This window comes from Ursus maritimus, unplaced genomic scaffold (genome assembly GCF_017311325.1).
Source record: "Ursus maritimus isolate PB19 unplaced genomic scaffold, ASM1731132v1 scaffold_9, whole genome shotgun sequence".
Lineage (NCBI taxonomy): Eukaryota > Metazoa > Chordata > Mammalia > Carnivora > Ursidae > Ursus > Ursus maritimus.
The window spans coordinates 1,187,606-1,259,694 of record NW_024427107.1 but is presented as its reverse complement, the minus strand read 5'-3'; the positions used below and the strand labels follow the sequence as shown (position 1 = coordinate 1,259,694).

Below are 72,089 nucleotides of genomic sequence, written 5' to 3'. Positions count from 1 at the left end.
ATACATGAATGAAGAAGACATGCCATATATACACAATGGAATATTATTCAGCCATAAAAAAAGAATGAAATCTTGCCATTCACAAAAGGAAGGACTTCAAGGGTATGAATGTTAAGTGAAATAAGTCATACAAAGAAAGACAAATACATGATTTCATGTTTATGTGGAATCTAAAAAACAAAACAAACAACAGAAACAGACTCATAAATACAGAGAACAAACTAGTAGTTGCCAGAAAGGAGAGAGTGGGAGGGATGGGTGATACAGGTGAAGGGGATTAAGAGGTACAAACGTCCAGTTATAAATAATAAGTCCTGCAGATGAAAAGTACAGCATAGTGAATATAGTCAATAATATTGTAATAACTTCGCATGGTGACAGATGGTAACTAAACTTATTGTGCTGAGCATTTCATTACTACATCATACACCTGAAACTAACATAATATTGTATGTCAACTATACTTCAATGAAAATTAATTAAAATATAAAATTTTAACGGATTACAGATTTGAACATATTATATGACACCACAAAATCCCTAGAAGAAAATAGAGGTGGTAATCTCCTCAACATTACTGTTGGCAAAGAGTTTTTGTATTTGGCTCCAAAAGCTAAGACAACAAAAGGAAAAATAAACAAGTGAGACTACAACATACTAAAAGCCTTCTGCACGGCAAGGAACCCATCAACAAAATGAAAAGGCAACCCATAGAATAGGAGAAAATATTCGCAAATCATATATCTGGTAAGGGGTTAACATGCTAAATACATAAACAACTCATACAGCTCAATACCAAAAATAATAATAATAACATCCAGTTAAAAATGGGCAGAGAATCTGAACAGAAATTTTTCCAAAGAAGACATACAGGTAGCCAAAAGACACATGAAAAGATGTTCAATACCATTTAATCATCAGGAAAATACAAATCAAACCACAGTGAGTTAACACCTCATACCTGTTAAAATGGTTATCTTTAAGACAAGAGAAAACAGGTGTTGGTGAGAATGTGGAGAAAAAGGAACCCTCCTGCACTGTTGGTGGGAATGCAAACTGGTGCAGCCACTGTGGGAAACAGTATGGAGGTTCCTCAAAAAATTAAAAATAGAACTACCATATGATCCACGAATTCCACTTCTGGGTATGCCTTCAAAGGAAACAAAAACATTAATTCAAAAAGATACCTGCACCCCCATGCCCATCGAAGCGTTATTTACAATATCTAAGACACAGAAACAACCTAAGTACCATCAATAAATGAACTGCTAAAATGTGTGGGGGAAATACACACACACACACACTCACATAGACACAGTGGAATATTATTCAGCCATAAAAAAGGAAATACTGCCATTTCCAACAATATGGATAGACCTAGAAGGTTATACGCTAAGTGAAGTCAGTCAGACAAAGATACCTTATGACCTCACTTTTTGTGGAATCAAAAAAAAAACAACACAAAAAACTTTATATACAGAGAATGGATTGATGGTTTGCCAAAATGAGTAAAGATGATAAAAAGGTACAATTTTTTCTTTTTTTAAAGATTTTATTTATTTATTCGACAGAGATAGAGACAGCCAGCAAGAGAGGGAACACAAGCAGGGGGAGTGGGAGAGGAAGAAGCAGGCTCATAGCGGAGGAGCCTGATGTGGGGCTCGATCCCATAACGCCGGGATCACGCCCTGAGCCGAAGGCAGATGCTTAACCGCTGTGCCACCCAGGCGCCCCAAAAGGTACAATTTTCTAGTTACAAAATAAATAAATTGTGGGGATGCCATACATAGTGGAGACTAGTTAATAATACTATATTGTATATTTGAATGTTGCTAAGAGTAGATCTTGAAAGTTCTCACAAGAAAAAAAATGTAAGTATGTGTGGTGACGGATATTAACTAGACTTACTGTGGTGATCATTTCACAATATACACATATATCGAATCATCACATTGTACACCTGAAACGAATATGTTACATGTCAATTATATCTCAATTATTAAAAATTATTATGTTAGTTTTGACAATAACTTGGCTATGTAGGACCCATGTTATTTCTTTTAAAGATTTTATTTATTTGTCAGGGAGGAACACAAAGGTAGGGGAAGCAGCAGGCAGAGGGCAAAGCAGGCTCCCTGCTGAGCACGGAGCCTGATGCAGGACTTGATCCCAGGACCCTGGGATCATGACCTAAGCCAAGGCAGACGCTTAACTGACTAAGCCACCCAGGCTTCCCTTAAGAAGTATTTAGAGGTAAATGTTAGAATGTCTGTATCTTTAAAATACTTCAATACAAACATAGAGCTTTGAAAAAGAGGAGGGTCAGTTGCAAAAATAATTGTAAAAATGTGAGTATAAATGGCCCAAGTTTCAAAAATCATGCTCCAGCGTCAAGAATTATACTTAACTGGACAAAAAGATGCATGGACACAGAAGCTTTAATCTAAAGAGGCCTCCCTATAAGCACCCCTCCCACCCACCCAAAGTGCTAAATAAAAATTTCTCTAACTTAAAGTAAAACATCAACTTTAAGTGATGCCCTAATATAATTTTAGAGAAACTTTTAGGTTTGTTATACCAATGTTCAGAATCACTAAAGACAGGGATTAGATGATTTGAATTATAACAAAGTATTTCAGAGTAATCACAACTCAGGCAACATGGAATGTTGATTTCCATACTGTTGTCTTTATTGCAGGTGCTTCATTTTCACATCCTACACTGGAATTATTTCCTTAGTACAGTAATAAATATCCTTTGTTCTAAGCACGTTATCTAACAAATAAGGAAGCAAAGATTAATGTTTGGGAGAGAGGAATTAAACTTCAGTTAATACTAACAACTAACTTATTTCATATGACTTAATAAGCCTGCTGTGGCTGACAGTGCTGGTCATTAATTAGGAATAATATAAAGGCAACTAATGAAAAGTAGTAAAGGGCTTAGTTAGATTCTTAGGGATAGCAAATCAATCTAATTAAGATACAAATGGGTTAGACCTACACAGAACACATAATTTCTCTTCAGGGAGCCTAGAACAGAGGAAAAAAATATTGCAGACACACAATCAATATACAAAAATCAGTTGTAGCAATTAATCTGAAAATGAAATTAAGAGAACAATTCCATTCACAATAGCATCAAAAATAGTAACATACATAGGTATAAACTTAAAATAATAAGTGCAAGACTTGTATACTACGAAGAAAGACAACCATCAAACACTGCTGAAAGAAATCAAAGATGTAGATAAATAAAGTCACCCCATGTTCATGGGTTGGAAGATTTAATATTGTTAAAACAGAAATACTTCCCAAAAGCAATCTGCAGATTCAATCCAATCGCTATCAAAATTTCAACTTTTTTTTTTCCCACAAGAATGAACAAGCTGGTGTTAAAAGTCATATGGAAATGCAAAGGACCCAGAACAGCCCAGTCTTGAAAAGAACAAAACTGGAGGACTCACAATCCTTGATTTCAAAACCTATTGCAAAGTTACGGGAATCAAGACAGTGAAGTATTGACATTAAAGCTAGACTTGCAGATTGATGGAAGAGAACTGAAAGTCCAGAAATAAACTCACACATATATGGTAAACTGATTTTTGACAAGGGTTCCAAGACCATTCAACAAATGATGCCATAACTGTATATCAACATGCAAAAGAATGAATTTGGACCCCTTCCTCACATTATATTCAAAAACTAACTCAAACCAATCAAAGACCTAAATGTGAAAGCTAAAAATATAAAATTTGTAGAAGAAAACATAGATATAAATCTTTACTACTGTATCAGTCAAGACTAGATTGATCGATTGATCAATAGACATAGGCAGATAGACACAACACAGAGACAGACAGATTTATTAAGGAATTGGTTCAACCAACTGTGGGGCTGGCCAGTCTGAAATGTGTAGGGCAGCCTGGCAGGCTGGCAGTCTGCAAATTCGGGCAGGACTTGATGCAGAATTTTTTCTCCTCCTGGAAACCTCAGGTCTACTCCCATTCTTGAGGGTGGTCCCCTTTACTTAGTCAAGGGACTGTAGATGTTGCCTGTATCTGTGTCTACATCTATAAAGTATCTTAAGAGGAACATCCAGATCAGGGACTAATTAAATAACTGGTTACTACAGCCTAGCCAAGTTGACACAAAACCAACCATCATAATGACCTTGGACTAGGCAACGATTTCTTAGATGCATCAAAGTACAAGCAGTCAAAGGAAAAAAAGAAAAAGAAAAATTGGACTGCATAAAAATTAAAAATTTTTGTGCACCAAAGAATACTGTCAAGAGAGAGGAAAGATAATACAAAGAATGGGTTGCAAACCATGTGTCTGATAAGGATCTAGTATCCAAAATATATAAGAACTCTTACAACTCAACAATAAAACAACAACGAACCCAATTTTAACAAAGGGCAAAAGACTTGAATAGACATTTCTCTAAAGAAAATATACACATCTTGTAAAAAAAAAATGCTCAGCATCATTAGTGATTAGTAAAAACCACACTGAACTCCCACTTTATATCCATCAGGATTGCTAGAATCAAAAACAAATAAGCGTTGGCAAGGACGTGGAGAAAACAGAACCCCCATACACTGCTGGTAGGGATGTAAGATGACACAGCCACTTTAGAAAATATCCAGGCAGTTCCGCCAAAATGATTAAACAGAGCTACCTTATGACTCAACAATTCTACTCCTAGGTATCTACCAAAGAGAAATGAAAACATTTGTCCATGCAAAAACTTGTACACAAATATTCGTAATAGCGTTACATCCAAAAACTGGAAATAGCTCAAATGTCCATTATTCCGGAAATGCTCTGGAATTAGATAGTGGTGACAGTTGCGCAATCTTGAGGATATATTTTAAAACACTGAATTGTACACTGCTAAACGGTGAATTATATGGCATGTAATTTATTTTTTCTTTTTAAGATATTATTTGACAGAGAGGGGGCAGTGAGAGAGGGAACACAATCAGGGGGAGTGGGAGAGGAAGAAGCAGGCTCCCAATGGAGCATGGACGCTGATGAGGGCTCGATCCCAGAACGCTGGGATCATGACCTGAGCCGAAGGCAGACGCTTAACGACTGAGGCACCCAGGAGACCCTGTGGTTTGTAATTTATATCTCAATTTAAAAAGAAATAGAAATGAAAAGCTCAGGAAATGTAGATCACTCCCAGCTATTCTGGCTTCAGGCCCAGCACTGTCAGGGCTGGAACGGAGTGGTCCTAGTAAAGTAGCAGAACGACACTGCAGCGTTGTCCAACATAGCTTCCACTCCAGCCAGCACCCTCACTGGGTGCAGGAACTAATCATGCTTAGGAGAGAGGACCTGACCAGGTTGTCTGTCAGTCAGCACACTCTAAGAGAGCACTACTGGGCAGTGTTCCATACCATGTTAGCTCAAGGGTAGACTGGCTTCATCAATATGTCCAACCTCTACTTAGAGATGCAGGTCAAATATCTGTATTTCAGGTAGGCCAGTAAAGTGTGCGCCAATACCTGTGTGGGATGAATGCATCAGTGAACTACACCAACAATACCCAGTTCATGACAGAAAAAGAAAGCAAACCATCATAAATATCTATTAATGGTGACATGACCATGAAAAGGGCAGGTGGAAAGAGAAGTGGAGCTGGGTTTCAGAGGCAACAGGAACCAGAATTGAATACCACACCCTCCTCTCTGTCCATCTGTTATGTCTGTCTCTGAGGGCCAACCTGTCCTCTGATGGGCTTCATCCTTACAGTGAGAATGGCAGTCTACACTACGTCCTCTCCCTCATCCCACACACATTTGCCCCCAGGAAAATGAACACTGTCCACTTCTCACATGAAAGGAAAGAGGTGGACAATTGTTGTCTACCACACTGCCTTTCAAAATTCCTTTCAAATTATACATAGTTCATTAAAACTTCAATCCAGGCTGGAACATAAATATTTAGAAAGTGAGCTGATGACAGTTCTGGAAGTCATCATGGCGTTTTTACTTGCACTTTTACTCTTTGCTTAGAGGCAACAATTCAGAAAACTAGTGTATTTGGTAACAACGACAGGCATAATTTTCAGTGATGAAAATACTTTCTACAGATGCCTGGGTGGCTCAGTCGGTTAAGCATCTGCCTTCAGCTCGGGTCATGATCCCAGGGTCCTGGGATGGAGTCCTGCATCCGGCTCCTTGCTCAGCAGAGAGCCTGCTTCTCCGCCTGCCTGCCATTCCCCCTGCTTGTGCTCTCTCTGACAAATAAATAAAACCTTTAAAAAATGAAGGTGGCTCATGTCACTGCTCCTCATCTTTGCTTCTAGCAAGACACACCTTCAACATCGCTGACTCTTGACAAATAGCTGACTTTTCCCTTGTCCAGGGAACACATCTAAACCAATGGTGATCATATTTAGAGCCATCATTATTACATGAGTAATGTTTCTCAAAAGAAATGGTCTCAGAATTAGAAAATAGTCATATCCATGAACAGGTGCTAACAGGGAGGCTGTAGATAAAATAGCAACACAACCTTAGAAAGAGAAATGTCTGTAGTGCTTACAACATTTTAAGAGACATCGTACCTAACTCCACAACATTATGTGCTGAAGTTCAGAACTAGAAAGGAATTAAAATAAAGATCGAATAGACAACATTGCAGGTAACCTTAAAATCACACTTTACATAATAAACTATTAAATATTTATTACATAATTATTTGTAACTAATATGTATCAATTTACCCTGGTCAATTAAAAACATTTGAGAAATAGAGTTTAAAAAAAAAAAAACCCTCAACAGTTCTTGTAGTAACTGAAGCAGCCCCTCTTTTCACTTTTTCCCTCTTCCACTGCAAGCTGGCATTCCTGTGACCTCACGCAGCGGTTTGCTTCTTACCACCCTGACCCTTTCACTCAATGGTTATGCCAACGCCGGACATGTGAGGCTGGCCACGCTGCTGGGCAGCACACACTCCATGCTAGTGAGGACTGCGCTGTATCACAGCAAGCCACTTAGTCGCTCACTCCAGGAAAATAATGCCTCCACCTGCAAGCTTTTACTTTACTACAGTTTGTTAGAGGAAAAAAGTAATAGGAGATGAACATTTTAATTGAGATAAGATTTGAACTTGGCCGTAACACGATACTTGAAATCTTTGTTTTGCAAAACTGAGTGGCCATGTGTCTGGAACAGGGGTGACGAGATTCCCAGGCTTGGTAAAAGAACTAGTATTAACAGGGGATGAAGGTTTGGATTCTGTGAGGCAGTGTTCAGAAATGCCCATCCCACCAGGGGGAGGGAGTAGCTATGCAAATAAATTCAAGACCAGAGCAATGTGGGCATACACCAATGGTGGGTCCATGGAGACCAGAGATGCAGTGAGGGGATGGGGGGCTGGAGGCACAGAAATATCACTGTCTGCACAGGAAATGCCAAGGACAGCAGTCGCAGTAAAACTAATTTATATACAGCCTAGATAGGAACATTTGAAAGAAAATTAACCTTCATGATGTAGCAATGTCAAATTTAGATACCTGGGGTAGAATCACCCCTCCACCCTAGACCCACACAATCACATGATTTGACATATCTCAAGTATGGGGCTGGTGAAGAACACCAGAGGAATTAACAGCAGAGGGCCAGAAAAGTAAGCAAGAAGGGAGAATTTGGAAAGACAATCAGCACACATGAGGACTCCTCCATGCAACTGCCCTTGCTCCTCTGTATAGAGAGAATGAGTTTACGTACCCAAAACATGGTTACGCAACAGTGTCTGCTATATGCTACATACTCCTCCATTACTTGCCCCCAAAACATTGTTTATTAGACCTTTTGGTACTGAAAGTGTGGTCCACCAACCAGGAGACATCACTGGGAATTTAAGAAATACTGAACCTTAGGGCCTATCCCAGATGTACTGAATTTAAATCATTTGAACAACCCCCGACTCAGATGCCATTAAAATCTGAGCAGCACTTCTCTATATCACTAAATTAAATCCTTCCAGACTGCACACTATACACAAATAAAACTATGATTCTTTGTGCCCCCACAAGACCACACTGTAAATGACTGAAAAATCAGCCAACTTGGCACTGAAGGGATTTCAGAACTTGTCTACTCCAACTTCCTTTTCATGGGTCAGGAAACTACTCCAGAGAATATGTGGGCTATCTAAAGTCTAAGTTATTCTTCAATGACAGTATAACCCTTTAATAATTCACAAGTTACCAAACACCAGGATGAGCAAATCAGTATGCAGGTGTGGTTTATATTCTCTTTAAAAGACATGCTCTCAATCATAGTATGTGTAGCTGTTCAAGAACCTTAGAAATTCAGTCCCGAGAAGATAGATGTCTCTTATGAATGTCCCCCAAAGGCCAACACTTCACCTCTCTTGGCATTTGTCACTAAATAAATTGCCTATTTGCCCATCTCTAAGGCCCAGTAGGTTGTAACCATGAGAAGATGCCGTGTGACACTCACCACTGTATATACATGCCTGGTGGACTGCATGAACCTAACACACTTTTGTTGAATTAATGAATTAATATAACCAAATAAAACCAATTAACCAAAATCAGACAACTGTTAGTGGTGAAGACAGTATTAAAAGCCAGTCTTTTAACACCTGGCAGGTATATCAGGGGCAAATATTATTAATTTAATCCACATTTTAACTTTGACTAGATAAAAAACAATCAAATAAACATTTACTGAGGTCTTAACCTATCCGGGAATTATAATATATACAACTCCAGGGAGGCAAGGATGAGCAAGAAGAAAGCCCTACTGTTGAGATTTCCTTGGAGGCACCACATACTGACATTTACTACAGTAGACTTTTTTGCGGAGTAAGGGAGTTCTACAACTTGGGTGACTTCAATGTGGTTCCATTCAAGAGTGAAGATGATTAGTGGAAGAGGCAAATTTGAAATGTAATCTTTTCCTTTAATCATGTTTCTTAGCACATACATTCACTTTATGTAGGTTGCATATATGAAATTTTCTACTGGAATGTAGTTGAAATAGTGGGGCCTTCAACCCAAGTTACACAAGCTTTCTTTTGCACTACAAGTACGTTACTTCTTGCCAATGGAACTCATTGTAAAAACCTGCTGATGCCAAAACAGCTGTGCCCACCCAGACGTGGATCTGCCAGGCCCACCACACCCAGGAGCAGGACAGGGGGAAGGGATCCTCTGGCCAGTGTCAGAGGTGCCTGGCATGCCAGGGCTAACATCCAGAAGCCCATCTATTTACCTTCAACCATGACCAGAAATTAAATTCATTCAGAATGCACAAGCAGCTTAATAAAGCACACATAACCTCATATAACTTCTTGAAAAATCAGCCCACACTTTCCACAGTAGAGACTTAATGCAAACGCATATTTTAACCTCAAGATTTAATGCTTACATCAGTAACATTTTTAAATGCTACCACTTATTGATCACTCTGTATCAGAAAGTAATTAAAACATTCATATTATTTCATGAAACCACAACTCTGGGTAAACATGGACTTTACAGAAGAAAGTGAAGATTACAGAAGCTAACTTGCCCAAAGTCATAGGGCATACTGGCAAAATACTATTCACCCCAGGATTTGCACTGGCTTCCTCTCTACTGCTCTTCTCCGTTTACCAATAATACTAGCCTGTTCACCTTAGAACCTTATTGCTAATGGGCACTTAGGCTCTACCAGAAAGGAGAGCTCCTCCTGCCAACATGATCATTCACTCAATAACCAAGAAGTGACCATAACTTATATTTATGTATGAACTCCGTATTATCATCTATAGTCATGTATAATAAGTGGCATTCCACAAGGATTTAACACAGGGAGGTCTTGAAAACAAGTATTCCAATGTGTTTGGTAAAAAGAACTTAGTGAAGTTTTCATGACATAAAAAGTTACCTCATTTCTGGAGTCATGATTGCAACAATTTCTAATCCAAATAAATAATTCTAACATTTCTTTGCACCCAAATACACTTGTTTTCAAAAGGCAGTATTTTTAATAATCTTAAGTATCTCAAATAAGAAAACATCCAATTTTTTATTTTTAGTTTCAAAAAATATACTTTGGAAGTATGTTATTTAAAATACATTTATAGATAACTTTACAACTTTATTGTGATGACCACGGCCACCGTAACTGGCTGCCTGGACATCAACTCTCAGAATTTAAAGCCAAAAACATCAACACGAGGACAAGCAGGACAACAGAGGTAGGTTGAGAAAAAGATCTACAATCAGAGTGGTAAAGAAGTTAGGAAGGAAACAGATTTCAAACATTAACAGAGGTGATGAACAAAGGGCACGTGGTAGGAAGGAGTCAGAGTACACCAACTGATGCAGCTGGTGAAACAATCTCCAAAGAGTATTCTTCAAATTCATGGTTAATGCTGATTTCAAAGGAAGAGGATGGAGGGGATCACATCCGGAATGATGGGGAAGAAGAAAACTGACGGTGCCTAAAAGAGTTGCAAGGAAAAATCCACTCAGCAGGACAGAAGAGAACTGGTCACAAGAACAGAGGTGACCATGAGCTGGTGGAAAGGGAGATTCACCAGAGAATCATGGCACAGTAGTCAAAACAGAGAGGGAGGGGCCTTTTTAACTGCAGTTTATATTTTAAAACAATACATGTATTCAGCAACCATTACCACTGGGCTTGGGGATCATACCATTTAGCCTGAAGACATCATTGATTAAAATGTGTTACCCTGGAAACTAGTAATACACTGTATGTTAACAAAGTTGAATTTAAATGAAATTTTTAAAAAAGGGGAAAATGTTACCCTAAATTAAAATGTTATCATCACCAATTATAAATAATTTTTATTCCTATACAGGACCACAATGACAGTAAAGTCTGTAATTCTTCATAATCAAGGGTTTAAGACAACTGTGGTCTCAAAGTGGAATCAAAGACTCACGAGTTCTTTGCAAGAACTGTCTGGCTAATAGAAAAGAGCAGTAGGGGACTTAATAAAGAACTGTATTTACACCAAACGAAGGTCAGATAACAGAGCAAAGATGTTTCTGTAGCAGTTTGGCAAGAGAAAAAAGGTAAGAAAACTTGGGATCCAGCAGCACACCATAGTAGAGACACGGCAAAAAAGGGGGGGAAAGCCAAAAGGAGACGACACCAAATTTACATTTCAAGCAGATTAAATAAAACATCCTCAATTCTAAATTATTTTACATTTTAATTACTCTGTAGTTGAATGTAATTTACTTTATAATTTTATAAAGGCCCAAGAGTGTAAGTTTATACATTTGCATTAGTACAGTTTTATGCATTAAACAATGTTTTAACAAAAATAATTCAAAACAATACCGAGTCTACAAGTACTATGTTTCTCCTTAAAGTCCATACATTACTCAAGATTAAGAAATCTAGGCATTTAGGTATTTTACTTTTCTTGTGTACTCAACTATTTTCACTTGAGTATTCCAAGTGAAGAAAAATCTATCACCCACTTTAAATTATCTGGAGTTTTTAAAATTATAGCAATAGAAAGATAATTTATGATAAGCCGAACATCTGACAATCATTACTTGGCCAATGTGGCTTGAAAAGGAGTAAAACAATAACACACTTCTTTGTCAGTTATCAATTTACTTTTTTTCCTCTATCAAAGGCTGCTAAACTACAATTCATCCCACCCTTGTATAATAACGCGTTTACAATTACCGTGCTTGTTGATTGTAAAAGGAGTCGTCTTTGGACCCCCAAAAATGACATTAATTATCGTAACAAATTTTACTATATTTTAATATGAGGATATCCTGCTAAAAAATCTCGTATTATATTGTAAATTTTCCAGGTTACTTTGTTATCTACTGTTTTTTTAAAAGCAATTATATTACATGAAGAATATACACTCAATTGTTAACAGTGCTTCTTTATAATCTTTGCACAACGTATTTTAAAAAATTATCCAACTACTGCACTGAACAAACTAGTTTTTACTTTCAACTCAGTAATCTGCTTCTTTACTGACCACAGGTTTCTCATTACTATTGGATTCTTAGTGCCAACTATTAGTCTTCCTTTGGGGGTAAAATATTAACTTCACTTTTGTATAATTCCTTGGCTGTAAAAACTTCCAGATAAACAGCTGCTCATTATTGAACCAGGACAAGATAAAAGAATTCACACAAGTCTACATTCAGCAGCCAATGGATCACTGAATGAACCTTACGTGTTATTTGGTTATTCATTTTAGAAAGAATGATTCCTGGAACCTTTTTAAGTTAAGAAAGTGAGATCTATCTGGCTTTGATCGTTGATTTCCTAATGAACTTGCAAAACTTGTGGGTCAGTCTTACAGACCAAACCTCTTCACATCCACTGGTTTTTTTAATCATGTACTCACTCCATGAGTTTCCAAAACTCCCTTATTCCACAAAATGATGGTTTTGACGTCATTTCCGTATCACCAAATACCTTCAAATTTTTCTCTCAGAAAATGCATATGGCATATCTTTTATTTTCAATGTTCCACTATACTTTTAAAATAACATTTTCAGTGTGAACTATGGTAAGATTTCCATCCACTCTTAATATAACTTCTATAAGGCATATTAACTTTAGCATAGAAGATATTTTATTTCCATACATTTCCTGCTTTTTAGTAAACACAGTACTGGTGGGAATTAACTGCCAATGCTCCTATCAATTCTGTAATACACTGCATCCATTCCTTTTTATAATGTTTCTGTTTTATATACAAAATACATATACCTTCCAGAACTATGAGAATTGGAATCTTTTTGTGAAAAAAACCAAAAATCAATCAAGTTGATACTGGAAAATTACATTGATACTTATCAGAAAAGTAAAATCAGTGCCTTTTAAATCCTTCCCAGCAATGAACAATACTATGATTCTACACACAGGTCTAAAAACTGTATTTTTAAAATGAAATCGGGGGAGGGGGATATCTTAAATACCTATCAAATCCCATTATTCATTACACTAGACTTTATCATTAGTACTTATATTCTTTAAACTGTATGCAAGAACACAGTCATGTGTTCATTAAACGGGTTAACACAGTTCTGACCAAAGTCTGCAATTCCATGATGCACCTACCATAACCACCCAAAGCGATACATACACATCAAATCTATTAAGGATAATGCACTAATATTTTCCATCTGTCTCCTCTAAATTTTCAAAACAATATTAATTTCACACGTATTTATCAATAAATAAATATATATAGGGAAATATTTAAATCAATGAATTGACATTAATCCAGACTAATTAACCACCTGTGAATAAAACTAATGTATTCTCCAAGCACTTACTCAAATTGAAGTGTGATAAATTCTTTTAAAAGGATAATTTGAAATTATGAATTTCTTCTGTATTACACCCAAAAACCTCAAATGTCATTATCCTTACAAATGTTCCAAAATTCTGAAAACACTTAACCCATAACAAATGTCATCACTTAAAAATAATAGAAAAAATATGTTAAAACCAGCAATTCTGAAAATTTGTCCTAAAACCATTAAAGCATAACATTGACCTAATAGGACAAGAATTTCATTTTTGTAATCTTTATTAAATTTGTTGATTATCCCCTAGTGTTGCAACTGCTAGCCTTTTAAACAAATTTCGAAGGCAATTTTACAGTTCACTCAATACCATAAACTCCTATAACCTTAGCCACTTTAGAAAACAAAGGAAAAATTGCTTCAAAAACACGGTCTTAGAAATGTTACTATAATTAAGAGCAGCTCTATATTAGCTCCTTCTATAATCAACCAGTGTGTTTTAGATTGCCATGTATATCTTGATTGTGACATGCAAAATGGATTCTGCTTTAGAAACTGTTTAACTGGCATGCAGATTTCTGCAGATATTCATAGTCCCAAAAACAAAACAGGAAAAAAACACCCTCAGGCCGACTCAGACAACATATACTTGGGGAAGAACCCTTCACAATAGTGGATATGGGAAAAGGAAAGAGGACAAGAAATCAAGGTACCCAGATTCTCAGCCCACCAATATAATTTAACATTCAAATGGTTATTAGCTACACTGTATGACAAGACACATTTCCAAAGTGGAAAAAAACGTTGTTAGACTGATTTAGACTACCAGTCATGGTCTTACATACAAGGTCACTGTAACTCAGGTTAATCCTCAACCATTTAAAATTTTTAAGAATGTAGTCCAAGATAATAATTCATTTCAAACCTACTTTGATAAATCACACATGCACTAATTTGTGGGTATATAATTTCTATGTGTCATCTGAAAGCATTTTAAACATCTTTGATAATTAGAAACAGCCATGTTGAAATTAGTAAATTTAGACAAACTGTCACTAACTTTCATGTATTATTAACCAAGAAAAAGTAGCTCAGAGCTTTAACTGTGAATGACTTGATAAAAACATGTCAGGGCATCTTTGAGAAATTTGTCCTTGTTACCTGACCACCTTTCTATTTTCTTCAGGGAATTCATAAGAAAAGAGCATTTTTAACAAAGCAGTATACCCAGTGCTTTGAAATGAAAAACACTGAGTCATTTTGGTAAAGGCAGAACATAAATGAGCTTTCAATTAAGAATTACTATTTGCCAAAGTGGAGGTTAAGTGAAATTGGATAAAATTAATCCCAATTACTAAGTATCAGAAGCACTGGGGGAAGAAATGTCACAGAAAAAAAGAGTAATAAAGAAAAAATGGAATGTGTATCTGGATAATTTGTAATTTATAATTCTATAAGAATTGCTAGAATTCAAACACTTTTAAATAATATTTCTGGTAAACTAAAATTCAAAATATAATACCTGGGATTCCTCTTTCTCCAGAGAAGAAATTAAACTAATTAATTTGTTCTCTGAAATACTCTGCAAATTCCAATTCGCAAGAAGTATACAAAATAGGATAATAATAAAAGGTGTTTATAGATGAATAGCTACCGTAATTCCAATTTTTTCTACCTCAGCAAGGTACTGTACATATACCACATCAATGTAATAGAAATGGCACAGTTTCTGAGGACACGTTCCACATTTTATTTACATTTTAAGACTAACTTTAATCTCAAAATCACATATCCATACACCTATTTCCTTTTTGTTGATTTCACTTAAATGCATGGTTTGTCAAACAAAGACTGTAAACAAATATTTACCATGTCTGTTACATGTAACACACAGGAACGGCTTTTAACAGAAATTCATCGACCTCCCCCACAACATTTTTTATTATAAATACAGGTATCAAAACAATCTTGAACATATTTTTGATACTACTAGTAGTCAGCACCCACACCGCTTCAAAAATTAACACAATTTGTGACAATATTCATTGTACCTGCTACTTTAGACAATTTCAACTGAAGCTCTTTCACTAAGCAAGATGGATAAAGCATGCCATTTCTGTTTTTCCTTCTTGAGATTTTACTTTTCAGAAACACACATGCTTCCACAGCATCTGACTCTTCTCTCCATGTTTTCATCTTGTAAACCTGAATTCTATTTTGAGTACTCCAGGTTTATGCTTAAATGATAGTGCCTTAACAAGAGAAAAAAAATTGTGCTGCATTTTTCCTCCTGTAACCTGAAAACATAATGGTGTACATATATTAAATATATTCTTACAAATGTCCAGGTCATGTTTACCAGCTGGAATTCTTTTACTTAATGTGTGGGTATTTTGCATTGTGATATTTAATCAAGACATTAACATGAGTAGAAGGTTGTTGATTTAAGACAAGTTTGAGAACCACTAAAATTAATTGTTGTATGTTTGTCCTTCTGGTGGCTGTGGAAGCTTCATATTTTCTTTGGACATCATTAGACGTCTTAGCTCTTGAAGTACAACTTTAATGCTATATGAATTTTGCCATTTTGCTAACACTGGTATGCTCCGTGCATCCACCTGAAATGGAGGGAAAAAAGCAAAATTAACTACAGTTTAAAGTACTATGGCACCAATTTATTAAACATACCTTAATGAGAAGCAGTGCCTTTAAAATTCATAGCCTGGCTCTACTTTCACAAAAGAGAACATTATAAAGCTACAGGTTCATATCATACTTAGGAAAAATAGTGCTTCTGTAACAGATATTTCCTAAAAATGTGTGTCTTGTGTGTATGTGTGCTTTTCTATATCACAATAAACATGTAGTGAACTTTGGACATCAGAAATAAACGTTACATTAAATAACTACGTTGTAAACATATTTGCCAATTGCTTCTTGATGAGGTAAGGTCTGAAAGGTTCCTCTCCATTTCCAATGCCACTACCCAGAATATGGGCAATTATCTTCACTGAGGTTTAGGAAAAAGCTGTGAACCTGACTTGTGCTTTTCAACTTTTCTTACCAGTGTTTTCTCTGCAGCACAATACTGAACAAACCTTCCATTGTAGAAGATGGATAGAATGGGACTGACTGACATCTTATTCCCAGATAACTGACATCATTTGACCTGTTTGGCAGTTCCTGGAAAACCCCACTCACAGGGTTTTTCTTTATCTGACCTCAAAATTCACCACTGAGTACTGCTTATTCCTCCTCCCACCCACATCCATACCTACCCCAGGCATTTGTCAAAAATAATCAGTGTCAATTGTTTTAACATCTCTGCTGCCTGAGTAGACAATACAAACAGGAAGTTGATCAAAATATTTCAGAGGAAAAATTGGGAAATGAGATGTCCACAGGGACTTTGAAAAGTTCCAACATATCCCTGAGAATCTAGAAGACCACACATGTACAGGGTTGTGCACAGGGTTGTGGCTGACCCTAACACATAAAAAAGATTACAACCAAGTGGGATTTATCCCAGAACGGCAAGTTTGGCTCAAGATTTTAAAAGTCAGTCAATATAATACACCATATATTAATAGAGAACAAAAATCGTAATTATTTCAATAAACACAAAAAGGCATTTGACAAAAATCCAACAACTTTTCATGATAAAAAAAAACACTTAACAAACCAGGAATAAAAGGGAACTTCCTCAGCCTGAAAAAGGGCATCTATAAAAGCCTACAGCTATTTTCATACTTAATCATCACTGCTACTCAACATGGCACTGGAGGTTCCAGCCAGGCAATCAGACAAGAAAATGAAATAAGAGGCATCAGACTACAAAGAATGAATAGATCAATCTCCATCTGCAGATGGCATGATCTTATATAGAGAAAATCCTAAGGTATCCATTAAAAAAACTAGCAGAGCTAATAAATAAAGCTGCAAGATACAGAATCAATTTATAAAAACCATGTCAATATACTTGCAATAAACAATCTAAAAATAAAATTAAGAAAACAATGCCATTTACAATTGGATAAGAATAAAATGCACAGGTATAAATTTAGCAAAAGAAGTGTAGGCCTGATATAAGGAAAACTATAAAATATTGTTGAAAACTTAGACCTGAATAAATGGAAAGACCTCCCCTATCCATGGATCAGAAGACCTAATATTGCTAGGATGACAATACTTCCTCAAAGTGGTCTACAGATGTAATAAAGTCCCTACCAAAATTTCAACTGCCTGGCATTTTTTGTTTTGTGTTTTTGTAGAAACGAACAAGGTTATCCTAAAATTTATATGGATACAAGGAACAAAGAAGAGCCAAAATATTATGAAAAACAACAAAGTTTTTCCAATTTTAAAACTTACTACAATGGTACAGTTATCAAGAAGGATGGTTCTGACATAAGGAACAACATTGGACCAATGGACTACAACTAAGAGCAGAAAAGTAAATCCATGCATATATGGACAACTAACCTTTTGACAAAGGTGCCAGAGAAACATACACAATGGGAAAAGGATAGTCCCTTCAATAAATGTTATTGGGATAACTGGATATCCATAAGCAAAGGAATGAAGCTGAGCCCTTAATTCACATCATACATGAAGACTAACTCAAAATAGATCATAGATCTAACTTAAGAGCTTAAGTAATTTAAAAAAAAAACTCTCAGAAGAAAACAGGAGTAAATCTTCATGACATGGGATTTGGAAATGGTTTCTTAAATATCTTATGCCTAGAGGGCATTCAACAAAAGAAAAAGTAGATAAATTGGCTATACCAAAACTTAAAATTTTTCATTGCAAACCACACCCTCAAGAAAGCATAGACAACCCACAGAATGGGAAAAAAATTCTTGCAAATCATATATTTGATGATGTGTTCCTGTTCTGTATAAAGAACTCTTACAACTCAATAATAAAAAGCCAAATATCTCTCAATATACACTGTTGGAAAGAATGCAAAATGTTATGTTCACTTTGAAAAACAGTGTGGCTATACCTCAAAAAGTTAAACATATAGTCAGTCACCATATGATCCAGCAATTCCATTCCTAGGTATACACCCAAGAGAAATGAAAATATTTGCCCATACAACCTTTGTACACAAATGTTCACAGTAGCAATATCCATGACAGCCAAAAAAGCAGAAAAACCCCAAATGTCTATCAGGTGATGAATGGATAAACAAAATGTGATATATCCATATAATGGAATTATTATTCAGCAATCAAAAGCAATAAAGTACTGATATATGCTACAACATTGATGAACCTTGAAAATACTATGTTCAGCTAAAGAAGCTAGTTACAAAAAAGCACATACAATATGACTCCATTTATATGAAAGTCCAGAACAGGCAAATCAATAAAAACAGAAAGATCAGCAGTTGTTTAGGGCATGGGAAGGTGGGATAAAAAGTGACAATTAAACTAACGGGTGTGGGGTTTCCTTTGAGAGGGACAAAAATGTTCTAAAACTGGATTGTGGTAATGGGTCCACAAACCTGTGAATACTAACAAACACTGAATTATATGCACTTTGAATGAACTGTACGGTATGCAAATTGTATCACAATAAACTGCTTAAAATAGAGGAGAAAGATAATTTTTAAATAATTCTCTTGTAAGTAACTGAAATGATAAGAAGAATATTATAACGTTAAGATGTAAAGTGCTTACTCTGATGCTTTAACTTATGGAGTAGCAAGCCCCTTAGCTTATTTTAAGTAGACTCCATTAAGTAGACTCTTATTTTAAGTAAACTCTTGTAAACAAGAGTTTACAAGTAGAGAAAATATCAAGCTCTTTTCAAATAAAAAACAAACACTTCCAGCTGTAAAGTTACATGATAGTTAAATAAACATAAGTGATTGCAAATCCTGTGAACTACCAACGGAGTACACACACACACACACACACACACACACACACACACACAAAGGGGGGGGGAGATGAAGAGAGAGGAGGGAGAAAAGAGCATGGGAAAATAAATATCGTATCAGAACAAATCTGCCTCTTATCATTCTATAATATACAATAACCTCCAAAACTTGAGACCTCACAGCATAAAGAACTATAATTTACACTTTACAGTGCTAACCACCCACAGGGAATAAGTCTGTCCTATATTAAATAAATATAAACCAAAATTACTAAAGCAACACCCATAATTCACCAGGTATTTAAATAACCTCAAAATATATAAAATTATCCTGGCATATCATCACGAACAGTCAATGTGAGATTACAGCTATGTTACTTACTAGTTATGAAAGTAATACTTTAAATTCTTAAATATCGATCAAGAGAAAAACTGATGTCCAGTGTATTCACCCTACCTCTAACCCTCTACACACTCATCTACACTCTCATAATTAAAATCAGTATTTCTTTTTCTGATTTCAAATCCCCATTCCAGATTGACAACATGAAGTGTTAGTGAGAATGTATGGTCACAGGGTACTGTTACACACAGCTAGCAAGACAGACATGGATACAGTTCTGTGGAGAGTAAGCTGACAATATTTAATCAAGGTGAAGGCAAGCCCCACACCTCAGCAGACATTCCACTTCTAGGTGAATGCCCTGGAGCAGTGCTACTCAAAGTATGTTCCATGGAATGATGCCAGGCCTTGAATTAATTTTCTGCTGGTGCAGCACAAGATAAACACAGAAATTGCAAGTGTTTGAAGAGTTCTATGATAATTTGACAGAGATATTTTTATTTAAAAAATCCAAGCTTGTATTTTATCCTTTTCATTTCATTTTCTTAGTAATTTTTATTGTATCTTACAAAGGTACTGATCTATCACATATTGGAACCAACAAACCAAGCAACCAACACCCAAATCTTGAGAAGCACTGCCTTAGGGTAAAAGAATACATGAATACAAGAATGTCCACAGTAGCAATCTTTTCAGTGAAAACTGAAAACAGTCTAAATGCCCAGCAAGTGAAACAACGAAAAAGAACAATCTAATTTAAATAACTCAACATGGGTGAAGCTCAAAAATCACTGGCAAAAGTGATACAATACAGAAGTATATACACACATACATAGTAGAAGCACAATGATCATGCTCAGTAACGATAAACACAAATTCAAGATGAGACGACCTCTAAGGAAAGTGAAGGGGAAACTGGGGAAAGGTACACAGAGTTAACTATTTATAATATAGTCTTTCTTTAAAAAAATAAAAATAAAAATAAGGGCTATTACAAATAAGACCAACATGTTAAAATTTGACAAGGGAAAATGGAGGATGTTGGTTATATCATTTTCTAAAACTTGTCTATATGTTAAAAATATTTCTTTTAAAAAACACCAAAAATGAGGGCGCCTAGATGGCTCAGTTGGTGAAGCATCTGCCTTCCGCTCAGGTCATGATCCTGGGTTCCTGGGATCCAGCCTGCAACGGGCTTCCTGCTCAGCAGGGAATCTCTTTCTCCCTCTCCCTCTGCCCCACCCCCTGCTTGTGCGCGTGCGCGCGCTCTCTCTCTCTCTCAAATAACAGACACTAAAAATGAGTATGCTGTTGTTCTAGGGTGGACTGTTCTGTATATATCTATGAGGAGCATCTGGTCCTGTGTGTCATTCAAAGCTCTTGTTTCTCTGATGACTTTCTGCTTAGATGATCTACCTATTGCTGAGAGTGGAGTGTTGAGGTCCCCTACTATTAACATGTTTTTATCTATATGTCTCTTTATTCTGGTTAACAGTTGGCTTATGTAGTAGGCTGCTCCCGTTGGGTGCATAGATATTTATAGTTGTTAGATCCTCTTGTTGGATACACCCTTTAAGAATAATATAGTGTCCTTCTGTATCTCTAACTACAGTCTTTAGCTCAAAATCTAATTTGTCTGAAATGAGAATTGCTACCCCAGATTTCTTTTGAGGTCTGTTGGCATGAAAAATGGTTCTCCATCCCTTCACTTTCAGTCTGGATGTATCTTTAGGTTCAAAATGAATCTCTTGTAGACAGCAAATGGACGGGTCATGTCTTTTTATCCAGTCTGCAACCCTGTTGCATTTATGGGAGCATTAAGGCCATTCATATTGAGAGTGATTATTGAGAGATACGATTTTAATGTCATCATGTTGCCTGTGAAGTCCTTGTTTCTATGGATTGCCTCTGTAAATTTCTGTTCCATATCACTCTTGGGGTCTTTCCCCTTTTATAGAATCCCCCCCCCCCTTGATATTTCTTGTAGGGCTGGCTTGGTGGTCACATATTCTTTCAGTTTCTGCCGGTCTTGGAAGCTCCTTGTCTCTCCATCCATTCTGAATGACAGCCTTGCTGGATGAAGTATCCTTGGTTGCATGTTCTTCTCATTTAGTACCCTGAATATGTCTTGTCAGCCCTTTCTGGCTTGCCAGGTCTCTGCAGACAGATCTGACATTATTCTGATGTTGTTCCCTCTGTACGTAAGGAATCTCTTCCCCTCACCGCTTTAAAGATTGTTTCCTTGGATCTAAGATTTGTGAATTGTACTATTATATGTCGTGCTGTTGGTCTGTTCTCATTCATCTTGGGAGAGGGGTCCTCTCTGCCTCTTGGACACGAATGCTTGTTTCCTTCCCCAGATTAGGGAAGTTCTCAGCTACAATTTATTCAAATACCTCTTCTAGACCTCTCTCTCTCCACCCCCTCGGGGATCCCTATAATTCTAGCATTGGAATGTTTCATTGAGTCAGTAATCTCCCGTAGCTTTTTTTCTTGAGAAAGGGAGTTTTTTCCCCATGTTCTCTTTCTTTCTTTTCTATCATCTCATCCTCTAATGCACTAATTCGTTCTTCTGCCTCGTTTACCCTGGCAGTCAGCACATCCAGTTTAGGCTGTATTTCACTCACAGAATTTTTAATTTACGCCAGACAACAGAATACTCATTCTTTCCGAATGCACATGGAACTTTCTCCAGAATAAACCATACACTGTGTCACAAAACAGGTCTCAACCAATACCAAAACACTGAGATTATTCCCTGCATGTACTCAGACCAAAATGCTTTGAACTGGAACTCAATCACAAGGAAAAAGTTGGAAGAAACTTAAACACTTGGAAACTAAGAACCATCCTGCTTAAGAATGACTGGGTAAACCAGGAAATTAAAGAGGAACTTAAGCAATTTATGGAAACAAATGAGAACGAAAACACATCAGTCCAAAACCTATGGGACACTGCAAAGTTGGTCCTAAGAGGGAAATACATAGCCATCCAAGTCTCACTCAAAAGAACAGAAAAATCTAAAACGCAGTCCTTATACTCACACCTTAAATAGCTGGAGGTGGAACAAAAGAAGAGGCCTAAGCCACACACAAAAAGACAACTGATTAAGATTAAAGCAGAGATCAATCGATTAGAAACCAGAAATACAGTAAAGCAGATCAAAACTAGAAGCTGGTTCTTTGAAAGAATTAATAAGATCAATAAGACACTGGCCAGACTTATTCAAAAGAATAGAGAAAGGACCCAAATTAATAACATTATGAATGAAAGGGGAGAGATCACAACTAACACCAAGGAAATAGAAACAATCATTAGAAACTATTATCACAACTATATGCCAATAAACTAAGCAACCTGTTAGAAACAGATGCCTTCCTGGAAACCTATAAACTACCAAGACTGAAACAGGAAAAGATTATCTAAATAGACTGATTAACATTGAAGACATTGAAGTAGTGATCAAAAAACTCCCAAAAAACAAGGTCCAGGGCCTGGATTCCCTAGGGAATTCTACCAAACATTCAAAGAAGAAATAATACCTATTCTCCTGAAGCTGTTTCAAAAAACAGAAACAGAATGAAAACTTCCAAACTTGTTCTATGAGGCCAGCATTACCTTGACCCCCAAGCCAGGCAAAGACCCCATCAAAAAGGAGAATTACAGACCGATATCCCTGATGAATATGGACGCCAAAATTCTCAACAAAATCCTAACTAATAGGATCCAACAGTACATTAAAAGGATTACCCACCACGACCAAGTGGGATTCATCCCCGGGATGCAAGGGTGGTTCAACACTCGCAAATCGATCAGTGTGATAGATCATATCAACAAGAAAAGAGTCAAGAACCATATGATCCTCTCAATTGATGCAGAAAAAGCATTTGACAAAATACAGCATCCTTTCCTGATTAAAACCCTTCAGAGTGTAGGGTTAGAGGGTACATTTCTCAATTTCATAAAAACCATCTACGAAAAGCCTACAGCGAATATCATTCTCAATGGGGAAAAGCTGGAATCCTTTCCCTTAAGATCAGAAACACGACAAGGATGCCCACTCTCGCCATTATTATTCAACATAGTACTAGAAGTCCTTGCAACAGCAATCAGACAACAAAAAGGGATAAAAGGTATTCAAATTGGCAAAGAAGAAGTCAAACTCTCCTTCTTCGCAGGTGACATGATACTTTATATAGGGAAAACCCAAAAGACTCCACCCCCAAATTACTAGAACTCATACAACAATTCAGTAATGTGGCAGGATACAAAATCAGTGCTCAGAAATCAGTTGCATTTCTATACACGAACAATGAGACTGAAGAAAGAGAAATCAGGGAATTGATCCCATTTACAATAGTACCAAAAACCGTAAGATATCTCGGAATAAACTTAACCAGAGAGGTAAAGGATCTATACTGTAGAAACTACAGAACACTGATGAAAGACACTGAAGAAGACACAAAAAGATGGGAAAACATTCCATGCTCATGGATCGGAAGAATAAACATAGTTAAAATGTCTATGCTACCCAGAGCAATCTACACTTTCAACGCCATCCCGATCAAAACACCAATGACATTTTCAAAGTGCTTGAACAAACAATCCTAAAATTTGTGTGGATCCAGAAAAGACCCCGAATCGCCAAGGAAATGTTGAAAAAGAAAAACAAAGCAGGGGCATCACATTGCCTGATTTTAAGCTATATTACAAAGCTGTGATCATAAAGACAGCATGGTACTGGCACAAAAACAGACACACAGACCAATGGAAAAGAATACAGACTCCAGAAATAGATCCTTGGCTCTATGGTCAACTAATCTTTGACAAAGCAGGAAAAAACATCCAATGGAAAAAGGACAGTCTCTTCAATAAATGGTGCTGGAAAAACTGGACAGCTATATACAGAAAAATGAAACTTAACCACTCTCTCACACCATACACAAAAATAAACTCCAAATGGATGAAAGACCTCGATGTGAGACAGGAATCCATCAAAATCATAGAGGAGAACATAGGCTACAACCTCTTTGACATCGGCCACAGCAACTTCTTCATGACACGTCTCCAAAGGCAAGGGAAACAAAAGAAAAAATGAACTTTTGGGACTTCATCAAGATAAGAAGCTTCTGCACAGCCAAGGAAACAGTCAAAAAAAACTAAGAGGCAGCCCACGGAATGGGAGAAGATATTTGCAAATGATACTACAGGCAAAAGACTGGTATCCAAGATCCACAAAGAACTTCTCAAACTCAATAAACGAGAAACAAATAATCAAATCAAAAAATGGGCAGAAGATATGAACAGACACTTTTCCAATGATGACATACAAATGGCTAACAAACCCATGAAAAAATGTTCACAATCATTAGCCATCAGGGAAATTCAAATCAAAACCACACTGAGATACCACCTTACGCCAGTTAGAATGGCAAAAATTCACAAGGCAAGAAACAACAATTGTTGGAGAGGATGTGGAGAAAGGGGGTCCCTCCTACACTGTTGGTGGGAATGCAAGTTGGTACAGCCACTGTGGAAAACAGTGTGGAGGTCCCTTAAAAAGTTAAAAATTGAGCTACCATATGATCCAGCCATTGCACTACTGGGTATTTACCCCAAAGATACAGACGTAGTGAAGAGAAGGGCCATATGCACCCCAATGTTCATAGCAGCTCTGTCAACAATAGCTAAATTGTGGACGGAGGCAAGATGCCCTTCAGCAGATGACTGGACTAAGAAGATGTGATCCATGTATACAATGGAATATTACCGAGCTATCAAAAAGAACAATTTATCAACATTTGCAGCAACATGGACGGAACTGGAGGAAATTATGCTAAGTGAAATAAGTCAAGAAGAGAAAGACAATTATTACATGGTTTCACTCATTTATGGAACATAAGAAATAGCAGGAAGATTGTTAGGAGAAGGAAGGGAAGAATGAGGGGGGGTAAACAGAAAGGGGAATGAACCATGAGAGACTGTGGACTCTGGGAAACTGAGGGTTTTAGAGGGGCTGGAGGTGGGGGGGAATGGGCTAGCCTGGTGATGGGTATTAAGGAGGGCACATATTGCATGGAGTGCTGGGTGTTATACGCAAACAATGAATCATGGAACACTACGTCAAAAAGTAATGATGTACTGTATGGTGAATAACATAACAAACAAAAAAAACACCAAAAATGAAAACAAAGAGAAGTGGTAATAAATATATATTAACTGTGACAAAGGAAAAAATAATCAGAGTAATAAAAGGGACAGAATTCAAATTGAAGAATCACAAAGGACTTCTCTGAGAAAGCGACATTTACACTGAGAAATGACACATCCGTAAGGATTAGCCAGAGTGGAGGAGATGTCCAGAATGGAAGAATAGACAGTGCAACAGTCCTAAAGCAAAATGAAAGGTGTGTAGGGCAGTGTGTACCCTGTGAGTCCCAATGAGCCATAGCAAAAAGCATGCACAATGCGGCTGAAGTCATTAAAGGATATTAAAGCACAGAAGTGACATGACACAATTTGTATATTAGAAAGATCCTCTGGCTCCTCGCTCTGGAAAGACTGGAGGACGTAAAAAAGCGAAATCAGAGAGACTGTTGCAAAAGACGAGATCATAGTCAACATTCATTTCTTGGCAATGTAAACATAAAAATAAGACCTGATTCAAGCTACATTTTCAAGAAAGACTGACAGGACTTAATGGGAGATGGGCAAAGGAAGAAAAGCAGAGAGCGAGAGAGACAAAATGTGAAAAAGCAGATAAGATACCCATGAGATCAGATAAACTTGTTAGAGGTGTGCCTGAAATTTAATCCTGAATTACCTAGTTCCCACAACAATGCAGAACTCACCATTAATTACTGAATTTACAGAGTCTATAATATGAAACCAGCATTTGAGAAGAACAGCTACTCCTGGTAGAGAAATTTAATAAAAATATCTTCCTCATAAAGGCAATGCTGTGTGTCACAAAAGAAATTCCCTAAACAATATTCTTCCTATAAATTCAAAATGTTTTATCATCTTGCTTCTATAGCATCTCTTAATATTACCTGACACAGAAACTGTTAAGAATGCACACTGTAATTTCTAGAATAACCACTGAAAAACAGGAACAGAATTTAAAAAGTTGAGAACAACCATTTCAAAAGTAGACAAGAAAAAAAACATGGAAAAACAGAAACCACAAAATAAATTTATTAAACCTAAATGTATTAATATATTGCATATTAAATAAACTAAATGTTCCCAGTAAATTACAAAGATTGACAGACTGACAGGAAGGACTCTCAGAACCCAGCTTTTAGCTGGCATGCACCAGGTAGGGAGGTTGGGAAGTGACCCAGCATGTCTGGAACTGAGATTTCCAATGATCTGTGCACCTTCTTCCTATCAGGGTCATGCTTTCATCCAGTGTATCCAGCATGAAGGCACCAGCCATTCCAGGGTCTAGCTGTGGGCCTGCACATTTGACTGAGGCTGGCGGCTAGGGGGCTAGCTCTAGGTCCAGGGCTCGATTCGTAGCCAGAGGGAATTACAAATGTGGAACAGATGAAATATGGAATATACCCTATCATGTTGGAATAGAACTGAAGGTACTGGTATAAACTCATGGCTTTTTTGTTTTTGTTTGTTGTTTTCATTTATTTGTCAGAGAGAAAGAGCACGGGAGCAGTGGAGAGGAGGCAGAGAGAGGGAGAAGCAGACTCCCCGCTGAGCAAGAAGCCCGATGTGAGACTCATGTGAGCCGATGGCAGACACTTAACTGACTGAGTGACCCAGGTGTCCCATCAACTCATGGTTTTTAATAGATGAAATATTAAGGTAGGTATATAGGTAGATAGGAAGAAAAGAAGGAGGAAGGATAGTTAGACACATGTGATACATTGGGTAAAATTTTTAAAAAATAAGAGTATAAAAGAAAATTTTCAAGATGTTAATTACCATTGGTGAGGAAAAGGAACACAGGGATGGGATGAGGAGGAGCACACAAGAAGTTAAGGTTATTGATAACATTCTATTTCCTAAGATGATGTTCATTTTATTATTATGTTGTTGTTGTTACACACCCTAACGTGTATTTTGCATGTGAGTGTGCCCTCAACATGGCATTTCAAGAGCTGGGATTTAAAAGTCTTAACATGAGGAGCGCCTGAGTGGCCCGCATCACATCGGGCTCCCTGCTCAGCAGGGAGTCTGTATCTCCCTCTCCCCCTCCTCCTGCTTGTGCTTGCTCTCTCTCTGTCAAACAAATAAATTCTTTAAAAAAAAAAAGTCTTAACATGAACCTTAACCTACTCATACTGACTGAAACTCAGCCTTCCCTATGTGAATCTGGTAAAGCACGTCATTTTGGTTTACTTGCTTTCAACAGACAACAATGTTCAACCTGTTTCTTCTAATACAGACATACTTTTCCTCAAAGAAAAGCCTCCTCTTTACGAATACTCAATCTTTTAATCTCACCAAATGTACTTTACCCTTAAAGAAAAGTAATGTTCAAAGAGAATAACGGTCATCTTTTGACACCAAATAAGGATTCAACTAAAATATGACTACTGAAGATATAATAAAACCCAAAGAAAACTGTTGTCATCACATCTATCTAGGCTGATATAAAGGTTTTTTAAGGATAGGTTGATTTATAAAACAACATAAGATTGATTTCTTTTAGAGTTCCAGCTAAACAAAGGTCCTTTTCTAATTTCAACTTTCTCCTGACTATATATTATTCATTATATAAGAATAAAATTACTATTTTAACTTACCATTCCACTGGAATTATTAATTCCATTCATATTAATTTTGGTTACAAATCTAACTGATGGAGGAGCTTCTGGGTATTTAGGTCCGCATTCTACTTTCAGGCTATATATTCTGTTTTCATAATTTGTCTGGAAGGCAAAAAATAATAATAGTAATAATAATAATAATATTCAAGTACTAATACAGAGAAGAAGTACAATATGAATATATTTGATATTACTTTATGATCAAGAATTTACTTTTCTACATCCAAATTTATCTGACTTAATATGGTCAGAAAAAAATGGAGCAAGCATACTTAAAAATCAAGATTTTATAATACTAAAATAATTCTACCAAGTAATATCAAGACAATCAGAACTTGCTTTTTGTGGTACAAACAATGCCTATAACAAAATTAAAAAGGAAAAACAAACAAAACAAATTCAGATTTTACTAAAAAGTTTACATTATGGGGGGGGGGAGGGACTACTTGACTTGTGCCACACATATATAAAGGTTCCCATTTGTCCAGAACAATTCTATCTATTTCTACTGTCCCAGTATTAATTATTAACAATACTTCTTCACTCACAAAAGGGTCTGGCTGGACAATAAATTACACGGTCACTCCATTTACACGGCAATCAAAAACTTCTAGCCAAAGGGAAAACAGCATATTATAGCATCTTACTGCAATAAAACAATTATTTCATGCCTCTTATTATATTTATATTACTTCACTAACTTTGTGATTCATTAAATTCCATTTTCATAGATATGACAGCAAACTTTATGTCTCCTTATCATTTTAAAATAGTTTTTTAATCGAGAAGTTGAATATCACCATATTATAAAACAATTGTTTTAAAGCTACCAAACTAAAATACTTCCAGATTATTTAGGCTTATTTTCATGCTATAATTAACTCTTTATCCTTATGGCTTTTGCTCACTTTATCCTTATGGCTTTTGCTAACTTATTAATGTACAATCAATAATAGTAAAGTAAAAAATAAATGAAAGTGACAAATTTAATACCTGTTGGTTCCTGCACAAACCTGGAAAAAAAAAAATAAGCTAACCATCTATAGATTTCACTTACCCAAACTGATCCATAGCTTCCTTTCCCTTAAGTAAAAGCTATTCCCAAGTGGAGGTCAGATCTGGGATATTAAACTACTGTAATTTAAAATGTATCCAACAATCTTGAATTATATGATTATTAAATATTTTGACACTTTAAAAAGAAACACCTGCATAAAAGTCATCCCAGTTTAACAGTACACATCCATTAACAACATGCCCAGCACTTTGGATATGTATAGAAAGGACTAAAATCAGGGAGATCAAGGAAATCATCCAGTCTGTGGTTCTTCAATCTGGGTACACATTAGCCTCTCTATAAAACTTGCATTAAAAAACAGTAATAGCCCCCAAGAAATTCTACAATGTTAGAAATACTCACTGTACGTGGAAACAACCAGAACTCCACACTTTGCTGGGAGGAGAGACTGGTACAGCCATTTTGGAAACAATTTTGGCATTTTCTTATGGAGAGAAATAACTGTACACCTACTCTATGATGTAGCAATTCCATTCCTAGGCATTTTATCCCCCCCAAAAATGGAAGCAAACATGTTCACAAAAGACTTTTAGAAGAATGCTCATAGCAGCTTTACTTCTAATACGCACAAAGTAGATAAAATCCAAATACCATTAACACAACGGATAAACACATTATGGTATATATCCATGCAGTAAAATACTACACAGTAATAAAAAGAAACACACTCCTACTATACGGAACAACACAGCTGAATCTCTTAAGATACCGAGTCAAAAGCAGACCAATAAATACACACACACTGCATGATTTCAATTATACAAAATCCTACATCCTACAAAAGTGCTCTAAGGTGCAGGAAGTAGTGCCTGGGGTGGGGGTGGGAAGAGGCACAGGTGACTGAAATGTTCTATATCTAAAGTATAGGCAACAGGTATATTTGTGGAAATTCATGGTAAGATTTGCGCATTTCATTGTACGTAAATTATATCTCGGGGTTTTTTAAGATTTTATTTATTTATTTGACAGAGATAGAGACAGCTAGCGAGAGAGGGAACACAGGCAGGGGGAGTGCGAGGGGAAGAAGCAGGCTTGTAGCAGAGGAGCCTGACGTGGGGCTCGATCCCATAACGCCACGATCACGCCCTGAGCCGAAGGCAGACACTTAACGACTGCGCTACCCAGGCGCCCCTCGTTTTTTTGTTGTTTTTTTTTTTTTAAGTTAAAAAACTCTAAGCTACCCTTTTGGTCTAATTCAATGCTTAGAGTAAACATCATCATAACTTTGGACACCTTGGACTAATTTTATAACCTCTAAATTTTAAAAAACAGCCACATCTTTCTGTTATCTAATAAAATAGTAAAATAAAAAAGTAAAAAAAGGAACTAATATTTACTAAAAATATACTATAGTCAGGCACCCTCCTACTGTCTAATTAAGTCATTTAATTCTCCATATTTCTTTTTTTAAAGATTTTATTTATCTGAGAGAGAGTGAAGAGAGCACGTGCACATGTGTGAGCAAGGGGAGGGGTAGAGGAAGAGAGAGAATCTCAAGAAGACTTCGCGCTAAGCCCGACACAGGGCTCAATGCCAGGCCCCTGAGATCGTGACCTGAGCTGAAATCAGGAGTCAGACACTTAACCAACTGAGCCACCCAGGCACCCCTCTGTGCGTGTGCGTGTGTGTGTGTGTGAATGTGTGTGTGTATATACATATATGTGTGTGTGTATATAGAGAAAGAGATATAAAAAGATGGGTATAATATCTCCATTTACACATAAGGAAACTTGGAAAAGCTACTAAACCTCTAATGCTAAAAAATATTGCTTCAGAAAATTTAAAACACAAATATAGATGGAAAAACAAAACTGCTATTCATATAAATCCAAATACTGGAATAACATAAAAAAACAGGGATCTTAATAATGCATAAAACAACTTAAAAACCACCAACCAAGTGACAGTATGGTAAGGCAAAAATTTTCCCATTATCCTGGTTAGATGTAGATACCTAAAGCTGGGGACTAACTGTTCTAAACATGGTACCTTCTAAAGAGAAAACAACTAGGGTGAGACAGCAACCCTTGCAGGTTTTATTAAAAAGCAACTGAATGAGTGCACAAGCACTCACCCCACTGGGTTCCATGTGCCTCAGTGAGAGAGCTTAAGTAGAGAGAGGGTGGGTGATGCAAGGCAGAAATCACTGGCTGGCTGGAAAGATGCTGTGCCTTTATGAGATGCTCACCTCTTGCCTCTTCTTGGCACCCAAAGGAAGTGAGAAGAGGCTCCAAGACTCCCACCCTCAGAAAGGGGAAGGCCCAATGAACAGAAGCCTAGCATGGCCACTGGCAGCACTGTGTCTACAAGCCCTTTTCAAGCAAGCCAGACCCACTCCTCCCAAGCTAGAGCAGCCTTCAGTATGCACTTGGGCATAGCCTGGACACAGGAGCTTCCTGCAGTTCAATGACAACAGGAAAGGCAGCTAGTCTGGGGAGTCCTGCTGGTGACCCCAACGGTGTGAGATCAAGTGGGAGCTGCTCTTCCATATTTGGGAACTATGCTATAGGACAACCCACAGAATCACTAAGGAACTCATACACAAGCTCCAAAACATTCCTAACATTTAAAGTCCACTGGAGGTAGTACCTGGAGAAAAACTAAATCTAAATAACTTCAAATTTGTACTCTACCAAGTTCAGACTGTCAAATCTTCAAACTATTCGTTAAGAACGTTCATAAATTAAATCACTTTTTTTAACCAACATGGTAATAATGTTCATAGGCACTGAAAATCAAGGTTTTCATTAGAAATAGCAAGTTATAAAATACATCAAGAATCTTAACCATCAATTTTACATTTCCTTCCTCAAATATCTTATGGAAAAATCAAAGCAGTGGAAGGAAGTGGAAGTTTGTTAGGTTAGTAGTGTGCTCAAATTTTGCTAAGGAATACCAGAAAATATAAAACATACATTAATTCACTCAAGTTAACATTGCTGATTACTTGGATCCATTTTTCTTTTGTAATAATCAAGAGGAAATCTAAACTCTACCCAATAGCAAAACAGCCGAAATGCTCTCATAAGGTAGCCAAGGTATACAAAACCAAAGACTAAAAAAAAAACAAAAACAAAAACCCTTCAAATTGGTGTTCTTTCCAGCAAGTCAAAAACATTATGCAGTACATATTTCAAAGACTCACTGCCAAGAGTGCAGTAAACGGGACCTTTGAGTAAGGAATGCAATGTAGAAAAATATTTCCCAGTCTGGAAAGGAAAAGATTTTGAGTAAAAATAAAACTTCATAAACTTGAGAAAGACCTAAGAATGAAACACAATGGGTCTGTTGCCAACAACAGAGAATATGCAAAAATCACACACTTTTCTATATACTTTATTAATGAAGAAATTGAGGCCTATAGCATTTACAAGGCAAGTCAAATGTCAAAAGAGCAAATAGCAGTGTGCACTCAATACAAACCAATTTAGAAACTCTTGGTTACACACATAGCAGATTAGTAACATGTTACGTCAAAATACACTGTTTGCTCTTCCCAAATACCCCTCCAATTCCTCACCTTTTCTCCTCTCTATCTGGAATGTTCTCCATCCCCATCACCACCTTCTGAAATCCTACCAGTCAGTCCTTTAAGGCTCATTCCAAAGGCAACTTCCTCCACTGTTCAGCCTTCCTCAATTATTCCGGCTAGAAGAAACATATTCTAAAGTCCCGTAGTGAACTTTCTCTGCCATATTTAGAATCTGTCATTTGTATTTATTTTTTCTCCTCTACTAAACTGCAAACACCTTGACGGCAATGACCATATCAATCTTTTCCCCCCAGTCCTCCATAAAATCAAGCATTATACCCTACACACAGGAAGCATCAATAAATGTATACAAAATTAATTAAAAGGGAGGAATTGTTTCAGTTAGAAGTGATAATTACTTTAATGTCAATATTATAAAATAAAATGCTTACTCTACAATAACAATAAGTAACAGAAAAAATATATAATTTATAGCACTGACCCTTGGTGGCCCAATAATCATGCCTGTCCACCTTGTAAGTGTCATATCTTCATCATCTTCAAGGCCCCAGCTAACCGTACCATCGCCTACTCCTTTTTGTCCTTCTTCAAGTTCTTCCAACAAGCGAAAATTACGAGGAACTTTAACTCCTATACAAAAGAATGTCAATGTAAATGTAAAAAGCCCATAATTACAAGAGCTGCATATATTCAAATTCAGCTTTTTCCAAATTAACCTTTATAAATTATTTCCCAAAAAGACAAAATTCCCTTTAAGCATTCCACTCCAGAAAATGCTCAATCTAAAAACCACTCAAAATGAAAACACTAAAGAAAGCGCTGTACCAAATATTAACTGCAATATAGAACATGTATATAAATTCCTAATTAATCAGTTATCTTGATATAAATCAATCATAAGGAAATCATTATAAAATGAATATTTTCCATAATTGAGATTTCTGTTCCAGAACACTGCATCAAATAAATGGGCAAAGACCAGAAAGTTCATAAAAGTTCAAATTCATTAGCATACACTCTCTAATGCTTTTTAAAGAATAGAATTATGTTATAACTTTAAAAAAAGCACTAGAAAGTACTATTTTTTTCTAGAATACTGAAGTAGCCCCACCCACAGTCCCCAGTCTTCTTTCCTGTTCTCGTCCCAAACCAGTAGGGTCTTATCTCTCCCATGTCAGAATGGTGCATAATCATCACTTGGAGAGTTCCACCATTTGAGAACAACTCTCCTCATGGATGTACCAGTTTCCTAGGACCCGCCCTTCACCTCTGGACCCAACCCAGCAAATTATTCATGATCCACTAGCCCTTCTCACATCTCCCGTTCTTTAAACCTCATCACCCCTACTTTATTTTTAAAATCTTAACACAGAAGTCTTAATTTCCTAGCATTTCACAGTTTTCTCTCTTTCATTCTCAGTAAACCTGGTCTTTGCCACCATTGTGACCTCCAACCCCTAGAACTCAACTATGATTCTTCTAATTGACCACAACCTTTCCTAAAATTATTGGCCTAGCCTCTCCAAAGGATGGACCCTGTGGTCTCCCATGTTCTCAACAGCACCTCGCTTGAAACATCCCCCAGCCCTACCACATAAGTCTTGAAAAAATTAGGTAAATGCCCCCAGAAGCCATTCTCTTTGGCTCTGGCGCTTGCACACGTATGCTTGTGCACTCTTTCTCTCATGAGTGCACACACACAATTATGAAGTAGAAAGAAGTGACATTACTTTTATTTTTTTTTAAGAGACATCCCTTCTAAAACAACTGACATTTTGCGTAACTTCTCTCTCGGTAAAACCAAAACAGCTCTCACTAGTTCATAGAAATCCTTCTGGACATACAATGAAAAAACAATAAATATTGTAACTTAAAAGAACACTAGCCATTTCATGTACTGTGCTTTATAAAAAAAATGCTTGAAAATCTTGGGCCACAGAAACATGGAGCTGTCATAAATCACAAGAAACAAGAGTAGCCATTATTACAACTACTACGATTATTAATAACCACTTGTTTAGCATACATTCTGTGCTACTTTAAGCAAATTATCCCATTTAATCCTAAAAGCACCCATTTTACAGTTTGGAACTAGGATATAAAGAAGTTATGTGACTACCTAAAGTCACACAGCTATAAGAAGCGTATCCTCAGTTTCTAGACCAAAACCACTTTTAACCATCAAGTTGCACTGCAGTACAAACTACATAGACAGCATATCCTGGCACAGATCTAAGAATGAGACTGCCCAAATCCAGTTCTGCTAACCACCTGATATGTGACCCCCAGCCCTGTTTTCTTGTCTATAAAAGTGAGGTAACAGTAGCTCCTACCTCACAGAATCACTGTGAAAATTAAACAAGGTAATCCATCTTAAACTCAATAAATGTTGACTATGATGATCATTTCAGTATTTTAGACAGAACGTCTATCTAAGCCATGTGAGAAGAAAAGCTCTTTGTACAACCCTGTAGGTGGACCCTAGAAATTTTATCCTAAGCTCTAAGTTTCTATTCACCTAACACTGCTATTTTCCTGTAACTGTATAGTCATGACCTCCACAATACATTGCTTCTGAAATATTTTTTAAAGTAATCTTAAATGAACTTGATTACCCTTACCCTTATGAAGTCATTCCCCAAGAATTATTCTAAATTTGTGTTTAATTTTGTTGTCTCCTGTGGTAAACCTAGTTACTGCTAAACTTTTCACCCTTTCTTTATACAGCTTTTTGGAAAAACAGTTCTAAGATTGATAGATCAATTACTGACAATACTAACATTTAAAAGAGATCAATTACTGACAATACTAACATTTAAAAAGTTAGAGCAGCTAAGACTATTTTGCTTTTAAGGTATAAGACAAACAAAAACCAAAAAACACTGAGCCATATTTTCAAATTCAGGACTAAAGCAATCTGGCTTTTTATTTCACCCAACCACTAATGTCTGTGAAGGGGGGGGGGGAAAGCCACAAGATGGGGATGTTGCTCCATAAAAACTGAAGTATTACATAAACTGCCTTCTGGATCTCTTGCCTTCTATGAGCCTTTTTCTATAGTTCTACTTGTCTTTTTCCTGTATGTCTGTGTGTATTGTTTTTTAATAGTTTTTTTTAAAGATTTTATTTGTTTATTTGAGAGAGAGACAGACAGCCAGTGAGAGAGGGAACACAAGCAGGGGGAGTGGGAGAGGAAGAAGCAGGCTCATAGCGGAGGAGCCTGATGTGGGGCTCGATCCCATAACGCCGGGATCACGCCCTGAGCCGAAGGCAGACACTTAACCGCTGTGCCACCCAGGCGCCCCTAGAGGTAGTACAGTTTTAGAGAGGGCAGTGTGGATTCCAGTTCCAGCTGACGGTAAACAGTCTAAGATGTACAAAAGTCCCCAAAATTCAGGAATAATTATTGTTACCATTTTAGTGTACTTCTCTTCAGATTACTTTCCACACACAATATATGATTTCCATGCTTTGCCAAAATGAGATGTCTCATAGTTTTGTAACTTCCTTTTTCCCCTACTTATAAACATATTTCTATGGCAGACATTATCAAATGCCATTTTAAAATGCCCCAATGAATTAGTCTTGTTTGAGGGGCAGGGGTTGGGAGACTAGACTATAACAATCATCACATACTCAAAAATTAAAGGAAAACATCTGTAGGGATGGAATAAACTCTTCTGTGTTATGTGCTTTTCCAACCATCCTTTAGCTGGTTCTCAAGAACATCCAAGTCGGCTATGGGTCCCTTCCCCTCATCTCACTACCCAGAGTACCTATGAGGTTAAGGAAGAGAGTATCTGGGGCATATGTACTGTGGGATGCGACCAGGCTCTTTACCTGCCCCCTACAGAGTTCTTAGGTGTGGGCTGCAACAAACCTGAGCAGACACACTGTTAAGATGGAACTCGTGAAAAGTCCCACTTGTGATTTTAGTTCTCTGGTTCTGCCCCACTGTGGGAGTTCTGAGTTCTCCTCAAACCCCAACAAGCAGTCTGACTTGATTAAAAAGAACGTATTTATTGAGTACCTCCTATGAGACAAACATTTGCTAAAAACTTTACAGGCAGAAGCACTTCATTAAATCTCACCTTGTAAACTGATAATAATATCACCATTTCCCTAGGTAAGAAAATTAAAGCTTAAATTATTAGGCTGAACCTTATAAAATGAAACTACTGCTATTCAGGCATATTTTTAACCAACAGAAAGTGTAATCTCATAAAATTCAATCTAATTACATGGAGAGTGATTGAGTAAGGGTTGAAGCTCTGAGCCATTATTCTCCAATGCCTCTTCAGAGTCCAGGATGGAACTCATTTCCCTAGTTACCACTAACATGTCTCCAGTCCCTGCAAATCTGATGGGGATGAGAGATATATCTTGACCAACTGTGGAAGCAACTCTGACAAAATACATACTGTTCTTTTTTTTTTTTAAAGATTTTATTTATTTATTTGACAGAGATAGAGACAGCCAGTGAGAGAGGGAACACAAGCAGGGGGAGTGGGAGAGGAAGAAGCAGGCTCATAGCGGAGGAGCCTGATGTGGGGCTCGATCCCATAACTCTGGGATCACGCCCTGAGCCGAAGGCAGAGAGCTGTGCCACCCAGGAGCCCCCAAAATACATACTGTTCTGAACTCCCTTAAAAAGAATCTTTCTGTGTGTCACACACTGGATGTACTCAAAGGAAAACACTCCTATGCAAGGAAATAACATAGCATTTTATATTTCTCAAATTACTTTCTCATATAGCCACCTGTCTGTATATAAAAGAAATCTTTTGAGCTATGACGGATAGCTATATCCACATTTAAAAGACCAAAGACATTAAGTAACTTATTCAAGACCATGATAAGCTAGTGGCAGTGTCAAAACTAATACTCAAATTTCCCAACACAGTTACAACACTCTATCACTCAAAATCCAAAAAATTTTATTCATTTTTATTTTATGTCCAATGTGGGGTTCCACCAACTGATCCAGCCAGGCACCCCAAAATCCAGAAAATTAAAAAAAAAAAAAAGAAAACTGTGGAGATTACAGAATGTATACAACTTAAAATATGTATTTTCTAAAAACCACTCACTGTTGAAATTTGTCATATAAACAAATACTGTAAAGAATTTCTGTAATTTGTCATGTAAAAAAATACTATAAAAGTGTTAAAACTAAAGTCCAAGAAACTTCTGGTCTTATGGTGCTTAAAACCATATATTAATAAAAGCATTTATAAAACCTCTCTGATTAATACTCTATATTTTTCAGTAATTTAAGACTCAAATATTTGTTTGATTTTAACGTTATTATCTTCCTTAATAGAACAAACAAAATTATGAAAACACAATGTAGAGGAACACCCATAAGGGAGCAAAATATCAGGAGACCTATATTTTGCCATCCATTCACTACTGTATTAATTCACACCTTCATTCAATAATCATTTGACTACTAGATTCAATTACTATGCTAGGCAGTTGAGACCAGGAGGACTAAAACCTTTGTTTGCTTTCAAGAAGTTTACAATCTATGAGAGGAAGACAAAGAGACAGCACAATACACTGTAAAAAATCATCTGGGAGCATCTAACAAGGACAACTTACCCCAAAAGAAGGGACAAAGGAAGTCTCGTAAAAGAAGAACTCTCCAGATGCACCATAAATAAGAACAGAAACCATACAGGGTAAAGAATGGGTGAAAATATGTAAGATGTCAGCAGAGAAAATTATAAAACATAAGCAAAGAACATCAAAAAAAAATAAAGCAATTTGCTACATGACAAACTTATTGCAAAGATTAAGTTCTCAAATTAATCTACAGATCCTTTCAATTTAAGCTGAAATTCCAACAACATTATCCCTGGAACTTGACAAAGAGTCCTAATATTCTTCTGGCAAACCTAAGGGGCAAGACTCTGGAGAAAATTTTTAAAGAAAAAGAAAACAGAGGGGACAGTTTTCCCTAGATATTAAGATTTCCTCATCAACCAGAGAATGTGAATGTAAAGAAGGTAGTGTGAAATTAGTGCAGGAATCAACAGCCTAATTGGGGTTGGGGGGAGGCAAAACAGATACATGCTGGAAAAAGAACAGCAAATAAAGCCTAAATCCAGCAGAAGAGAAACAATAAAGATTAGAACAGAAATCAATGACATGGAAATAAAACACACACACACACACACACACACACACACTAGAACAAATAAAACTAGAAGGTGTTTCTGTGAAAGAATTAACAAGATTGATAAACCCCACCCAGACATATAAAAAGAAAAGAGAAAGTACCCCAGAAACAAATAATGCATTATATGTTAATAATAAAATTTTTAAAAAGGAAACAAAAAATAAATAAATAAAGAGAGGGAGAAAGGACCCATTCAGTAAAATCATAAATGAAAGAGAGATCACAACCAAGACCAAAGAAATGCAATTATAAAAACATATTATGAGCAACTATATGCCAACAAAGTAGGCAATTTGGAAGAAATGGACACATTCTTAGAAACATATAAACTAACAAAACTGAAACAGGAAGAAATAGAAAACCTGAACAGACCCATAACCAGGAAAGAAATTGAAGCAGTAATCCAAAATCTCCCAACAAACCAGAGCCCAGGCCAGATTGCTTCCCAGCAGAATCCTACCAAACACTTAAAGAACTAATGCCTATTCTTCCAAAACTGTTCAAATAAATTGAAATGAGAGGAAAATTTCCAAACTCATTCTATGAAGCTATCATTACCTTGATCCCAAAATCAGACAAAGACCCCACTAAAAAGGAGACTTAAAGACCAATATCCCTGATGAACATGGATGTAAAAATTCTCACCACGATACTAGCTACTAGTATCCAACAGTGCATCAAAAGGATTATTCAACATGACCACCAGGAATGAGATTTATTCCTGGGCTGCAGGAGTAGTTCAACATCTGCAAATCAATCAATGTGATACACCACATTAATAACAGAAAAGATAAGAGCCATATAATCCTCTCAATAGATGCAGAAAAAGCATTTGACAAAATACAGCATCCTTTCTTGTAAAAACACTCCACAATGTAGGGATAGAGGGAACATACCTCAGTATCATAAAGGCCATATATGAAAGACCCACAATGACTATCATCCTCAATGGGGAAAAACTGAAAGCTTTCCCCCGAAGGTAAGGAACACAACAGGGAACATCCACTCTCATCACTGTTGTTCAAAACAGTACTGGAAGTCCTAGCCTCAGCAATCAGACAACAAAAAGAAATACAAAGCATCCAAATCGGCAAAGAAGTCACTCACTCCTCACAGATACTCTATGTAGAAAACCCAAAAATTCCACCAAAAAATTGCTAGAACGATACAGGAATTCAGCAAAGTTGCAGAATATAAAATCAACGCACAGAAGTCAGTTACATTTCTATGCACTAGCAAAGAAGCCGGAGAAAGAGAAATCAAGGAATCAATCCTGTTTACAACTGCACCAAAAAAAAAAAAAAAAGGTACCTAGGAATAAACCTAACCAGAGTCAAAAGATATGTACTCTGAGAACTACAGAACACTTACGAAAGTAACTGAGGAAGACACAAAGAAATGCAAACACATTCATGCTCGTGGATTGAAAGAACACTGTTAAAATGTCTATACTATGGACTCTGAGAAACAAACTGAGGGCTTCAGAGGGGAGGGGGTGGGGGAATGGGATAGACTGGTGACGGGTAGTAAGGAGGGCACGTATTGCATGGTGCACTGGGTGTTATACGCAACTAATGAATCATCAAACTTTACATCAGAAACCAGGGATGTACTGCATGGTGACTAACATAATATAATAAAAAAACATTAAAATAAAATAAATAAAATAAAATGTCTATACTACCCAAAGTAACCTACACATTGAACGTAATCCCTATCGAAATACCATCAGCATTTTTCACAGAGCTGGAATACACAATCCTAAAATTTCATGGAACCAGAAAAGACACCAAACAGACAAAGGAACTGCTGAAAAAGAAAACCAAAGCCGGAGGGAAAACAATTCCCGGACTTCAAACTGTATTACAAAACTGTAATCATCAAGACAGTATGGTACTGGCACAAAAACAGACACACAGATCAATGGAACAGAACAGGGAGCCCAGAAATGGACCCTCAACTCTATCATCAACTACTCTTAACAAAGCAGGAATGAATATCCAATGGAAAAAGACCAGTCTCTTCAACAAATGGTATTGGGAAAATTGTACAGCCACATGCAGAAGGAGGAAACTGGACTACTTTCTTAAACCATACACCAAAATAAACTCAAATTCAATGAAAGACCTAAATGTGAGACAGGTATCCACCCAAATCCTAAAAGAGAACATAGGCAGTAATCCACACATGAGAAAGCAGTTGATCAAGATGAGAGCAGAAATCAATGAATTAGAAACCAGGAGTACAGTAGAGCAGATCAACAGAACTAGAAGCTGGTTCTTTGAAAGAGTGAATAAAATGGACAAACCACTGGCAAAACTTATCCAAAAGAATAGAGAAAGGATCCAAATTAATAAAATCATGAATGAAAAGGGAGCGGTCACAACCAACACCAATGAAATTAGAAGGATTATTAGGAACTTTTATCAACAGCTTTATGCCAATAAATTAAGCAATCAGGAAGAGATGGAGGCCTTCCTGGAAACCTATAAACTACCAAGATTGAAACAGGAAGAAATTGATTTCTTAAACAGGCCAATTAATTATGAAGAGATTGAGTCAGTGATAAACAACCTTCCAAATAACAAAACTCCAGGCCCGGACGGTTTTCCCGGGGAATTCTACCAAACATTCAAAGAAGAAATAATACCTATTCTCCTAAAGCTATTTCAAAAAATAGAAACAGAAGGAAAACTACCAAACTCATTCTATGAGGCCAATATTACCTTGATCCCCAAACCAGGCAAAGATCCCATCAAAAAGGAGAATTACAGACCGATTTCCCTAAGGAATATGGACACCAAAATCCTCAACAAGATCCTGGCTAATAGAATCCAACAGTACATTAAAAGGATTATCCATCATGACCAAGTGGGATTAATCCCCGGGATACAAGGGTTTCAACATTTGCAAATCTATCAGTGTCATAGATTTTATCCAGAAGGAAAAAGCCAAAAATCACATGATTCTCTCAATAGATGTGGAAAAAGCATTTGACAAAATACAGCATCCTTTCCTGATTAAAACCCTTCAGAGTGAGGCATAGAGGGTACATTCCTTAATTTCATAAAAACCATCTACGAAAAGCCTACAGCAAATATCATTCTCAATGGGGAAAAGCTGGAAGCCTTTCCCTTAAGATCAGGAACACGACAAGAATGCCCACTCTCGCATTATTCAACATAGTACTAGAAGTCCTTGCAACATCAATCAGACAACAAAAAAGGGATAAAAGATATCCAAATCGGCAAAGAAGAAGTCAAACTCTCTCTCTTCGCAGATGATATGATACTCTATATGGAAAACCCAAAAGAATCCACTCCCAAACTATTAGAAGTTATAGAGCAATTCAGTAATGTGGCGGGATACAAAATCAATGCTCAGAAATCAGTGGCATTTCTATACACGAATAATGAGACTGAAGAAAGAGAAATTAGGGAATCCATCCCATTTACAATAGCACCAAAAATCATACGTTACCTTGGAATTAACTTAACCAGAGACGTAAAGGATCTATATTCTAGAAACTATAAATCACTCTTGAAAGACATTGAGGAAGACATAAAAAGATGGAAAGATATTCCATGCTCATGGATCGGAAGAATTAACATAGTTAAAATGTCCATGCTACCCAGAGCAATCTACACTTTCAATGCCATCCCGATCAAAATACCAAGGACATTTTTCAAAGAACTGGAACAAATAGTCCTTAAATTTGTATGGAACCAGAAAAGGCCCCGAATCTCCAAGGAACTGTTGAAAAGGAAAAACAAAGCTGGGGGCATCACAATGCCGGATTTCGAGCTGTACTACAAAGCTGTGATCACAAAGACAGCATGGTACTGGCACAGAAACAGACACATAGACCAATGGAACAGAATAGAGAGCCCAGAAATGGACCCTCGGCTCTTTGGGCAACTAATATTTGATAAAGCAGGAAAAAACATCCGGTGGGAAAAAGACAGTCTCTTCAATAAATGGTGCTGGGAAAATTGGACAGCTGCATGCAAAACAATGAAACTTGACCACTCTCTCACACCATACACAACGATAAACTCCAAATGGATGAAAGACCTCAAGGTGAGACAGGAATCCATCAAAATCATAGAGGAGAACATAGGCTACAACCTCTACAACATCGGCCACAGCAACGTTTTTCATGACACATCTCCAAAGGCAAGAGAAACAAAAGATCAAATGAACTTGTGGGACTTCATCGAGATAAAAAGCTTCTGCACAGCCAAGGAAACAGTCAGAAAAACTAAGAGGCAGCCCACGGAATGGGAGAAGATATTTGCAAATGATACTACAGACAAAAGACTGGTATCCAAGATCTACAAAGAACTTCTCAAACTCAATACACGAGAAACAAACAAATCATAAAATGGGCAGAAGATATGAACACTTTTCCAATGAAGACATACAAATGGCTAACAGACACATGAAAAAATGTTCAAAATCATTAGCCATGAAGGAAATTCAAATCAAAACCACACTGAGATACCACCTTACACCAGTTAGAATGGCAAAAATTGACAAGGCAAGAAACAACAAGTGTTGGAGAGGATGTGGAGAAAGGGGGTCCCTCCTACACTGTTGGTGGGAATGCAAGTTGGTACAGCCACTGTGGAAAACAGTGTGGAGGTCCCTTAAAAAGTTAAAAATTGAGCTACCCTATGATCCAGCCATTGCACTACTGGGTATTTACCCCAAATATACAGACGTAGTGAAGAGAAGGGCCATATGCACCCCAACGTTCATAGCAGCTCTGTTCACAATAGCTAAATCGTGGAAGGAGCCGAGATGCCCTTCAATATACGACTGGATTAAGAAGTTGTGGTCCATATATACAATGGAATATTATTCAGCTATCAAAAAGAATGATTTCTCAACATTTGCTGCAACATGGACGGCACTGGAGGAGATAATGCTTAGTGAAATAAGTCAAGCAGAGAAAGACAATTATATGGTTTCTCTCATCTATGGAATATAAGAACTAGGAATATCGGTAGGAGAAGAAAGGGATAAAGAAAGGGGGGTAATCAGAAGGGGGAATGAAGCATGAGAGACTATGGACTCTAGAAACAAACTGAGGGCTTCGGAGGGGAGGGGGTTGGGGAAATGGGATAGGCTAGTGATGGGTAGTAAGGAGGGCACGTATTGCATGGTGCACTGGGTGTTATACGCAACTAATGAATCATCGAACTTTACATCAGAAACCAGGGATGTACTGTATGGTGACTAAAATAATATAGTAAAAAATATTAAAAAAGAAAAAAAAAAGAGAGAACACAGGCAGAAACAGAAATCTCTCTGACCTTGGCCACAGCATCTTCTTGCGAGACATGTCTCCAAAGGCAAGAAAACTAAACAAAACTACCAGGACTTCAAGATAAAAAGGTTTTGCACAGCAAAGGAAACAATGACAAATCTAAAAGGCAACCTACAGAATGGGAGAAGATATTTGCAAATGTCTTATCAGGTAAAGGTCTAGTATCCAAAATCTATAAAGAAATTATCAAACTCAGCACCCAAAGAACAAATAATCCAGTCAAGAAATGGGCAGAAGAAAGAAACAGACATTTCTCCAAAGAAGACATACAAATGGCTAACAGATACATGAAAAGGTGCTCAACATCACTGGGCACCAGGGAAACACAAATCAAAACCACAATGAGATATAATCACCTCACACTTGTCAGAATGGCTAAAATGAACAACTCACGAAACAATAAATGTTGGCAAGGATGCAGAGAAAGGGGAACCCTCTTACACTGTTGGTGGGAATGCAAGTTGGTACAGCCACTGGCAGTATAGGTTCCTCAAAAAGTTAAAAATGGAGCTACCATAAGACCCAGCAATTTCACTACTACGTATTTATCCAATGGATACAAACATAGTGATTCAAAGGGGTATACGCACCCTACTGTGTACAGCAGCAATGTCCGCAACAGCCAAATGGAAAGGGCCCAGATATTCATCAACAAGATGAATGGATAAAGAAAATGTGGTGTGTATACACACACACACACACACACACACACACACACACAATGGAGTAGTACTCAATGGAATCTTGCCATTTTTAATGACCTGGAAGGAACTAAAGGGTAGTATGCTAAGCAAAATAAGTCAGAGAAAGGCAATTATCCTATGATTTCACTCATACGTGGAATTTAAGAAACAAAACAGAAGAATATGGGGGAAGGGAAGGAAAAATAAAATAAAAACAGAGAGGCAAACCATAAAAGACTCTTAACTACAGGGAACAAACTGAGGGTTGCTGGAGGGGAAGGAGTGGGGGGATGGGGTTACCTAGTAACCTGAAGTAATGAGACTGGGTGTTATATGCAACTGATGAATCACTAAATTCTACCCCTAAAATAATACAGTATATGTTAACTGAGTTTAAATAAAAAATGTAAAAAAAAAAAAAGATAAAGCACATTAGTGGGAAATTTGGCAGAATTTGAATAGGCCTCTATGTTAGAAGTTCTATATCAATCAGTGTTCATTTCCTGATCTTGAAAATTATGTTGTTATAATTTAAGAGAATGCCTGATTTTCAGTAAACACGTAACAACATATTTAGGAGTGAAGAGGCCTATGTCTGTCACTTATTTTCAAATGGTTCAGAAAAAAAATTGTGTCTGTGTGGGAAGAGACGGGAGAAGAGAGCACATACGCAAGTGCACATAAAAACGTTAAAATATTAACATCTGATGAACCTGGGAGAAGGTTTATAGGAATTGTTTGTACTGTGTATGTAATGTATCTGTAAATTTGAAATTAATCCAAAAGAAAAAACTAGGAAAAGAATGTACTTCTCAGTTAATGGTGTTAGGACATTTCATCTATATGGAAAAATTAGATCCCTATCTCACAGTATACATAAAAATCAATTCAAGGCAAATTAAGTCTAAAAGAAGAGCAAAATATTAACTTTAATGTAAGATATCCTTATGACCTTGACATATAAGAAATGATTTCTTAAAACAAAAAAAGCAAAACCGAAGGACTGATAAACTTGACGAAATAAAAAACAGGTTCACTGAAAGATAAAAGATGAGGCACAGACTGAAAGAAGATTCGAGTAACATAACTGGTAAAATGTTAACATCTAATATAAAGAGACAAGGAAAAGACGGAACAGAAAATAGGACTGAACAATAAACATATAAAAGGATGTTTAACCTCAACAGTAATCAGAGAAACATAAATTAAAACAGTAACTATCCCCCAGATTGACATTGTCTCACAAAACTTGATTTGATGAAGATGTAGAGAAGAGAAGCTCATTCACTGTTGACGTGAGAATAAACTAGTACAACTACTTTGGTGAGCAAATTGGTAATATTTAGAAAGATCCAAGCATAGGGCTGAAGAAAGTCATGTGAATGCTCAGAGGAAGACAGGAATAAGAATGCTCACTAAGCATTATCTCTAATAGTGAAAACTCAGAAACAAACTAAAAGTAACACGGTATAATCAACGATAGAAAACTGCTGCAATTACAATAAAAGAATTAGAGCTACAAGTATCAATCAATGCTAAAATTTTTAAAGCACACTATTTAATGAGTAGTTTGAGTTTTCAAGTTGAAAAAGTTCTGGAGATTATTACAAACAACATGAATATACTTAACCTTACTGAACTGTACAATTAAGATGGTAAATGTTATATTACATATATTTTACCACAATTAAAAAGAAAAAATAAACCCCTCAAAAGCCATATATAAAAAGATCTTTATACTGTTCCTGAGTACATACATATGGTAGCAAAAGTATAAAGACATTTGTGCAATAACACTCCAAAATCAGGATAGCAGTAATCTCTGGGCAAAGAGGAAGAGGCCTAGTACTTGGAAGGGTACTGACACTTTATTTCTTCAAAAACAACCTGAAGCAAGAAGAATTTACTAGAATGTGAGAGAGCTGGGAGTCGATATAATGTGTATTCACACATTTTTCTGCTGTTTGAAGTCTTTCTTTTTAAAAGGAGAACATTACAAAAAAAAAAAAAAAAGGAGACAGAATGGTAGGCAGTGTTTGGGGATAGTAGCTGAGAATGAATGAGCAAAGAGCCAGATACGGCCTGGAAGGTAGGGCTCAACACAGAAAGGACAGGTTCACTTGCAAACTCAGACTTTACCTGCAGCAAGGAGTGGGGGCAAGGGCAGGGACGGGCAATAAGCATGAACTCCATAGATAAGGAAGGAAGAAGAGGAAAATAGCATCAATTGTGATGAAAGACCAAGAAATGTTAAGTGCCTCAACTAAGAAAACTGTGGTTCATTTTATTCTAATTCTGTAATTTTATTTACTTCCAATAAACCAAAATCAAAAATCAACTACAAGTGAAGAACTATACAAAGCCAATGGGATCTAGCACTGACAGTCACAGTCCCAGACCTCTTGCAGCTTACAGTTTAACAGGGGAGCAAGACACAGAAATCACAGTACGAGAAGTGCTAAAGACAAGAAGGAGCAACACAAAATTTTCATTAATATTTTGCCCTACCAGGAAACTAGCCAAATGACACTGAGCAAATAGTGTTTCCTTTTAAACTGTGCATATTTCAGTGTGAAATGTGGAAGTAAACTACATCAGTGGTGTACAACTTTTTGTCCATCCCAACAAATCTCAGTGACCAACAATAAAACCTTACTATAGGAGGGAATCCACCAGACTGGGGAGAAAGAAGAGGCAACAGGAAGAAGAAATCCTCTCGCCTTTTCTCTGCCCTAAACTCCATTCTCTGGTTCAGAATTCTTGCTGAACCACATTACTTCCAAATTTAGGATTCTCGAACTCCATGAAAGCAAGTTATCAGAGACCAATTTTAAAACAAAACAACCTACCTATATGATTCCTGAAATACCTTTAAATCAAAGATCAAATGCAGTTTTAGTGTTACGCAATTTATAATGTTTTACTTTCTAAAAATTCATGATTCTTTTATCTATTAACTAGCGATCAAAATAGTCGAGAATCATTGTACTTTGTAGCACATTAAAGGTGGCCAGAAATTCTTTGCTATTCCCTCCACTGAGAGGTGTAGTCTAACTTTCCTCCCCATTTAACCTTCCTTCACTTCATCTAGAGGACTGTTTCAGAATATCGGACATGACCCTATCCTAAGAAGTTAAAAAAAAAAAAAAAAAAGCAAAAATGAAGAAGTACTAAATATAAGGTATAAAATTTTCAAGTTGACTTCAATACTTTCTAAATTATTAAAACTTGCTAATATCAATAACCAGTTCCTTGAACAAGAAGTAAATGGCCACACATGTTTTTAATAAATGGGTAATATATATTTCACAAACATGAAATACAAATGATAAACAAGAAAAACACCAAACAAGAAAATTTTTAAAAAACAGGCAAACTAAAGGATGAAATTATACATCCATCAAAAAATAAAATTTTAAAACATGATAAACACAATGCTGGTAGAACTGTGGGAAAAGTATATTTATACATAATTACACACCACTGGAAATCAATTCCACCTTGCTTAAGAGGTAATTTGACAAAATATAACAATTTTTATTCATATGCTTTGACTTAAAATTCCACTTTATGAAATTCGCCCTCAAGAACAAAACACAAGTAGTCTGTAGACTGCCTCCAAAGCCAGCTATGAACAGTTCTTCTCCCTCGGGGACACAGTCCCCTCCCCCCCATCAAGGGATGGAGGCTATTTCCTCTCTGCTTGAATCTGGGATGGCCTTATCACTTATTTTGATAGAATATGGTATAGTAATGCTGGTGCAGTTGTGGGAATAGCATTCTCATAGGCCTGGTGGCTTCTCTTCTTTTTAGCTCTTTAGAAGCCAACTACCAATTAAGGCCCTACCAGGAAGTGAAGAAGTCAAACAGGCCAGAGAATGGGCAATCCTAGTTGAATCAAGGCACGTGGGCAACAGACCCAGCCCATCATCACGTGAGACCAGCAGAACCACCAAGTTAATGAGAAACCATGAGAAAGAATGAATCAGGTTGAAGCCACTAAATTTTGCAGTGATTAGGGGCACCTGGGTGGCTCAGTCGGTTAAGGAGTCTGTCTGTCTTCTCCTTCAGCTCAGGTCATGATCCCAGAGTCCTGAGATTGGGCCCCATATTGGGCTCCCTGCTTGGCGGGGAGTCTGCTTCTGCCCCTCCTCCCTGCTTGTTCTCTCTCTAAAATAAATAAATTAAATCTTCAAAAAAATTTTTTTAATTATATAAAATCACTTTAAAATACATGAATTAGGGGCACCTGGGTGGCTCAGTCGGTTAAGCATCTGACTCTTGATTTTGGCTCAGGTCATGATCTCAGGGTCGTGAGATCCAGCCCCACATCAAATTCTCCCTCTCCCCCTCCCCCCCTAAAAAAAATTAAATTAAATACATGAATTGTATCCCACAGCTAACATCATTCTTAATGGGGAAAAACTGAGAGCTTTTCTCCTAAGGTCAGGAGCAAGACAAGGATGTCCACGCTCACAACTGTTATTTAACATAGTACTGGAAGTTCTAGCTAAAGCAATCAGACTACAAAAAGAAATAAAAGGCAATCAAATTGGAAGTAAGAAGTAAAACTTTCACTATTTGTGGATGACATGATACTCTATATAGAAAACCTAAAGTAAGTCCACCAAAACACTGCTAGAACTGATAAATGAATTCGGTAAAGTCGGAGGATACAAAATCAATGTATAGAAATCTGTTGCATCTCTTTACACCAATAATGAAGAGGAAAGAGAAATTAAGAAAACAATCTCATTTCAATTGCACCAAAACAGTAAGATACCTAGGAATAAACCTAACCAAAGAGATGAAAGACCCATACTCTGAAAACTGTAAAATACTGATGAAAGAAATTCAAGATGACACAAAGAAATGGAAAAACAGGGGCGCCTGGGTGGCACAGCGGTTAGGCGTCTGCCTTCGGCTCAGGGCATGATCCCGGCGTTATGGGATTGAGCCCCACATCAGGCTTCTCCGCTATGAGCCTGCTTCTTCCTCTCCTACTCCCCCTGCTTGTGTTCCCTCTCTCGCTGGCTGTCTCTCTGTCAAATAAATAAATTAAATCTTAAAAAAAAAAAAAAAGAAATGGAAAAACATTCCATGCTAATAGACTGGAAGAACAAATGTTGTTAAAATGTCTACAATACCCAAAGCAATTTACACATTTAATGCACTCCCTATCGAAATTCCAACAGCAATTTCCACAGAATTAGAAAAAAACAATTCTAAATTGTATGGAATAAAAGATCCCAAATAACCAAAGCAATCCTGAAAGAGAAAACAAAACTGGAGGTATCACAATTCCAGGCTTCAAGTTGTATTACAAAGCTGTAGTGATCAAAACAGTATGGTACTGACACAAAAAGAGACACACAGATCAATGGAACAGAATGAAAAACCCAGAAATAAACCTACAACCAAATGGTCAATTCGACTTTGACAAAGTGGGAAAAAGTATCCAATGAGAAACAGTTTCTTCAACAAACGGTATTGGGAAAACTGGACAACAACGTGCAAAAGAAACAAACTGGACCACTTTCTCATATGCCACACAAAAATAAATTCAAAAGAGGGGCGCCTGGCTGGCACAGCGGTTAGGCGTCTGCCTTCGGCTCAGGGCATGATCCCAGCGTTATGGGATCGAGCCCCACATCAGGCTCCTCCGCTATGAGCCCGCTTCTTCCTCTCCCACTCCCCCTGCTTGTGTTCCCTCTCTCGCTGGCTGTCTCTATCTCTGTCAAATAAGTAAATAAAATCTTTAAAAAAAAATAAAATAAAATAAATTCAAAAGAGATTAAAGACCTAAGGTCGTGTAACCTGCAACCATAAAAATCCTAAAAGAGAACAACAGGCAGTAACTTCTTTCACATCGGCCACAGCAACTTTTTTCTAAATGTCTCCTGAGGCAAAGGAAATAAAAGCAAAGCAAACTACTGGGACTAGATCAAAATAAAAAGTTTCTGCATATGAAGGAATCAATCAACAAAACTAAAAGGTAACCTATGGAATGGGAGAAGATATATCCAAATGACATACTTGATAAAGGGTTAGCATTCAAAATACATTAGAACTTAACACCCAAAAAACAAATAATCCAATTAAAAAATGGGCAGAAGACATGAAGAGACCTTTCTCCAAAGACATATAGATGGCCAACAAAGATGCTCAACATTACTTACCATCAGGGAAATGCAAATCAGAAGTACAATGAGATATCACCTCACACCTGTCAAAACGGCTAAAATCAGCTAAAGAAACAACAGGTGTTGATGAGCATGTGGAGGGAAAAAAACCCTCTCACACTGCTGGTGAGAATGAAAACTGGTGTAGTCAATGTGGAAAACAATATGAAGGTTCCTCAAAAACTGAATAATAAAACTCCCCTATGATCCAGCAATCACATTACTGGTTATTTACCCAAAGAATACAAAAACACTAATTCAAAGAGATACATGCTATATTTATAGCATCATTATTTATAATGGCTACAATATGGAAGCATCTCAAGTGTCCATTGATTGATGAATGGATAAAGATGGGGTGTGTTGCATATAATGAATATTATTTAGCCATAAAAAAGGAAGGAAATCTTTCCATCTGCAACAACATGGATGGAGCTACAGAGGATAATGATAAGCAAAACAAGTTAATCAGAGAAAGACAAATACCATGATTTCACTCCTATATGGAACTTAAGAAACAAAAGAGCAAAAGGGAAATAAAAAGACAAAAATCAAGAACTTATAGAATGTCTTATAGAGAACTGATGGTTCCCAAAGGGAAGTGGGTGGGAGGATGGGTTAAACAGGTAATGAAGATTAGGAAGTGCACTTGTGATCAGCACCAGGTGATGTGTGAAGTGTTGAATCACTATATTGTACACCTGAAACTAACACAACACTGTGTTTACTAACCAGAAAATGAAAACTTAAAAAATAAAATACATGAATTACATTAACTGTGTATAAATGAAAAAACAGACCTAATTAACAACACATACACATTGGTCATATTTATCAGAAGCTTTCAAATGTTCATTAATATGGACCCAAAGATAACCCACAAGTGATGCTTTAAATTCACTAGGGCTTTTACCTTACAATGTTAATGGCAGAATATTTTAGAAAAGTAAATGAGGTCATTCTGTGTCACCACTGTACTGCCCTCTATTTTGGACTATATGCACTTACTCTCTCTTCCATACACCATCAGTGGAAATCCCAGCTGAGGAGGCCTATCAACGTATTAGCTCTGACCACTCATTGATCAAGAGAACAAATCTGACTGAATCATTAATCCTTATTCCAAGTTCTTCACTCAGAAAAAACCCATTCCACAATTCTAACTGGGCCTATAACCCCGCTAGCTTTTTCAAAACAGCAATTACAATCCCACTATAAATACTATCATCAAGAATGTCAAAAATGTTAAGAATACAGAAATACTGACATCAAAGCATATGATTTACATTACAAAAAAACTTTAGAATGGAATTATGTCCATCAGTTGGTATGAACTGGTAATACATTGATTTAATATTAAAAATTATATTTATATAAAGCACAGAAAAATATCGGAATATCCTTCTGCTGAAATGAAGGTTTATCATATACAGCAATTTTAACTTTTGTCTCTAAAATAAGTATTTCAAGAAATTGCATGAGATTAAAAATTATTTCACTGTATTATTTTATTTTTATTTGAGAGAGAGAGAGAGAGAGAGAGCACGCACGCACAAGCAGGGGGAGCAGCAGAGAGAGAGAGGGAGAAGCAGGCTCTCCGCTGAATAAGGAGCCCAATACGGGGCTCAACCCCAGGACCCTGGGATCATGACCTGAGCTGAAGGAAAAGGCAGACACTTAACCCACTGAGCCACCCAGGTGCCCCTACAATTTTTTAAGCTTATAATAACTGCTTAATATTCAGTTAAGAAATGACAATACATGTTAACACGCTTGTAGAACCCTGTACTTTAAAATCTGGTATATGGGGTGCCTGAGTGGCTCAGTGGGTTAAGCGTCTGCCTTTGGCTCAGGTCATGATCCCAGAGTCCTGGGATCAAGTCACACATCGGGCTCCCTGCTCGGTGGAGAGCCTGCTTCTCCCTCTCCCTCTGCTGCTCCCCCTGCTTATGCTCTGTCGAATAAATAAATAAAATTTATAAATAAATAAAATCTGGTATATATTCACCTCACTGAATGCTTTGTAATCAAGATTTTAAATATTTTCTTTCATCTAAATCTAAGATAGCATAAACTATGATGGACTATTTTTTTTTAAGATTTTGTCAGAGAGACAGAGCACATGCGCACCCACAAGCACACAAGCAGGGGGAGCAGCGGGCAGAGGGAGAAGCAGATTCTATGCCAAGCAAGAAGCCTGATGTGTGACTTGATCCCAGGACCCTGGGATCATGACCTGAGCTGAAGGCAGACACTTAACTGAGCCACCCAGGCGTCCCTATGATGGACTATTTTAAGAAATTAACAAAAGGAAGGAAGGAAGGAAGGAAGGAAGGAAGGAAGGAAGGAAGGAAGGAAGGAAGGAATTAAACACTACCAATTAAACTATACAACATACATGTATTTCAGACATTAAAATGTGTCTTAGAACTGATGAAACATGAGGTGCCTGAGTGGCTCAGTCAGCTGGGTGTCTGCCTTCAGCTCAGGTCATGATCTCAGGGTCCTGGGATCAAGCCCCATGTCGGGGTCCCTGCTCAGCTGGGAGTGGGTTTTTCCCTCTCCCTCTGCCCCTCCACCCTGCTGGTGCTCTGCCGCGTGCACACGCGCTCTCTCTCCAATAAATAAAATCGTTGAAAAAAAAAAAGAACTGATGAAACATGGTAAAAAAAACATCTAGAAAAAATTCAAATCAAATATTGTACATCTGAAGCGTCTGTACTGTACCTTTAAATATACATGGAAAAACCTCTGGAATACAGGATTTGTAAAGTATCTCAATTCTGTGGTTTGGGAGATGCATTATGCGCACAGAATATGAAGTATGCTACTAGTACTCTAGGTTACAACCAAAACCACCCTGCCTCTAGACACTCCCAAAAAATTCTGCAACTACATGAATGAATTATTCATATAGTTATGTACTGTATACTAACTCAGCTAGATAAGGAGAAAATAGTCAATGTGTTTATTTAATGCATGCACTTGAACGTAAAATCTTTTAGTACTGTTTTACTTCAGAAAAGTAAACTGAAACCAATTTACATGTAAAACATAATTTATAAAAAGGGAAAGCCAGATTTTACTTGAACCATTTATTTTCTCATTATTAAATCACTTAAATAGAAAGTACCATAAAAATGATGGCAACACAAAAGGCACTCAAAAAACACTTGGTGAATTTATGGCAGGTGCTTACTTTCAATCTTGCTCTCGACACTTATCGACCAGTCCTGTAGCAGGTGCTGCTGATTCTGAACACGAACACAGAATCTTTTCCCCAAGGTCTTACACTCAGGTGTCAGGGAAGACAACCATACAATGCAGTAAGTTGTTGAAGACTTTGCTCAGATACACTATAGATATCTCAGTGAGATAGGCAAATGAAGGGGGAGTACAGAAGTTACTATTCTCCAGGAAAGCAGCTAACAATGTATATTCTAGAACCAGGAAAGGACATTTCCCTTAAAATAAATAAACGAGGAAGTGGAGGAAAGTTAGGTAAGCTGCAATATACCACGGTTCCTTTCTAGTATGAATTTCTAAGTAAAATTAAGAATGCCATACACTCTAGGAGCGCCTGGGTGGCACAGCGGTTAAGCGTCTGCCTTCGGCTCAGGGCGTGATCCCGGTGTTATGGGATTGAGCCCCACATCAGGCTCCTCCGCTATGAGCCTGCTTCTTCCTCTCCCACTCCCCCTGCTTGTGTTCCCTCTCTCACTGGCTGTCTCTATATCTGTCAAATAAATAAATAAAATCTTAAAAAAAAAAAAAAAAGAATGCCATACACTTTAGAAGATAGAAGGTCTTCCGACAGAGACCATTTAAATGAGTATAACTATTCTCCTGTGAGTCCAATTAGTTTGCAGTCAGAAAACCATATTAAGCAAAATAAGTAAATATCCCTCCAAACCACCGCTTGTAAGGTAAACACAAGAAAATTAAGAACTTTACAACAACATAAGTGTTTCCTCTCAGGAAAGAACCACTTACATCAATATAATTTAGTAAGCCACAACTGATAAATTAGGTAACAGGTGATACTAGCATAACAATAGTAAGCCAACCTATGCATTGTTTATATTTTTCAATAACATCCCAGGCACTAAACTGAAAAACCCACACCATAATTACAGTACTTACAAAATCATAAACTGCTTAGAGTATGCCTTGTATCTGGCTATTTAACTTTTTTAACTGTAAGGTTAAACCTCATACCTGGCAAGGGGGAGCATGGACTCCTACAGCCCTCTGTCATACCATAATTATGTAAAATAATCATAACCAGTCATCGATCAGAAGTTACATTATGTCCTCACTTCTCCTCCTTTTGGCTAAAATCAAGTGTAGATTTTACATGTATCAACATGACATTTTTAAAACAAAGAACCAGCTAGACAATGAAATACACACCAAAAGCCATACTTTGCATCTTAATAAAGTGAAAAGAATAGATAATTGGACTTAATCAAAATTTAAAACTTTTGGGTTTCAAAGGATAACATCAAAAAAGCGACACGATAACCTACAAAATGGGAGAAAATACTTACAAACTATATATATAAGGAACTTGTATCTAGACTAAAGAACTCTTACAATTCAACAATAAAAAGACAGCCTAATTTAAAAATAAGCAAAGAACCTGAATAGACATTTCTCCAAAGACAATATACCAATGACCAATAAGCACATAAAAAGATGCTCAACATCATTAGTCATCAGGGAAATGCAAATCAAAACCACAATGAAGTGTCATGTTACACCCACCAGAATGGCCAGAATCAAAAAGCCAGGCAGTTTGTGACATGTGGAGAAATCAGGATTCTTACAAACTGCTGGTGAGGATATAAAATGGTCTCCCTTTGGAAAACAGTCTGACAGTTTCTCAAACAATTAATAACAGAATTACCATATGATCCAGCAATTGTACTCCTAGATATATACCCAGAGGAAATGAAAACAGACATCCATAGAGAAACTGGCACACAAATGTTTACAGCAGCATTATTCATAACAGCCAAAAAGTTGAAACAATCCAAATCAACAACGAATGGATAAATCAAATGTGGTATATAAACAATAGAATATTATTCAGCCATTAAAAGGAATGATAAGAACTGATAAATACTACAACATCAATGAACCTTGAAAACATTACATTAATTGAAAGAAGTCAGAGACAAAAGACCACATATTCTATGATTCTATTCATATGAAAGTCCAGAATGGGCAAATCTACAGAGACAAAACATAAATTACTGGTTGCAGGGGCTGGAAGGGGATGATGCAGGGATAGGATGGTGAGGGTTAAAGGATACAGGGTTTTTTAGGCAATAAAAATGTTCTAAGGTGACTGTAGTTAATGGTTGCACACATCTGCAAATACACCAGAAAACAATGAATTGTACACACAGGAGAACTGTATGTTGCGTGAATTCTATCTCAACAGAGGTTTTCAAAAAAAAAAAAAAAGTAGTAAAGAACTCCCTGAAACTAAACTTAGTATTTATTTACAGTTCCATCTCCCAGAGGCTTCAGCTTTCTCAGTGACCCATCACTCAAAGGTGTAGTCAAGGACTACATGGACTTCATGCAGAAAACGCCTTTTTCCAAAGGACCCTGGATTTTATTTATTTTTTTAAAGATTACTTGAAACAGAGAAACTGAGAGTGTGAGTGTGAGAGAGAGAGGATGAACACAAGTGGGGGGAGGGGCAATGGGAGAACCAGACGCCCCAATGAGCAGGGAGCACGATTTAGGGCTCAATCCCAGGACCCCAGGATCATGACCTGAGCCGAAGGCAGATGCTTAACCGACTGAGCCACCCAGGCACCCCAGGACCCTGGATTTTAGAAACCATTTCAAAACCGCAGGGGAGAATAAGCAGCCCAGGTTACATAGCCGTTGCCAGTCTTCCCAGTCCCACAAAGCTTGGAACCAGGTTCTTCCTACCCAGTGAACGTACACAGTCCTGTCCATAAGCACCCTATTTAGAGAAGTAGGTAAGAGGAAGAATGGGAGGAGGGGGAGTCAGTATTAAATGTCGTAAAGAGCCACTTTATGAGCAATATGGTAATGTTTAAAATAACTCATCAGGTTATGCTGCCTTACTTCTAATAGAGATGAATTTCTATAAACCTCATAGCACTCCCAATAACCTCCCCTCCCATCCCATCCCCCAAAAAAAAGCTCAAAGGAAAAATGTCAGCTATTGTAAGAATCACTAAGGGAAACAATTACTATGTATATTTGCCTGCAATACCAAATTTGTGCTCACAAAAAAAAAAAAAAAGAGTAAACGTGTAACAAGATTTAGCTATTAATATCAACTCTCTTAATTTTTTTGTTATTCTTTCAACATATTTATACCTTATAATGTTATATATTAGTTTTGCCTTTTAGAAGTTAATCAGTAGTCCTAGTGAATTCATTTATTTATGAACTCACATTGTTAGATTCTTTTTTTTTTTAAAGATTTTATTTATTTATTTGACAGAGATAGCCAGCGAGAGAGGGAACACAAGCAGGGGGAGTGGGAGAGGAAGAAGCAGGCTCATAACGGAGGAGCCTGATGTGAGGCTCGATCCCATAACGCCAGGATCACGCCCTGAGCCGAAGGCAGGTGCTTAACCGCTGTGCCACCCAGGCGCCCCATCACATTGTCAGATTCTTACAAAATAAAAGCTAACAAAAAGTTTATGGAATACAGTGTAATACAGAAGTAGTATGAAAGAAATTGAAATCAAGAAACTAGCTCTGAGCTCAACATCTAGCTAGATAATTTTGTGAAAGTCATTTCATATCTAGATTTCCATTGCTCATCTATAAAATGAGGTTGGCCCAGAGCCTAGATAATCCATAAAGTGCTTTCCATTAGAACTACTATTTCAACATATGTAAAGACCTACACAGGCCTTAAGGATTTCTCTCCTGTGGTCTGAAACTTTGCAGAGTTCTAACTTAAACTGAATATAACATCTGCTCTTATACAAATCAGTGGAGACTTTGTAAATAAGTTACTCACAAATACCAGTCCTGAAGTCTCACCTATTATTACCTCAAAGATTTACTTATAAAAGCGTCAGCTCTTTTAAAAAGTCAACTATATTTGAAACAAACTTTTGAACACTGAATTTTATTCCATTTATTCCAGTCTACAAGCCTCATGTATCCACTTCGAAATTTTGTGTCAAGCAGCTCCCCAAATAATTATCAAGTGGATGTTTCCACTAAGGATAATCTTTGCTTTCCATAGTTTCCATTTGCATGACTTTCAGTTAGCACTGTTTAAATAACACCAGTCCCCCAACAACACGGTTGAAGCTTCAGTTAGCAGTCTGTCAACTGTGGGTAACTGCATTAAGTACAAACTTTGCTGCTAGCTCCCCAGTCCACAAATCACTATGTAAATAATAGATGAGCATCCTAACCAGTGGCCAATCACTTCGCGTCTTTCAAAATCTGTTGGTGATGGGTCATTGCACATCTGTTAGTCAAATATAGACAGCAAAACTTATAGTAGTGTTGCCTCCCTGTCTGCCAGTAGTAAACCAAGGTGACATTCTCATTCTTTTTTTTTTTTAAGATTTTATTTATTTATTTGAGAGAGAGAGAGAGACAGAGAGCATGAGAAGAGACAGCACAAGCCAGGTGGGGGGCAGCAGGAAAGGGAGAAGCAGGCTCCCCGCCGAGCAGAGAGCCAGATGCAGGGCTAGTTGCCAGGACCCTGAGATCATGACCTGAGCGGAAGGCAGACACTTAACCGACTGAGCCACCCAGGCACCCCAACCCAGGTGACATTCCGTAAAAATAGCCAAAAAAGGAAATTAGCCAACAAAGATCAAAGTACAGCAAAGAAATGAAAACTGAAAGTAAGTGCAGCAAAGAAACAAAAACTGGTAACACCGAAGTGAAATGTGAATCAAATGTAAATAGTTAAGAAGAAATACCTGACCATAAAGTGTTGGGAGACTCTAGATGAGCAGCCTCATGAAGTTTGTGAACTTTGTGAGGGAAGTAATTTAAGAATAGGATAACAGTGTTCCAGAGGAAGTAAAACACTTCACAATAAAGAAAGTTGCAGATTATTTCCTAACACTTGAAAGCACAAAGGATAAAATACTGGAAATAATCCCACTTTAGGAGTATGACAATTCACCAAAGCACAAAAAAGATGCTTGCTTCACATCCTAAGTTATATTAGAAAACGGAAACGTTCAAACTACTTTTTACAAGTTTTTTTTAAAAACAAAACACTCAATTCTTAATGTCTCATGTTTAGAGTACTAAACAAATACTAGTTTTACAATTTTTTTTCATTTTCCTATACATTTGCAACCACAGAAAGAGTTTTTAATGCCTGAGCAAACATTTTCAAAGGTCACAGAGTAAGAATTTTTCTTACTTAATGGAACTGGTTAGGGGGCACCTGGGTGGCTTAGTCGGTTAAGCATCTGACTCGGCTCAGGTCATGATCTCGGGGTCTGGGGATCAAGCCCCATTGGGTTCTGTGCTCAGCAGGGAGCCTGTCTCTCCCGCCCCCCACCCACTCACGCTCTCTCGGTCTCTCTCTCAATAAAAGAATAAAATCTTAAAAAAAAAATGATTTAATAGTTTCGGTTTGAATGGTCATTTTCACCACTCTGTAGTACTGTGCAAAGGAATGACTGCCTGTATAGTAAGGTTGTATTATTTAATCATATTGTCAAGAGCAAACGTGTATCAAGAGTATGCAGGTTCCTAACGGACACAGAAAAATCTATCAGACCAGTTAGTAAAGTCTCAAAAGGGAAATGTACTAGACTACTGCAATTCGGCTCTCCTGTTGTTTAGTTCCCAGATTGTAGGTTTCGATTTACACATGCAGATCTCTTCTGTTATTACTCCCAAATTCCGCCCATTTCTCTTCATCTTGAAGATGCGGAAAACAAAATCATGTTGTCCAACCTTTTCATAGAAGGGATGGGGAAAGCAAGGCTTAAGAGATTCAGTCGCATGCCTATCATGCCTCAGTAATCTACCAGGGGCTAGCAGGGGAATTAAAACACTAATCTGGTTCTTGTTCCCGTATATACAATGCTGCCCACTTCTGAAGAGCGTTATTAGTTAAGTTTTATTTTGATTTCATTTTTCAACCATATGGCTTACACAAATCCACTGTAAGAAAAAATACTCCATATTTTCCTGAGCCTCTCATTACTTAAAGATATTTTACAATCATCTGCATTCAGAGACTAGAAGGCCACTCTAACACTACTGTAACTTAAGCGATAAGAAATTTTAAAATGTTTCATATTACAATGTATCCCAGATGGGATCCTGAGACAGAAAATGTACAGTAGTTACTCTAACGTACAATCTTCTCTATACTATCTTCACAACTTCCCTGTAAAATTAAAACTTTTAAAATTTTTAAAAAGAATTTTTTAAGATTTTATTTATTTGAGAGAGAGAATGAGAGAGAGAGAGCGTGCATGAGAGGGGGGAAAGGTCAGAGGCAGAAGCAGACTCCCTGCAGGGAGCCAGATGCAGGACTCGATCCTGGGACTCCAGGATCATGACCTGAGCCAAAGGCAATTGCTTAACCTACTGAGCCACCCAGGTGCCCCCCCCCAAAATTTTTTAAAGTATTGCACATACTTTTTTATGTATGTCTTTTCTTAGTGTTGGGATCTAATTAAATTTTTGAATCAAAGGTACTAAATGCACTAATAAATTTCTATTCCTTGTTTCTTAAGCTATGTCCTGTGAAATCCTCCCCCAGAGGTGACTCTGCCTCTTGGAAAAGGGGAACCTAGGAAGTGGGTCTCCACCACAGCCCAATTTCCATTCATAAGAAGCATCAAACAGTCTGAAACAAAGATTCTGCTAGAACGAAAAGTGTGAAAGTCACTCTCAAGCTTCAAAGGGAGTAAGATTCATGATTTGAGGAATATTAAAAATTCACAGTTCCTCGTAACAGAAAGAACATTAGACTGAAGACGAAAAAAACCCGCATTCTAATCTTGAATCCGTCACTAAGTACAATCTCGTATTTCTTTAGGCCTGTTTTCTCATCTGCAAAGTAAGAGGACCAAGAGTTCCCATTCTAATTAGAATTTTTTCTCCCCAATTTTTCTTCCAGTAAGAGGAAGGGTAAAAGTATATGACTTAAATAATGCACATTAAAATATAATGCCTTAGAAAAGATCAAAAAACTATTTGTCAGGTGTCTCTTTTTGGCCTACCAAATAACTATTTTTATCCAGATTATTTTGTCTATGTACATTTTTAAATGATTCTTTTTTCAAAGTTTATTATTTCTTTTTAGTAATCTCTACACCCAAACTGGGGCTCTAACCTATGACCCTGAGATCAAGAGTCCCATGCTCCTCAGACTGAGCTAGCCAGGCACCCCAAAACATGCACATTCTTACAGCCATTTAGCTCATCTCATTTTAAATTTCAAGTTACATCATATTTACTTCACAAATATACTGTTTCCTTTGCCATGCCAAGAAGCAAAGAATACTAAAATATAGCTAACAGAAAGTATAATTTAAAAAGTCCAAAGCTGCTTTTGCACTCATATTCCTCTCAGTTCAACAACACTGTCAATAACGTAAGGCACATAAAATGAATAGAGTATTGAAATTTACCAAGGCAAGTTTTTAGCAACAGTTTCAAAATGAATTTCAGTGGTTTAAGAATGCTGAAACGCCTAAATTACATCCTTATTAATTATGCTAAGGCTTCAAATTTCATATATCTAAAAACAGTGAAAATGTTAACAATTGTGATGTTGAAATATAAACTAGAAAATACAGCCATCCGGTGTATAAGAAAATATGCCAATAATCAGCAACATCATAATTTAACTTACTTTAAATGACTAAAAGTGGTTAACAAAAAGTATCTGCCATTAATATCATCTAATATTTGGTCTTTTCAAAATATTTCCACACTTTCTTATACGTATAACGTTAGGGAAAAAAATCATGTTTAAATAAACAATGCAATCCACCAAATGAAAACTACCAAATGAAAATGCACCACTTTATTACTAATTTTCAAGAACCATAGGTACTAAGCACAATTCTTAAAAAGATATGGTCCATTCACAAGCACACTGGATTTCAATAGCAAGTCAAGTTGTAACAGTAAAATCTCATTTTTGAAGTAATCCTTGTTTTACTAGTTCGCTCTGACCTCAAGTATATTTCCCAGCGCTAAAACTGTTAAAGATCTCATCACCTATGACATCTGTAAATAAAGATGAGACTTAAAAGACACAATTTTTCATTAAAATGTATGTTGAATGTATTCTGAGGTATTACAAGTTCCAATAACATACACTGCAATCTTCCTTTTTTATTTTTAGCACAACATAGGTTTAAAAATTCGTTTCATTATGCAATGATGGCATGAAATATTAAATCACACTGTTCTATAACCTGGTTCCAATAATGACTAGGAAAAATGGAAGATCAAACGTATGTTTAAGCAGTTAAACTTAACATTTTCACTCTAACATTTTTTAAATGGTCAAGCTTCGAAAATCTCGGCTTTAATATTTAATTTCAAAGTCTGTGCTCACAGGAAACCAAACATTGACTCAGTACGACAGAAGAGTTGAACGGCCTAAGAAACCACTCCTTCAATTAGCTTTTCCTTGCTCTGTGCTTTTATTTTACCTGCACTACAGTTTTGCATTCAAATGAAAAAAAGACAACACGTATTCAGTCAGGTAAGAATGGTCATCATTTCTCCGTCGTTACAAACAGCAACAGTCCTTTTCTTAGTCCTCTCTTCCTCCACCCACATAAAGGCAAGCCCAAGGGAACGCAACCCCCACTCTATCCGGGACGCCCCTTAACCCGAAACCCTTCGGAGCCTAAGGTTGACACCGCCCACCTTGGGCCTCCTCTCTTCCCTCCCACCCAGTCTTCCGCTCAGCAATCTGACCCGCAACCGCCAGACCCCGCGAGTGCGCCCGCGCCGGAGCCACCCCGCCCCCAGCCCGAGGGCGCGCGGCCGACGCGCAAGCACGACCCGCAGCCCCCGACGGCCGCCCCGGGCCCTCGGAGCCGGCGCCCGGCCCGCCTGGACCCTCCCCGCTCCCGGGCTTCGCTCCACGGGGAGCCCTGTGTCCGAGAAGGCGCACTCCGGATTCTCCCACACAGTCAGTGCTCGGCCTCCAGCAGCAGGCGGAGGGGCAAACCTGGGTTGGAGTGGGAAAGCAGGCAGCCCACCCCGGGAACCGACCTGTGGAGACCGCCATCTTCTCCTGCAGCCCGACGCAGCCGCCTGCACGCACAGCGACGTCAGCGCCACTTCCGGGAGCGCGCCGCCCCGCCCCCCGCCCCGCGGCTTCGCGGCGCGCGTCACATGGGCTCCGTCCCCGGCGGCGTTCTCTCCCGTCACCTAGCCAAAGGGAGTGCAGGGCCTCGCTGCTGTTTGGACTGCTGTACTGGAACTTCCTAAGATTCTACTATTGATTCAAAGTAAAAGTTAAAGATAAGTTTATTGGGACACCACGTTGAGTCGGTCATCATAGTATAGAGCAAAAAAGAAATATTTTCTAAAAGACATGTGCAATGGAGGGGAAGAGAGGGGGAAATTTTTTTGTTTGTTTAAAGGCATGTGCAGTGCGGCTGCAATCCCCAATCCGGCAGCCACGTGTGTTATGAGCTCGTGCCTGGGGATGTGCTGTAAGGGAGACTGCGCAGGTTTGCAAAACCTTAATCTGTTTAACAATACCTGTAAAGAACATCTCGTTAAGAATGTTTTATATTGATTAAATATGGAAGTAATATTTTGATATATTGAATTAAGAGAAGTATATTATTAAAAGGCATAGCAAAATAGGGCATTGACAATTCTGTGTTGAAAAGTGATTTAAAAGGGTTTGACAGAAAATTTAAAGAACCCCTTAGAATTAAATTTATTGCATTCATATTTTACTTTTGAGATATGCATGAGAGCGAAACACTAAAATCTATGTCTGAGTCGGGAAGTTCTTTCAAAAAAGTCTAAAATAAAATTTCTAAGTAATAAAGAAGGATGTTCAAAAAGCAAAGATTTTACATCCTTAGTTTTCACTATAGCGACACAGTAGAAATGTTGCCATCTAGTATTATGTAACTATCATGGCTTTCTATATCATCCTCACAAATGTCATTAGTAATATTTGATACAGCCACCCCCATTTTATAAGAAATGAAACTAAACCCCAAAGAACTTAAATGATTTTCTAGGAGCGTGCATCTACCAGTAGTTGCAACAGAGCTGGAATTCAGACAAAATTCTGATTCCCAAGTCAATTCTCATTTCATTCCTGGTTGTCCTTGCAATGCTGGTCCTGATAGTAAATACTGATGCTGCCATAGTAGTAATTGGGAGGCTGAAGTTTTTACTTTTAGTGGTTCTTAGTTCTTTCCATCCCACACACTTAATTTCCCCCATCTTTCTTTTTTTCCTTTTTTTTTTTAGATTTTGTTTATTTGACAGAAAGTGAGAGAGCATAAGCAGGGGGAGTGAGTGGCAGAGGGAGAGGAAGAAGCAGGCTCCCCATTGATCAGGGAACCTGATGTGGGGCTCAATCCCAGGACCCTGAGATCATGACCTGAGCAGAAGGCAGCTGCTTAACCAAATGAGCCACCAAGGCTCGCCTACCCTGTCTCTTAACCTGTGTCTGAAGCTTTGGGAAAAGAAAGGCCCTATTCTTAATTTCTGAGCTTGGAGCACCAGCTGCCTTTTCTTCCTAGTCAGTCCCAGCTCTGTCCCATAACATGAACTGATGCTATGCAGCATTCTTTTAATGTTTGTTTCACTCTCTGTGGTAGGCAAACCTCTAAGATGGCTCCCAATGACCCCTTCCTGGTATCCATGCCCTTGTTTTTTATAATTCCCTTGCCTTTCATGGGGGCTTACTTTGAGTGAATAAAGTAAGACAGCAGGGCTGGGATATCACTTTTGAGATTTGTTTTAGAAAAACTAGATTCCATCTGCAGCACTCTCTCTTGCTCTCTTGCTTCCCCCCAGGGTCACCAGCTGCCGTACGAGAGCTACCCTAGAGAAAAGCCCAGGTGGCAAGGAACAGCTTCTGGCCAATAGCCTTGGAGGAAGTAAGGCCCTCAGTTCAACAGCCATGAAGAACTGAATCCTGTCAGCAAACATAAGGGTGAGCTTGAAAGCATACCCTGCCCTAGTAGAGTCTTCAGATGAACTTCCTGACAGACACCTAATTGCCACTCTGCTAGGACCCAGCTAAGGCATGCCCAGATTCCTGACCCACAGAAAATAAGATAACACATGTTTGCTGTTTTAAGCCACTAAGTTTTGGGACAATTTGTTATGCAGCAGTAAGAATCTAATACATTCTCTCTGCTTACTGTTATTCTGTGTTAACTATTCTTATAAACATTGTTTGAGTAACCATTATCATACATTTTTCACAAATGTTCACTTAAATTTGGAGGTTGATGAACTTCTGTTAACATATATTTACCATCTTATTAGGGCAGATTGATGGATAATGACATTTAATAGATTTAATCCTGTCCTCTCCACAACAGAATCAAAATTAACAACTAGCAAAACATTGACCGAATTCAATTCTACTTTACCAATTGTAAATATTTTCTCAGGAAATGCTTGAATCTTAAAAACAAAATACATAAGTGTTGTCTCCCCATTTTATAAACAAGACTTGCAAAGCCAATAGTAGTCCTACCATTTTCCTACTTATTGTTCTTGAAAGAGCAAATTACAGTCTGTGGGAGGAAGTCAGATTTTGTGTAACTTGAAAACCAAAATGCAGGGGCGCCTGGGTGGCACAGCGGTTGAGCGTCTGCCTTCGTTCGGCTCAGGGCGTGATCCCGGCGTTACGGGATCGAGCCCCTCGTCGGGCTCCTCCACTGTGAGCCTGCTTCTTCCTCTCCCACTCCCCCTGCTTGTGTTCCCTCTCTCGCTGGCTGTCTCTATCTCTGTCAAATAAATAAATAAAATCTTTAAAAATTAAAAAAAAAAAAAGAAAACCAAAATGCTCAATTTTTGCTTATTCACAATAATATATAAAGCAAAAAGCCTCAGTGACAACCAGGAAAAACTAGGGGGGAAAAGTTACTTCAAATTTCTTGGGAGTCAAAGAAGAAACAGAAGAAAACAAAAAAGTAAAACAGATGAAAGAAGAATAAAATCACAGAAATAAAAAAAATCAACTAATCTAATACAACTTTGATTAATATGGAAATGAAATTGAAGAAAGAAGCAAATCAAAAGATGTCTAGAGTGTTAGAAACAGTTAAAGAACAATTGTGGAAGCAGTCTGGTGTTTGTGGGGTACCAGCATGAGGCAGGGGGCAATGTGAAGGGCTCATGAACCCAGGAGAGTCAGGAAGGGCCAAGGTGAGCAATGGGTGTAGGTGCCGCCATCACCTTCCACCATGGCTCACTCATCTCATCAGTGTGCAATGAAGAAATGCTGGATTTGGAACCAGAGAGATCTAAGTCCAACCACTTGTTCACCTTGTGACCTTAAAAAAGGCATTTAATCTCTTTAACCTCCAATTTTCCAGCAGTGAAATAGAAGTACTCTTAGGATTTATACTCAACACATTACATATAGTACCTGGCAATCAAATGTGCACAGTAAATGGTTGCCATTCTTATGATGATTGTACCGTAAGAGAAAACTATTCTTTTTCCTAGTAGGCAAATAATTTTTATAGGCATTTTGTTTTTCCTCTGGCTCTAGCTATGAAGAAACTCAAAACGCAATTTCTAGCACCTGTCTACTAAATGTTTATGGTATATAATATATCTTCTGACTTCACCCTTCAATTCACTTTGTTTTCTCATTTCTCCCTCATCATACTTTACACTTATTTGGTTCTTTATCTTGGTATTTAATATATCTCTGTAAGCTACCACAAAGTCTCATATTTTTGAAGGGAGGGCAGTATTAATAAGTGATAAATTAGCTATTTATAAGCTTTGATTTCTGTATAACCACTGGATAACTGATATACGTCATTTCCTAATCCCTTCTTGAGAAAAAATGCCCTATCATGCGCTCTAGTAGAAGAGACCCTAAGCTGTTCCTTGAACAAAAATGATCCAGCTGCAACAGTTAAACCCCTTCCTGCCAGCTACAGCTAATATATGATTCAAGGGCGTCCATTCTATAGACTGACTAGCAGCCTATGTGAAGGTCACAACAAACACCTTTGTCAAACATGAATATCTCCGCCCCCCCCCAATCTCTGTCTCTCTCCCTCATCTTCCAGGAAAATACAGAAAACAACTATGGATGGAAGCAGAAAAAAGAACGACAAACGAGAAGATGCATAGACACAAAAAAAGTCACAGAATCCCTTTAATGGCAACTTGAAGGCATTAAGATGACTTAGGTCCTTAGGTCCCTGTTGCCTCTTTCTAGTTGCCAAAATAAGTGTTCCTCTTCTAACAGCAGTAGAAGTACAACTCCCATGAAGTTTCTGCCTCCCTCATTGCCATTAATGTTTGTGGTGGACAGTCTGGCACCCCATGATCCCACCTGGTATTCATGCCCTAGTACGATCCCTTCCCCTTGAGGGTGAACAGGACTTGTGGCTTGTCTTTTTTCTTTTCCAGTTTTATTGAGGTATTATTGACAAATTAAAAATGTGTATATTTAACATATACAACGTGATGTTTTGATATATTTATACACTGTGAAATGATTCATAATCAAGCTATATACATCACTCATATAATTACTATTTTTTGTGGGTGATGAGAACACTTAAGATTTACTCTCTTAGGGTGCCTGGGTGGCTCGGTTTGCTAAGCATCTGCCTTCGGCTCAGGTCATGATCCAGTGTCCTGGGTTCGAGCCCCGCGTTGGGCTCCCTGCTCACTGGGGAGTCTGCTTCTCCCTCTCTGCTCCTCCCCTGTTTGTGATCTCTCTCAAATAAATAAAGTCTTAAAAAAAAAAAAAAAAAAGATTTACTCTCCTAGCAAATTTCAAGTATATAATACATTATTTTTTTTAAGATTTTTATTTATTTATTTGACAGGCAGCAAGAGAGGGAACACAAGCAGGGGGAGTGGGTGAGGGAGAAGTAGGCTTCCCGCTGAGCAGGGAGCCCTATAGGGGGTTAGGACTTGATCCCAGGACCTGAGCCAGGGGCAGACACTTAAGGACTGAGCCACCCAGGTGCCCCTCAAGTATATAACACATTATTATTAACTGTAGTCCCCATGCTGTAAATTAGGTCTCCAGAACTTATTTATCCTATTACTGAAAGTTTGTAACCTTTGATGAATATCTCCCCATTTCCCCTACATCCCAGCCCTGGCAATCACCATTTACTCTCTATTACTAAGCTATATTTTTTTAAGATTCCACATATAATCGAGACCATACAAAATGTTTTTCTGTGTCTGGTTTATTTCACTTAGCATAATGTCCTCCAGGTTCATCAATAGCATTCACAAACAGCAGTCCTTCCTTCTTTTTTAAAGAAGATAAATATTCCATTGTAGGTGTACACTTCTCATTTTCTTTTTCTTTTTTTTTTAAATATTTATTTGTTTGATAGACAGCCAGCGAGAGAGGGAACACAAGCAGGGGGAGTGGGAGAGGAAGAAGCAAACTCCCAGTGGAGGAGCCTGATGTGGGGCTCGATCCCAGAACGCTGGGATCATGCCCCAAGCCAAAGGCAGACGCTTAACAACTGAGCCACCCAGGCGCCCCATCATTTTCTTTATTTGTTTGTCAACAGACACTTTGATTGTTTACGTGTATTGGCTACTGGGAATAATGCTGCAATGAACGTGAAAGTGTCGCTATAGCTTCAAGATGGTGGTTGTGTTTCCTTCAGATATGTACCCAGAAGCAGGATTGCTGGATCATATGGTAGTTCTATTTTTAATTTTTTGAGCAACCTCCATATTGTTTTCCATTGTGGCTGTACTAGAACTTTGTCTTTAATCATTAGAGAATATGGTAAAGTGATGGGATGTCACTTATGTAATTAACACCTACTACTGTATGATCATCTTACAAGGAAGCTTTTTCATTTGCTGGATTTGTAGAGGCAAGCTGCCATGTTGCAAGCTTTAGAGAGCCATGTGTCAAGAAACTGAAGGCAGCCTCTGGCTTACAGCCACCCATAAACTGAGGCCCTCCGTCTGATGGTGTGCAAGAAACTGAATGCTGCTAACAACCACATGAGCCTGGAAGCAACTCCCTCCCCTCAAGCCTTAAAAGGAGACCACAGACCCTGAACTGACACATAGATTGAAGCCCTACAGAGGACTATGTAGAGCTATGTCCCAGACTCCTGACTCACAGATGCTGTGAAAACATAAATGTGTGTTGTTTAAGCTACCAAGTTGGTGATAATTGGTTATACAGCAATAAAAACTAATACTGTATCCTTATATAAAGTCACCATGACTTGACAAAGCCTGAGGGATTCTTTTTATTTTTTTGACAAAGGAATCTGGCATAATAACCTGACTAGAATTTCTTATCGCTGGGGGGAAAAAAACCAGTATCATCAAATTATTAAATATGCTTTCCCCAAGCTTGTTTTCTCAATTCCTACTGACCTCAGCATTGTACTGCATACCTAGAATGCAACAGCCTCCCAGCCGAACTATCCTAAATATCAGTGTTTCTTAAACATTGCCTTTATTCTGTCCTTCCTAATTGAGAAAATCTACACTTGCTCCAGTTTGCCTACCACCAGGTTCACAATGAGTTTCATATTTATTGTCAATTCTTACCAATTCATAATGGCCACCTGAAGAGCTATTTGGAGAATTCTAAGGCTATATTCATGCTCAGCAGAAAAAGAAGTGCTGTCATCAAAAGTTGAAGTCTGCCATAGGGAGTTAAAGCAAACAACTGTCTACCTAACAAGGTGGCCAAGGATATCAAGCCCAAATACCACTGCCTGACCTTCACAACCTTCCAGAATCCAGCCTCCTCTGACTTCTCCTGTGTTATTTCTCATCACTCTCCAATGGGCAACCCGCAGTATACTCAAGCCATCTCTCAGGTGTGCTATTGCTATTGCTATGGGCTAATTGCCACTTTCATGCTTATATCTCTACCTTAGATTTCCCCTCTCACCTCTACCTTTCCATTTCCTGTCCTTACCACAGGCCAAATTCAAATTCCACTTTACTGAATCCTTTCCTGATTAATTTTTCTTGTCCCTTCATTAAACTGCTCTACCTCTTTTAGTCTGTACTAAGGAAGTAGTACAGGAAAATGCAGACATGTTCTGTCTGCAACATAAAAATCAGATCCATTTGAAGCCAGTTAACTTGTCGACTCAGGAAGTTGTAAGCCCTCAACCACCAATGCAAGCATGGATTTTATCACAAATGGGAAGCTCAGTACCTGTAATTGAAATACTCTTAGGCATATATACACACACAAAACCTCATTATTCATTCTGGGAATATTTCTGTCTTCTCAGAATTTTAATGCTACCTTCTCTGTGTTACCCTTTTATGTAGCTGGACTTTTTTTTCTCTTGTTTGGAACAAATTTCAATCATTTAAAGTCTTTGCTCCAAAGCTTACCTTTCTCCACTGTTGTTATCTTTCCCTGTTTAAAAGCCTTCCAATATTGAAATGCTGTCCAATAATGGAATCTGATTGTTAATTCCCAGTGCTCATCATACTTGATCTGGAAACATATGGTAGCATAATTGACCATTATGTTATCTGAAGACCAATTTTTTCATTTGGCTTCAGACTCACCACACTTTCCTAGTGTTTTAAAGGTAACTGGGACTCATTTTAATCAGATATGGTAAGACACATAGATAGAGAAATGACTGTCATGAAGAAAGAAATTTGTTACACTCGTAGTTCCCTAGAAAAAGTAGGCATGGACATCCCTGTCATGTTCCTGACCTTAGGGGAAAAGTTCTCAGTTTTTCCCCATTTTCAGTCAAGAAATGGGCAGAAGACATGAACAGATATTTCTCCAAAGAAGACCTACAAATGACCAATAGACACATGAAAAAATGCTCAACATCACTTGACATCAGGGAAATACAAATCAAAACCACAATGAGATACCACCTCACACTGGTCAGAATGGCTAAAATTAACAACTCAGGAAACAATACATGTTGGTGAGAACGTGGAGAAAGCGAAACCCTCTTACACTATTGGTGGGAATGCAAACTGGTGCAGCCACTCTGGAAAACAGTGTGGAGGTTCCTCAAAAAGTTAAAAATAGAGCTGTCCTACAACCCAGGAATTGCACTACTAGGTATTTATCCAAGGATACAAAAGAGGCACATACACCCCACTGCATATAACAGCAATACCAAGAGCCAAACTATGGAAAAGGCCCAGATGAATGGATAAAGAAGATGTGGTATGATGTGATATAATGTGGTATAATGGAATAGTACTAAGCCATTTAAAAAAAATGAAATCTCACCATTCGTAATGACCTGGATGGAACTAGAAGGTATTATGCTAAGTGAAATAAGTCAGGGAGGTGCCTGGGTGGCTCAGTCAAGTGTCTCCCTTCAGCTCAGGTCATGATCCCAGGGTCCTGGGATCAAGCCCTGCATCAGAGCCTGCTTCTGCTGCTGCCCACTGTTCATGCTTGCTCTCTCTCTGTCTTAAATAAATAAAATCTTTTTTAAAAAAAGAAATAAGTCCAAGAAAGACAAATACTATATGATTTCACTCATATGTGGCATTTTTAAAAGATTTTATTCATTTGACAGAGCATAAGCGGGGGAGCGGCAGGCAGAGGGAGAGAGAGAAGCAGGCTCCCCACTGAGCTGGCAGCCCGACAGAGTTCGATCCCAG

At 37.6% G+C, this 72,089-nt stretch overlaps 1 protein-coding gene and 1 long non-coding RNA gene across 4 annotated transcripts; one reads left to right on the top strand and one right to left on the bottom strand.

Moving 5' to 3' along the window:
* Positions 1–15,026: 15,026 nt before the first annotated feature.
* Positions 15,027–63,604, bottom strand: UBE2V2 (ubiquitin conjugating enzyme E2 V2). The gene is made up of 4 exons (XM_040625853.1): positions 63,516–63,604; positions 33,373–33,521; positions 28,297–28,422; positions 15,027–15,914 (listed from the first exon to the last, which is right to left on the bottom strand). Exons 1-4 carry the CDS (start codon positions 63,529–63,531, stop codon positions 15,768–15,770), a joined length of 438 nt encoding a protein of 145 aa, XP_040481787.1. The 5' UTR covers positions 63,532–63,604; the 3' UTR covers positions 15,027–15,767.
* Positions 63,605–63,612: 8 nt separating this feature from the next.
* LOC103677405 lies at positions 63,613–69,935 on the top strand. Of its 3 annotated transcripts, XR_572395.2 has the most exons (4): positions 63,613–63,754; positions 65,295–65,433; positions 69,020–69,153; positions 69,333–69,935. It is a non-coding gene; the product is annotated as an uncharacterized LOC103677405 (long non-coding RNA). The 3 variants fall into 3 exon arrangements; XR_572393.2 differs by having other exon boundaries at positions 63,614–63,754; positions 69,020–69,935; XR_572394.2 differs by lacking the exon at positions 69,020–69,153 and having other exon boundaries at positions 63,616–63,754.
* Positions 69,936–72,089: the final 2,154 nt, after the last annotated feature.

Bases quoted from the DNA above. Each gene is read 5' to 3' on its own strand.
- UBE2V2 (XM_040625853.1), bottom strand. The intron at 28,423-33,372 runs GTCAGTGCTATA...TTTGCCTTCCAG, and splicing joins TGATTATTGGGCCACCAAGG to ACAAATTATGAAAACAGAAT. The intron at 15,915-28,296 runs GTAAGTTAAAAT...CCTCCATTTCAG, and splicing joins TTAATAATTCCAGTGGAATG to GTGGATGCACGGAGCATACC.